At 49.3% G+C, this 70,262-nt stretch overlaps 2 protein-coding genes and 2 pseudogenes across 3 annotated transcripts; 2 read left to right on the top strand and 2 right to left on the bottom strand.

Moving 5' to 3' along the window:
• The first annotated feature begins 2,517 nt into the window (after nt 1-2,517).
• Nucleotides 2,518-5,976, top strand: LOC147367368 (uncharacterized). The gene is made up of 4 exons (XM_086416439.1): nt 2,518-2,711; nt 3,770-3,871; nt 4,343-4,507; nt 5,601-5,976. The coding sequence occupies exons 1-4, from the start codon at nt 2,550-2,552 to the stop codon at nt 5,952-5,954; spliced, it is 783 nt and encodes a 260-aa protein (XP_086272565.1). The 5' UTR covers nt 2,518-2,549; the 3' UTR covers nt 5,955-5,976.
• A 25-nt stretch (nt 5,977-6,001) lies between these two features.
• On the top strand, nt 6,002-23,113 carry LOC147367366 (liprin-alpha-1-like). Its single transcript, XM_086416437.1, has 9 exons — nt 6,002-6,127; nt 8,050-8,196; nt 9,586-9,720; nt 10,913-10,996; nt 12,711-12,934; nt 14,750-14,981; nt 19,200-19,351; nt 20,199-20,374; nt 21,661-23,113. Exons 1-9 carry the CDS (start codon nt 6,002-6,004, stop codon nt 21,720-21,722), a joined length of 1,338 nt encoding a protein of 445 aa, XP_086272563.1. The 3' UTR covers nt 21,723-23,113.
• Nucleotides 9,932-10,851, bottom strand: LOC147367367 (uncharacterized; annotated as a pseudogene).
• Nucleotides 23,114-46,024: 22,911 nt separating the features above from the next.
• Nucleotides 46,025-58,656, bottom strand: LOC147367365 (rho-related BTB domain-containing protein 2-like; annotated as a pseudogene). The gene is made up of 9 exons (XR_015170032.1): nt 58,450-58,656; nt 57,719-57,822; nt 56,928-57,119; nt 55,317-56,334; nt 54,896-55,015; nt 53,220-53,370; nt 48,774-48,862; nt 47,669-47,774; nt 46,025-46,325 (listed from the first exon to the last, which is right to left on the bottom strand). The product of XR_015170032.1 is annotated as a rho-related BTB domain-containing protein 2-like (transcript).
• Nucleotides 58,657-70,262: the final 11,606 nt, after the last annotated feature.

Raw genomic sequence — 70,262 nt, 5'->3', positions numbered from 1 at the left:
ATTTTTGAACTGGTGAAGTTTGCATCTGATACCTCTAGCATACCTCTGATGTGCTGATATACATCTGATACCTCTGGATCTGTTTCAGTTCTTTTTCTCTTTCCTGTTTGTTGTTACACCCTTTTTGCTTTTTTTGGTTGCATGTTGGACATTATCTATGGAAAACCCTAGAGTTTCTGGTGATGCTGTCTTCTCCAGAGGTTCCTCTGAGGCAGACCTCTAGTGGGGACAGAGCTGTCTGTTCACTCAGGGCCTGAGTGACTTGAGGCTGGGGTGTCCTTGTAAGCTGAGTCTCAGCAGCCTTCACCCACCTTCCCCCTGACCGCGGGGAGGAGCCCTCCAGCGTGTCCATCTGGAAGCCTGGGGTGCCTCCCGTGGCCTCCCCCGCCCCCTTCTCGCCCAGTCCTGAAGCCCACCATCTGTCTCCCGAGCACCATGAGGTGATTGATACTCAGCGCTCAGCCGGTTTGGGCAGAGTGTTGGGTATGTTTTCTGTGCCTCCCTTTTCTTGGGGAGCTTAGTCTCTAACATCCGGACTGACTTGTCAGGCCTGAGCTCGAATTTTTGTCTTCCCAGCCCAAGGAACCATCCAGAGCTGTGTTAGCCAGTACCCTCTGCTTGACTTTTTCCCTGCCTTTTCTTCCCACAGTCAGCTTTGTTCAGATGCCCCGAGGGAAGGAGTGGCCCTCTCAGTGTCCAGCTCCCTCACTCGGCTTTTTTGAAATCTTGGATTGTGGCTGCCTAAGGACCTCTTTTTAAAATGTATTTAGCTTCTATAGCTCTTGGTAGGCTGACCCACAAGCTGCCTGCGTCTGTAACTGCAAGTGGGGAAGCCCTAGGTGTCTTCTCTCATCTGAAGCCACATGTAAAATTCACAGTAATTATATTGATCATCTTTGATACCGGGGAAAACAAGAACCAGAGATCCTCCCTTAGTACCCACAGTTGTGTTTCTGATCAGAATCCCCAGCGTCCCCGGGCTGTGTCAGCGCCACTTGAACTTGGAAAGAAGGTGAAGCAAGCGGCCCATGCGGCCTGGGGACAGAGGAGCCGGTCTGCCCTCCTCCCCTGCCCCTGACGGCCCAGGGCAGGCCTTGCGATGACGGGCTGCTGGTAGTCGAGGAGAAGGCTGAAGAGCCAGGGGTTGTGTGAACTGTATTCTGTGACGTGGTCACGTGTGTGTTTTCTTTTTCAGTTTGAAAAAATGACTGCTTTTAGTCTTCCCTCCAGTTTGACTTTAAGGTTGAAAATGAAGATTTTATTCTTAAAGTTGAGCACAGTGATTTTACAGTCTTTTTGAAAGCAACAGTTGAGGTTTTAAAAAGACATCTCAGAGAACTCCAGCAGATAAAGCGAAACAAAAAGAGAATGTGTTCAGGGTGAACTGCGGGCGGGACCCAAAACTGTACTCTGTCCCTCCCAGAGTCCGTAATTGCTGAGAGGGGTGGATATAGGGCCCCAAGCACCCTGGGGACCGAGGTCCTCAAGTGACAGCTGAGGTCCCGGCTGAGCCAGGAGCAGTGTGGCCTGTGCCCTGGTGAGTGGAGAGCTGCGAGGCTGGGAGTGGGGCCAGGAGAGGGGGTGGGAGACTCGGGCGCGGAGGGAGGGGCAGCACCTGGCGGGGTCTGGGAGGAGCTGGCTGTCGCGGCTCGAGGCAGGGACACCCCTGAACCTCCACCGTGCAGCGCCCCCAGGGGCAGAGTTGTCTGGCATCCCAGGGTCGAAGTTAAGAGGGTGAGTTCGCAGCAGATTGACGGAACTCCTGTACCCACTGTGGGTTCATTTTAGTGCCTGGAGCGAGGTTGGTCAAGCCCTTGCTGAGCTTGAGTGAGGGAGTCATTCAGGGAGGACCGAGCTCAGGGTGAGAGTGACGGGCAGCTAGCGCGGTGAGTCCTCCTCACCTGAGTGGGTTCCGGGGACACCCTTGAGTTCAGGGGTGCCCTTTCAGTAGCCTCACTGAAGGCTTGTTTGGGGGGTGAAGGAGGCAGAAGCCCACTTAGAAGACGTGCTCATTCCTAGTGGTGGTGCTTTCTGAAGCAGTTTATACTATTTGGTTCGACTGTGAACCAGTATCCTTGCAGGGTTATGTTTGACGGTGGGCCTGAGCTGTGGGCACGGCTTTCCTTCTCCCACACGCCACACTCACCTGACATCTTTTTGGCAGCCCCTCCCCCCTCTCGGCACCCCTGATGGTGGGCTTGAGCCCAGCCCCCCTGTCACCATGGAAGCCCCTTGTGACTGAGTGGGTTCCAGGTTCCGGGCTCCTGGGAGACATGCTGGAGGCAGAGCCTTCGTGCCATTTCTTCTAGAGACAGCAGTGCTGATGGTCATAGTGTGAAAGCGGTGTGTGTGAGAGTGGTGTGTGAGAGCGTTGTGTGCGAGAGTGGTGTGTGAGAGTGGTGTCTGAGAGCGGTGTGTGTGAGAGCAGTGGTCGTAGTGTGAATAGTGGTGGTCGTAGTGTGAGGTCGGTGGTGATAGCTCCGGTGCTGAGCTATCTAACCGTGAAACAGCAGTTGCCCCCGAGTGGGGGACTGCCCCCATCCGCGAGGATGGGTCGCAGAAGGGCCCGCCTATGGGCACTTTTCCAGTGCTGCAACCCCAAGGCGAAGGCCAAGACAAGGAAGACCTCGGCCTCGGCCCAAGTTCTGGAAGCGGAGTGGACTGACGTGAGAGCAGCCAGGGGCTGGGCCCGTCGGATTGGCCCTTACCCGGTGAAGCACTGGGGCTGTGTTTCATTTTGTTAGCATGGCTGTGGGCCCTGCCGGGGGTCCCTGCCAGCCAGGGCGTTTTGCCCTTCTGGGCAGGATCGACCCCAGCAGGTTGACCTTGTAGGTGGTTGTGCAGGTGCTGCGGGGAGGATGGCCGGGGCCCCACCACAAGCGAATCGCTGGCTGGAGGAGTCACTGGGGCACGTGGATTGAGCTATAGAGTCAGTCCTTGAAGCAGAAAGGCTAAGCCCCTTATCGCCTCCCATCTTACAAAGCACAGAACAGTGTGTCCAGTATTTTAATGATGGCTACCTACTGCTTACATGTATAACATACACCCTCATAGCTTCACATGTCTACTACATGCCTCTTACAAGTGTTGGGCAGTGTTCTAGGTGCTTAATACTCAGTGTGTAGTAGGGGATATGCAGCCCAGGACTTTTTTTACGTGTGCGAGGAAAAATAGAAGAATGAAAGATGCCGTGTGGTTCAGTTTGAGCAAGTTCACCACGTGGACGGCACCGCGTGCACGAAAATTGTGATAAAATACATAAAACATGAATTTAACCTTTTAACCAGTTTGTTGAATGACTGGGTGACTTCAGTGGAGTCAGGCTAACAGATGGCTGTGGGGTGCCATCAGCCTTTTTCCCAGAGGAACACTCCAAAGCCTGGTGGCCTTGTAGATCTTCCCTTTCTTCTGCCCTCTCCCCAGTGGTTCTAGGTCACTGGTCTGTGTGTCGTTTAAGAACCTCTTTGTCCACTTTGTTGTTAGGTTTATGTTTAGGAAAGTTTCTCAGACTTCCCTGGGTCTTGAGAAGGCAGGCTTGGATTCCGGGTTCTCCCCTGCCGCATGCCTGCCAGGTCAAGGTGGAGGCTAAAGGCCGGTCTGAGTTGTGGTGGTCTGTGTGGTCTTGGGGTCAGCGGACCCCTCTTCTCCGGAGGGGCAGGGAGACCCTCTGTGTGGAGCCTGGAGAGACTTGACAGGGTCAGTCTTCAGTCTCGCTCTCTTTTTAATTTGTGTTTGCATTTAGTTACTTACTCATTTAACTGTTTTCTAGGAGTTGGCATCCCCTACGGAAGAACTCAGTGCATGCCGAGAGCAGCTTCTAGCAAGAGAAAAAGAGATAGCCGAAATGAGAGCCGAAAGGAACAACACCAGGGTCAGTAGGGGGATTCTCACGTGTTGACAGTTGCCCCGCGGGGGTCACCACTGGGTTCCGTGTTGCTGTCTTTAAACTCTGGCTTGTTTTCAAGTCATTTTTCACATCTTCCCACTGAGCAGACCGGGGTGGATCCGATCGGGGTTCTCATACTTTGCTTCAAATTTATGATGAGAGCTAATATAATTTTAGTACATTTGAGGAGGGAGTTCTCTTAACTTACATTTTTGTCCATGCTACAGTGTGTGTGAGGTCTTAGTTCCCCGAACAGGGATTAAAACTCAGGACCCCTGCAGAAGTGTGGAGTCTTAAGTACTAGGCCACTGGGGAAGTCCACTCTAACTTTAGACTGAACTGGCAGGATTCTGACTTGCCTTAGCATGGTTTTGGTGTTAGCGTGAGGCTGAGAGGAGTTATCGGCCCTGAATTCAAGTATGAGGTTGAAGGTGCTCCTTTGGCCCTGCCCTGCAGCTGCTGCTAGAACACCTGGAATGCCTGGTTTCCCAATATGTGCCATCGCTCCGGATGACGATGGGCAAGCAGCAGGCGCGGTCCCCAGCCGGCATGAAGAGCGAGGTGGAAGTGCTCAAGGCACTGAAATCACTGTTTGAGCACCACAAGGCCCTGGACGAGAAGGTACCAGCCACCCGGCCGTCCTGGATTTGTACACTTGCTGCCTTGTTAGGTGGATGATGCATGTATTTATGTAACTAGTTGACTTTTGAGCTTCTTGAATTCTTGTAAATACATTTTTTCTGTAAGAAGTCAGAATTTTATATGGTTAAAAAGTGTTGCCTGTGTACATGCTCAGTCATGTCCAAGTCTTTGCGACCCTGTGGACTGTAGCCCACCACGCTCCTCTCTCCCTGGGACTTCCCAGGCAAGAATACTGGAGTGGGTGGCCATCTTCTACTCCAGGGGATCTTCCCGACCCAAGGATCGAACCTGCCCTCTTGCATTGGCAGGCGGACTCTTTACCACTGATCCACCTGGGAAGCCCCAGGTAAAAAGTATTAGTTGGCATAAATGTCTCAAGATTTATTATATTCTGTATATCAATTTGCAATTAAAAACTAGGTAATAGAATTAGTTTAGGAACATTTTTTTTCCTCTCTAACTTAGAATTTAAAGCTGTTAATAAGCAGATCTTCTTGACATTAAGGTCAATGAGATGCATTAAATGTCTTCCGTTACAGCAGCCGTGTATTGGGGTGAGTGTACACTAAGAAGTGCACTAAAGTATATACACACTTCAACACACAGTGACTCGGCCCCTTTTATTTCAGTTGAGAGCGATTACGAGGCGCACTTGAAAGGTGTAGTTTGTCAGAAGAAGAATTAGGTGCCACACACAAAGAGAGGAGTTTGATCAGTCATCGTGTAATTTCAGTGAAGGGTTTGTCATTTGTATCCTTTCATTTAAAAAAAGTATGAAGGCTGTAGTGGACGTCAGATGTTATTGATCTTTCTGATTGAGGACCCTCCCAGTTGGGTTATTTTAATGACTAGTAAACTAGACTTGTGGCTCAGAGCTGCAGGATCTCTTAAGTACCCCTTTGTCCAGTAGAAGACAAATTCTGACTCTGATCACCTGGTTCTCTTTGGGATGGATAGCATCACCATGTACTTTCTTTTTATGCTGTATTTTCAGTTTTGAGTTGAGTTTTTCCAAATGGAGTTTTGCTGTCTTTACTAATTTCTTTATTCTGATTCAAACTTTTGGTTTTAGCTGATGATTCTTAAAGAGAAGAAAAACCCGGAAAAGATACTGATGGATGGGGTGCTTGATGTAAATCCCAAGCAAGAAAACATGCCAAGTGCCAATGGAAAGGCAAGTCCTCGGTCTCACTCTCTGTCTGGTTCTCGTCTTACCATCCAGTCTGTGCGGGGCTGTTGGGACCTGTCACCAAAGCACCATGTAGTTCTGTGTGACTGTGAGGGTCGTGTGAGCTCCAGAGCACAGAAGGCAGTTTTGACCTCACCGATTGCCCGGAAGTGCTGTGTTCTCTCCCTCCCAAAACAAGGCTGTCTAAGGCTTCCTTTCCCCCTTAGAGAACCCGCGGCGGCTCTCTGGCTCGGGTGATCCAGCTCCAGGAAATCATAAACAACCAGTTGCGAGATCAGAGCCAGATGAAGGAGCTCCTGGCAGCCCTCTCTGCGCAGGTGACAGACCTGGAGGAGGACTTGGACATGGCCAGGAAGGATCTCCTCAGGTCCGAGGAAGTAAACGTGAAACTACAGCGGGACGTCCGAGAAGTGAGTGACGGTGGACGTGTCTGTCGTCCTGAGGTGGAATGTGGGTCCCTTGTTCTCCCGGTGGTCTCAGCCTTGGGATGGCTGCGTGAGCAAGAGCAGAGCTCTGGGGAGACCATGACTGGTGGCCTCCCTGCCTCTGCGTCAACGTCTCAGGGTAGAAGAGGCCTGGTCCAGACGGTCCATTGCAGTGGACCAACATAAGGGCAGCCCTAGCGCTGTGCTGCACCCTGGGTGTGGACTGCTCATTCCTACAAGTTCTAGGGGGCCTAGTGTGTTCCTTTTTAAAAATTCATTCATCCGTTCATTCATTGATTTGAGTATAGTTGCTTTACACTGCTGTGTCAATTTCTGCTGTACAGCAAAGTGAATCAATCATATATATATATATATATATATATGTACACACACATATCTCCTTCTTTTTTAGACTTCCTACCCATTAACTTCACCACAGAGCACTGAGTAGAGCTCCCTGTGCTGTACAGTAGGCCCTTACTCACTGTTGACTTTATGCACAGTATCAGTAGTGTATGTGTCAACCCCAGTCTCCCATTTCATCCCCCTACCTGCCTGTTGAATGTATTCCCAATGATGCTGAAATTTCCTTCTGATTCACTCAGGCGAGTCTGGTGACGCCTGTGGAGCCCGTTCTCTCGGAGAGATGGGAGCATGCTGTGTGGGCTCTGCTGAGGCAGCTTGCCTGGCCATCTTCTCTAGTTTTCTGAGGTTCTGCTCCTTGAAGGGATGTGTGACAGTGACACCGGCGGTCAGACAAGACGAGTGGCCTTTGCTCACCCTCAGATCCTCAGGCCCGTGCTGTGTAACCATGTAGAATCATGATGTTTCTGGTGGTCATGTCTGCGGGTGTCATGATTTATGAGAAACTACCTAACAGTCATTGTGAAAACAGAAGAGTGCTGGGAGCTCAGGCCTCCTCCTGTGAGCCTCAGCTTTCCTTTGTACACAGGCAGACAGTGCCCACCCTGCCCCACCCCTCTACCGTGAGACTGTCTCAGAGAGAACCCCTCCAACATGTGTTCCAGCAGGTGTACTTGTTTAGTAGCTTGGTGTGAGTAATTCTGTGTGAGAACTCAAAACAGAAGTATTTGCACATATTTGTATAACCTGTTCACATTACTCTGGCAATAGGAGGAGATTAGGTGGCAGAGTTTAATATGTAGAGAATTCTGGAAAAAGCGTTTTTAAGACCTTTCACTTTTAATGTTAGGACAACACTGGTTACTTAGTGACTACGGAGGGACCTGAAATGGATTTTGAGCTGGCAGGCGGGAGTTGCACCAGCAGCAAGTTCTGGTCCTGGTGTGAGCATTTCAGGCATGTGGTGTAACTCTGCTTTAGAAGAACTAGGCTTGAGCAGGCTGCTTCCAGTTGTGTTACACTTTGACTTCTGTTTCCACTCACTGATATTCTTACTTTAATTTTGAGGAAATTGCATGAGATTTTTTCCAACTTTTGCCCGAGGAAATGAGCCTCAGAGCTCCCTATTGGATCTGTTGAAGGTCCCTCCGTGTTCTGGGTCAAGCCCACCTGTATGGTGTAGGAGACAGAGGTCCTCATTTCATGCCAGATCCCTTCCCTCCTGGAATTCTTGCAATGACAGGGTAGTTTAGTGTACTTTTTGTTTGCTGTTTGGGTTTATTATGTAGAAAAGAAGCTTGGTAAATCGAGTGGCCAGAGAGACATTAAGAGAGATGGGTGCCATCGTGGCAAATGTGACATTTGAGGTAGGCGCGTTTTTGCTCACGTCTAAGAAAACTGCCATGTCTAGGAGTTTAATTTTGAGGATGCTAATTTTATGTTTGATTTGAAACTTAGGATTTAGTCCAGCATTTTTACTCTTAAGTGTGCTGGAGTTTTCCACAATAATGACTTACTTTTCTCCTCTGTAATGCCCGGTGTAGGCCATGGCCCAGAAGGAGGACGTGGAGAAGAGAATCACGACACTTGAGAAACGCTACCTCGCCACACAGCGCGAAGCCTCCTCTGTGCATGACCTTGATGATAAACCTGAAAAGGAAATCGCAAATAAGGATTCTCTGCATCGACAGGTAATGGCCTTTACTGACCTGTGTCTGACTTTTATAGTAGTGAATACTGAAGAAGGAAGGTAAAGACCTTTTCATGTGACTCCCATGTTGGAAATCAAGTCCCAGTGTAAAGTTCTTATGACCCGAAAATACTGTGTTCAAAAGTGTGGATGTACATCATGATAAATCAACTGTACTGAAAGGAAATCCAATGTTTAAAAATTGAGGGTGACTGCAACTTATAGGTTTGAATGATTTGGGATTTGGTTTAACCATGTTGTGGAATTCCACTCCTGACGCTTTTGTTTTACTTGAATCTGTTGGCTTGTTAGCATTTTTTCTGAAAGAGCAGAGAGCAGCAGGGAACTTCATGGCAGCTGGCTACCTGTTGGGAACTGGGGTCAAAAGGCAGGGTTAGAGCTCCAGTCTGATTAGGGTTGGTACTTCCTATGGTTGGGTGAGCTTTACTCGCTCCTGTTCCCATGTCATCTCAGATAATCAGGACTTACCCAGGAAAACCAAATCTGGCTTCTCCAAAACAAAGTGAGTCAATCTGGTGTGTGACAAAGTGTATCATTGGCCCCACCACAAAAATAGAATACTAGAAAGCCATTGAAATTTATGATGTGGAATGCTAATTAAGAACATTACAATATACAAAATAATGGCTGTAAAAGGCAGATCAGAAAATACCACGTACCATATGCTTTTGTTTTCTGAGGGTTTTAAAGCATATCATATTGTTTATGTATGTACATAGAGTAATACCCACCCAGAAAACATAAGAAAGCTGCTTAGAAACAAATGCTATCCTCTCAGGAACCCGAGGGTATAGATAATTTAATTTTTTTTCCTTTTCAAAAAAGAATCTGTCTAAATGTTCTACATTGAAAGTTTTTCAGAGTAAGAAGATCTGTTAAAAGAATAATCGTGCATTTACAAATATTAGTTGACTGGCATTTCACCAGGCACACTCTGATCAGATCTTTGGTTCAGAGGAGATGAAAGCCATGTTTTGGCTTACAAGCCCGCGGCCATCTGCGGTCGGTAGGGTTCCCTTCAAATGATGATTCTGGTGATGTTTTAAGAAGGGTCAGTACTGAACCCTTATTCCCTTAACTTGTCAATAAGAATGAATACACCTCAACAGATAACTGATCTTCTTTAATATATAAGAACTTTTTTTTTAAGACTTCTTTGGGGACGTTTAGGAAAAGCAAATACTCTGGCAGGAGGTGTTCTGCCCACTGAGACCAAGCCCAGGAACACTGAGAGAAAAATTACCGTGACGCAGCTCGCGAAACAGAACTAATCCAGTAGAGACGTGCATTTAGGTTTTGTCTCAGCTTACTAAAAACAGCAGAGGCTACACCACTTGGCCTGTTTGGATGCTCTGCTCTCCCTTTGTAGGAGGAGGATGAAAACCGACCATTGCAGGAGCACCTGGAGCTGGAGGAGCAGAAGCTGCAGCAGACACTGCTGAGGGCGGAGACGCTGCCTGAAGTGGAGGCTGAGCTGGCTCAGCTGGTGGCCGCACTCTCCAAGGTGCTGCTCTGGGTCCCTGGGGGGCGGGCGGGGGAGGGTCTGTTCCATGCTGTCCCGCCGTGCCCCTCCCCGTGCTGCTCAGTCCACAAAGGAGCGCAGACGCGGGGGGCGTGCTGCCCGGCTGCGATGGGAGCGCGCCCTGGGTGTCAGACAGTCCCCGCTCCCGTGTCATCGTTCCGTTGATTTCCCTCCAGTTTTGTCCCGTGTTCTGTGTGTCCCCAGGATACTTCAGCTCCGAGTCACTGCTGCTCAGAGTTCAGTCAGCAACTCAAAGCCTAGCAGGATAGAGAGCTAGAAAAATCCCATTCTCGTTTAAGAGATGGCCAAAATAGCTCTGTAATGAACAGAGTTTTAAGTCTTTATTCATACATTGTTGAGTAAGTCACAGCGGGGCACGGTGCAGACCCGGGGCCCCACTCCCAGCTTGCAGTCCCCGGGAGCCCGCGGCTGAGAGGCGTCCCGGAGACGTGGCGCTGCTGGGGGCATGGTCCCCATAGCCAGCCAGCCACCTCGTCCCTCTGATGGGAAAGGTGTGGCCCCGCACTGTAGGTGGGTACTGGCTGGGCATGGAGAGGTGGGCCTGTGCGGGCGCGACTGTCCGGAGCGTTGCCCGGAGCTCAGTGAGCGGCTGAGGGGCCGGCCAGTCGCGGGAGGCCGGTGGTGTCTGGTGCTCGCAAACCCAACCAGAGCAGGGTCACTAACAGCCGCCAGGGGGCACCCTTCTGCCTGTGATCTTCCTCTCAAGGGTTGGTTTCTTCTCTCCCCTGGCATCTCTGCTGTCTGTCCTGGGTCGGCCTTTTAGTCTGAACTTTGGTCTTCCGGAAGCTCTGTCACTAAGGAGGCTAAACTGTTGGAACTTATCTCCCAGCTTAGGAAGGTAGAACGTGTGTTCTTGTGAGTCCCGTGCTTGCCACTGCCCTGCCCGCGCTGGCTCAGCACAGACAGTCTGAGGAGGGGGTGCAGCGGCCGCGGGTGTGGGGCCCGGGGCGGGGACGAGCACGTCTCCTCTCACGAGCCGGTCACCAGCACCCTCCGTCACCCACGTGTCACACGCGAAGCCGCGCTGGCTGCTTGAGCAGGCGTGCGGGCGTGCCCCCCACGAACCCGGAGCCAGTGGTCTGCACAGAGCATAGCCCGCTTGCGTCAGGACAGGGTCGTTGCGAGAGGAGCTGACGCTGTTCTTGGCCAACAGGTGGAAGAGAGACACCTTAACATCAAAGAGAGGCTGCGCCAGATGCAGGCCCAACTGGAGGAGAAGAACAAGGAGCTGCTGTGGGTGCGTGTGCTGATGGGGAGGCGGCGTCTGGGCCAGAGATGCGGCTTGGGCGGGGGCTGCCGCTCCCGTCTCTGCCATCGAGTGTGTGTGTGTAGCCCTGTCTGCTGATCCAGGCACCCAACCTCGGGAGCAGGGCCAGATGTGGTCGCCCGTAGGTGGTGGGCAGGGGGTCCCCACGTTCAAAGAGGCTGCTTGTTGCTCTGAACAGCCAGGCTGGGGAGCTGCTCGGGATACAGTTGGACCTTATGAGTGCCCCTCAGACAAACCCGAGGGTGCCAGCCCGAGGCTCATTGGTGCCCAGGTGTGGAGGTGTTTGCCTCGGACGTGTCGCTGGAGTCCCACATGCCCGACTGCTGGTCCAGACATGGTGTGTGTGTGTGGGATGGCTGCTCCTAGGCAGGAGGAGAACCGTAGTTCCGTTGTGACAGAAGGCCCGTCAGGAATGGGCGATGGTGGGGGCTCGCATCAGAGAGTCCTGAGAGAGGTTTCCCAGAAGGGTTGGCCACACGGTGATACAGACCATTCAGGAAATGGAGTGGGGATCCCAGGTCCAGCCTCAAGTGTCAGTACTGTCCCCACCATACCTGTGTTCTTGGGGCTGACTGCAGAGCCTCACACGCGGGCTCCCAGGGGGCTGTGGTTCTGACTCCCATCATGAGACCTGCAGTGAGGCTCCCTCCCTGCTTAGGCAGAGAGGTCAAGTTCTCCCAATCAGGGATGCACTTCCTTACTTTCAGAACTGCTACTCAGAGGCTGTTGAGATTGGGATGCTGTTTATGACTAAGCCAATTCAAAGTCAAGTTTTGTTTTGCTTTAAAAATATTGGAATGCCGATGCCTTATTGGGGAAGCTGTGACAGGTTTTATTTCCGTGGGCTCAAAAAGGGGTGGCCGAGCCCTGGGGAGGGGTCGTGACAAAGACAGAGGGCGAGGGTACTGGCCATGGAGGATAGGGAGCCGGCAGGCCAGCACCTCGAGGCTGCCCCTCGGTTGCTTTGAGGTCATGTCTGGGAAATCAAGGCAGGACCTGGGTGAGAGTGGGGCAGTGAGGGGAGACTTGTGGAGAGAAGGGTGTGAGGTGTGAGAGCGGGAGGGCGGCACGGGGCCCAGCAGGCACTCTCCCATGCGTCTCAGATGACAGAGCCGCCCTCGCGGTGTGAGGGGCCATCCCCAGAACAGCCCGAGGGCCTGTGCCCCGAGAGGAGAGCCGCAGAGGGGCTGGCCCTCCCGTCCCCTGGCTGCCCCTGCTCACTCCTGTCTGTGCGTGTTCAGACCAGCCTGGGAAACGGAGGGCTGGGAACCCGCGAGGACGGCACTTCCCGGTGAACTAGTACCAGTGATGACCGCTGAGGGGGACCCAGCGGCTGCGGAGCTGAAGGATTTTTTTCTAATTTTCCTTCAGCCTGGCTGACGGAAGCATGGATGTATTTTTTTAATTTTCGGTTTTTGTCTCTGACTCCATCAGCCCACCCTTGTGAATAACCTCATAGGATTGCCTTCCGTCCACACTAAGACCTGAGTGTCACCGGGCCATCTAGGAACTGTATTCTCCTCCTGCCCGTTTCTTCAGTTCTGCTCGCTTAAGAGATGGCAGTGTCTCATAAGCATGGCCCATTTGTCCGAAGTCAGGGCTTCCATGTAAAATTGTGTTCAGTTCCTGACAGACTTGAGCTGCCCAGAATGTCGCTGACGAGACATGGTCCTCTCGTGCCCAGGTGCAGCCCCTGAAGGATCAGGACCGGGAGCACGGGCGGCAAGCCAGCGTGCTAGCCAACGTGGCCCAGGCGTTCGAGAGTGACGAGGGCACGTCTGACGGCGAGGGCGGCGGGGTCACCCTCTTCAGCTCGGCCGCTCTGCTGTCACCCAGCGGGCAGGCCGATGCCGAGACTCTGGCCGTGATGATTCAGGAGCAGCTGGACAAGATCAACGAAGAGATCCGGTGGGTGCGCCTGAGCCCAACTCCCCGGAAACTCAGTTTCTCTGAAGAGCTGTCTTCTGCTTAGAGAAGTCTGAGTGTTCCATAGTAAGAAAACTGACTTCAGGTCTGCTTCAAGAAGTTTCCGTTCTGAGATTGCCCTTGATTATAGAGCTCAGTCAGCCAGGGCATTCTGTCCAACGTGTGGTGTCAGCACTCTGTGGGGGGTCGTTGTGGGGTGTCCCCCCCTCAGCTCGGGGCCCCAAGGTGGGTGAGGTGCCGAGGTGGTGTCCCCTGCGGCCCGTGCACCCTCTGGCACTGAGGGTTCGTCCTCATGTGTCCTTCGGAGCCTCCCACGTTCTGGTGAAAAGCCACCTGGAACAGAAAAGCTGGGGTTCTGGGGTTGGCAAATTCCCACTCAGATCTGCATTTCCTTTTTAACTTAATACATTGTGAAGATTGGCTTGTTGTAAGATAGTGATATGTTACTGTATGTCACTCTGAGGACATGTGTTTGAGTTTTTCTCATCTCATCAGTATATATAAAATGTTTTCTTTAGACAGACTCTTGGCAGTTCTAACAGTTTACAAAACAGGATAGAACCCAAAGGCCCGCCTCGTAGTGAGCAGGGGGCCTTGGGTCTGGGTGCAGCCGGGTGGCTGGGGGCCCTGAGGCCTGCCTGGTGCCACACCCGCGCACCTGTGCCTCCTGTCCCAAGGCCACGTTCAGAGTGGCCGCAGGCCGGTGGCCCTGCACAGGGCCTGGCAGAGCTGCTGCTCAGATTGTTCTCGTCCCGTCAGCCCTGGCCGAGGTGCCCGTTCCTGCCGGTCGAGTGCGGGGGGCTCGGGCAAAAGGCAGGGGTGAACGCCACAACCAGCAAACACAGATGTGCTACCTGCACTTTTGACGCCGAGACAGACTGCTTTATGGGCCGTGTTTGAGCACAGACAAGCTCAGAAAGACTGTCTTTTGCATCCCCATAGGAAATTTGGAATGGTTATATATTAATATTTTTATTTTTACAGCAAGTTGTCAGGTAAAAGTGATTTTTCCTTATGCAACAAGTTGACTTGATATAAATGGTAAATTCTGTCCATCAACTTGTCAACACTGAAAAACTTTCAAGATGTATAAGTAGAAGTGAAACTGGAGAGTTTACTACCTGTAAGGATCTTGTATTTTAATTTGAAAAGCATTTTATTTGCATAATCATGTATTTAACCTGTATATAAAATCATCCATGACACATTAGGGGAGAAGAGCAGTAACTGAATTCTAGGTTAATGCAGCACATTGACATGAATCCAGAAACTCACACAAAGCTGGTGGAAAACTTCAAGTGATGCGTTTGTACATATACAACCTTAAAAAAAATTTAAAAGATCACCTCAGCACTTCATCTGGTCTGGAGACTCGTGTTTAGAAACTCTAGCTTGCTCGTGAATCGCTGTTTTGGTTATACAGAGTTCCTGATTCCCAATGGAAAAGACTTGAGGCACTGACATGCATCTCTGCCCTGAGAGCAGAGAAGGTAAAGGTTGTCAACTTCAGGTATCTCCTCACACGGAGAGAGTCGCCACCCAGACCCCATCAGAATGGTAGAGTAAATAAGTCAAATCAAACGTGAATGATCAGGGGCCACTTTGTAAGACTCAATGATAAATTATTCTAAGTTTGAGAATATTCCAAAGAGGGAAAGTTGAACCTTTTTGCTGAGATGTTAATTGAGCAACTGTTCGTGGAATTTGCTAATCGTGACACAGAATGCAAGCCCAAATTTGTTGTCCAGACACATTCCTCTGCTGACAAAGGCAGGTGATGATTTTCTTCTATTTTAGGTTGATCCAAGAAAAGAAGGAGAACACGGAGCAGCGGGCCGAGGGGATTGAGAGCAGGGTGGGCACGGGGAGCTCAAGCAACCTTCGTCGTTTTAAATCCTTGAACTCCCTCAACCTGAATGCCACCTCCTCGCATGCCGGCTCCTGCCTGCCCAGCAGAGGGTGCTCCAAGCCCCGAAGGAGGCGGCACAGCCTGGCGCGGAAGGTAGACAAGCTGGGCATCATGACTCTGGTATGTGTCGGCCTCCTCCCTGCCGCGTCCCTCCCCGAGCACACTACTTTTCTTTTGTTTGTTTGTTTTTTCTCTTTTTACCCAGAAGAAAGTCAGGTACATTTGCTACGCTCAGAGGTCTAAGATTTTTAAAACTGCCTAGTCTTTCATCGGGCTTCCCTAGTGGCTCAGACGGTAAAACATCTGTCTGCAATGCAGGAGACCCGGGTTCGATCCCTGGGTTGGGAAGATGCCCTGGAGAAGGAAATGGCAGCCCACTCCAGTATTCTTGCCTGGAAAATCCCATGGACCGCGGACCCTGGTAGGCCACTGTCCATGGGGTCGCAAAGAGTCGGACACAACTAAGCGAAATCATTCCATAATCGCACAGCAACAAATTAGTCTTGATATTTGGACCACCATTCCATAATCGCACAGCGACAAATTAGTCTTGATATTTGGACCACAGGCTTAGCACGTCATCATGAACTCAGCCAGAGCCTGCCTCTGTAACGCTGGGCCTGGCCTGTGCTGGACACAGCAGCTGCAGGAAGTTGCTGTTCTCAGGGAGCAGACGGCTTCGTGAGAGTAACCGTAGGCAGCTCTCACTGCACGTGGAAACCGGGCGGCACATTTCCCACTGGGGATGCCTGGCTGCAGGGTGCAGGGCATGCGGCGGGAACCAAACCAAGAATCTACACTGGTCTTGCTGATGGGCCTGGCCGCGCGCTCAGGCCAGCTCTGCGTGTGAAACCAGGTTAAAAGCCCGGTGCCCCAGGGCCCCAGGGAAGAGGTCGGGCTTCTTCACTCTTCCGAGTCTGAAAACAGGATGACGACCTAGGGCTTTTGGTGACAGAGTGTGCAGCTCTAAAGCACGTGTTCCAGCTTTCTTCCATGTTTAGCTTAGGTTTTGTGAGTGCATTGCTGTTTACCCCATGAAATCATGTTTACAGCACTCTGCTTTGTCACTGCACTTGTATTATCCCTTTTTTTGTTGTTACCACCCATTTCATGTTAGCTGCATTGTTAGTCAGCATATAATTAAATTAACTGTGAATCATTTTAGCGGCATGTGAAGTGGTAACTACTCCATTTTGTGGTCTTTGGAGACACTGTTTTTCTAATTTGCATCTTTGGCTAATTAGTTGATATTTAAAATTCTTTGACGATTTCTCTGTGGTTTCATGCTTGATTTCCTTCCGAGTATTTGTAAAAGAACAGTTCTGTATATTTTGTCCTGTTGTTGGAGTTCTCTGACGGTGTGTCTGCTTTCATCATTGGTTTTGATTTGCTGGCTCATCCTGTTGTCTGCTTAGTGGTTGTCAATCCAGACCCCAGCTTCCCACCACTGCCCCCCTCGCCCCCCAGGCTGTAGTTTACCCATCCATCTCCCCTTCCCTGTCCTCCCATCTGCTCTGGTCATAGCAGTGTTGTGGGTGCACTTAGTCGGGTTTGTGCTTTGTCTTCATGTCTCATTAAATGGTGTTTTCCCCCCAGAGCAGTAAGTTTGAATTAGCCTATCACTATGCATTTACAAGCATAATGTAGATGGATCCTCAACTACATATCATGTGTAATTCATAAATGAGATTATCCTTACCTATAGAAATGATCTTCTTACGTGTAGAATTAATGGACTTTTGACACAATATCCTTTCTATTTTGGTGCTTGTATTTAAGGCTATAAATCTCATCAGCTTTTGCACAGTTAATGTTTCTACTAGACTCTTTAAAAAACTATCTTCTATGGTGAATAAAATGTAAAGACTGCACCTGCTATTATGCTAGCTTCCATTCTTACATATTTTCACAGGGAACCTACTTTAATAAATTTATTTTGAGAAATTTTACATCAAATTCTAGGTAAGCATTTTACATTAATATCCAATAGGTGGTTAGATTTGTTCAGTGTTAAAATAGGTATTATGGTAACTTCCTCATCAGTTAAATCACTATTTTAAAGTATAACATCTTTTTTATTAAGAGAAACTAACTTATAGAGAAGTTTGGCTGAGAATAGACAACTGTTAAGGCCCTTTATTGTAGAGAATGCTGTGCTTTAATAAATCATGATGTTGTAATAGAACTGTATCTTCCTGAGTAATAATTTATAGTGTTTCTCTAGTAAATCTTGAATAGCTTATTTAACTTCTGTGGTCAAAAAAAAGTTCTGTTTCTAGTTACACGTTGTCTAAATCTTCATCTCACTTCTATGTTTGCCATCGTTTTGGCTATACTGTGTTTGTCTATGCCGATTCTTGAAGTTTTAGCTTCAAAGTCACAATACATCTGGTTTCTCTTCCTTTCTTTGCATGCATCTATCAGCCTAGTGATAAAGGAAGCATTGTTGAAAGGTAAACTATTTAGTAAGTTAGCATGCCTTTGTTTCTCTGTGAAGTATTAGAGAGTCTTTATCATTTTATGTGAATGAACACTGTGTGGTTATGTACTGGTGAAGAACTGACATTTTAATGGAAGTAATGAAACTCACCCACCACTTAAAATATGTTGATGGTTCTGTTGGAAATAGGTCATTCATTGGGACGATTGTAACAGTTTGCCTATATCCCACTTGTTTGCCTTCTAATCATCTCATGCTTATTTATAGTAGACATAGTATTATTTATTATTTTTAAAATTTTCTTTACTTATTTTTTTGGCCATGCTGCACAGCTTATGGGATCTTAGTTCCCCAACCAGGGATCAGACCGGTGTCCCGGCAGTGAAAGTGCCAAGTCCTAATGTCTGGACTACCATGGAATCTCCGCTTAGAGTTTTTTTAAAACAAATGACTGACTCAGAGCCATAGATGTTAGATTTGGAGGAAGCCAATTTAATGATGGTGGGTAGCAGTGTGCAGGAGACTCTGTGCGCCAGGCACCGTGTCAAATGCTTTCCGAGTCTGTCATCTAATCCCGCAGACACCCAGATGAGGTCCAGGCTGCTGTTATCCCCATTCAGCAGACATGGACACTAAGGCTTAGAGAGGCCGGGCACCGTGCCCAGGCTCGCACACCCAGTAGCAAATGTATAGTGAGACCTGTCTGGACCCCGAAGGGGTTAATCTGTTCCCCACACTGTTGCCACCACTGTCTTTCCTGTCTTCAGACCCAGGACCAGCGGAAAAGCTGGGAGTCCAGGCGAGATCATTTTTTTTTAATTAGTTTATTTTTTAATTGAAGGATAATTGCTTTACAGAACTTTATTGTTTTCTGTCAAACCTCAACATGAACCATCCATAGGTACACATACATCCCTTCCCTTTTGAACCTCCCTCCCGTCTCCCTCCCCATCCCACCCCTCTAGGTTGAAACAAATCAGTTCTTAGTGAAGACCTAGGACGGAGGAGCCTGGTAGGCTGCAGTCCATGGGGTCGCTACGAGCCGGACACGACTGAGCGACTTCACTTTCACTTTTCACTTTCATGCATTGGAGAAGGAAATGGCAACCCACTCCAATGTTCTTGCCTGGAGAATCCCAGGGACAGGGGAGCCTGGTGGGCTGCCGTCTATGGGGTCACACAGAGTCGGACACGACTGAAGTGACTTAGCAGCAGCAGTTTACTTTATGTAAACCACAGTGAGCAAATTACACTCCAACTGCGTGTAAGCACTTCAGTGTGTAGCCCCCAGTCTGTATGTTTCTGAGAAAGACAAGCCAGACACATGGTGTTCGCATGCAGGGGTTAGGTACCTTTTCTATACTTCACTTGTTGTCATGGGTTCAGTGACCTGCATCATCACTAAACATGATCTTGGGTGGTGGTACAAGCTGTTTCCTTTTCTCCTTCAAACAGAAAGGTCTGGACGGCTTTGCTGAGAGGTTTCTTACTGTTGCTAGTGGTTCTCCTGAGCAGCATCTGGCGATGAACACAGTCCTTTCATCAGGGCAGTTCATGCCATGCAGGGTTCACGGTGCTGGCGTGGCTCCGCTGTCCTGCCTGGCAGGGCCATCTGGTCGCTGGATTCAAGGGAGAGTGGAGCCAGGCTGCAGGGAGGCTCCAGGCCAGGATCTGTGCACTCAGTAGGGTGTTCTCGCTGCCCCACGGCCCCGCTTCTCTTGAACAAGACAGTCCTTTAAGATGGCATTAAGCTAGAACAACACATTTTTTTGTACTTGGCGGATAGCATCGCTACTATGTTTTCAAATAAGTTTCTGGTTATAATGTAAAGCCTGTGTGATTGCCTTTTTCGACACAGTCTATCGTTAGCCAATTTCACACTTACCTCACTCCCTCAGCTGCCACCTTTACCGGAAGAGGTAGAAGATGACAAGACCGCCATCAAATGTGAAGCCTCGACCCCCGCCTTGCTGCGGTTCCTTCGGCTAGACCGGCTGGACAGGGGGTCACCGCACAGAGCCAGCTACGAGGACATCAGGGACGCCCACAAGTAAGGGGCCTGCGTGCCTCGTCGTCAGTCTCAGGAGCCCTGCACCTCTTGTCTTCAAAGAGTTGCAGGGATGATTGTAAAGGAATCCCACTGGATTCAGTGCCTGTGTTTAGTGGTGAACTTCAGGTGCTGGGGTAGAAGAGCTCAGTGACCTCAGTGATTTTAGAAAACATCCGTCTCTACGTATTGACTCCTGTGGGAGATTTCTTCCTGCTCTTGCTAGAGCTCTGCCCAGCCTGGGTGCATTCCTGATGGTTACGGCCCCGTGCCTCTTGGATTTGCTCTTGAGGGTCCCTCCCTTTTTCTCAGGGGTCTCCTCTCAGGAGACTGTCTGTCACCTCCTGTGACTGACCCTGTCCTCATTCAGACCCCCACCTGCTGAGCTCCCGTTGTGAGCCAGGCAGCACTCGATGGAGGGCACATGTGGTCACCTGACCAGCAGCCCTGCACGGTGACCGTCACTCTCCTGCCACGGCCGGGGATGGTCACCCTGCGGGAAGCGGGGGGAACTGCCCAGAGCAGGGGAGCTCGCCTTCTCTGGGAGGGTCATCACCTGCCGAGCAGCGACCCTGAGGGAGGGTTGGAGAACCCTCTGCACCAGCTCATCTGGAGTGAAGCCCTCCTCAGGGGAGAGCTCCAGGCAGAGAATCTCAGCTTCCCGGGGCCATTGTTTGTGGCCGGAAGCCTGCATTGCTCGTGTGGAGTGTGGTTGGTGAAGGAGACTCCACTGTCTGCTGCGAGGTTGAGGCGCGGGTGTTGCTGGGTGGCCAGTTCTATCAGTAGGTCTTGTGGAGGGGTGTGTGTTTGCACAAGGGTGCCGGTTAAAGGTTGTTTTCTCTCCCCAAAGCTCGACAGGCTCTCAGGACGGCCCCGGGGGCAACCCCAGCAGCAGCAGCAGCAGCAGCCAGGACTCGGCGCAGAAAGCCCCAAAGAAGAAGGGCATCAAGTCCTCCATCGGCCGTTTGTTTGGCAAGAAGGAGAAGGGCCGGCCTGGACACCCCGGCAAGGAGGTGCTAGGACCAGGTGGGTGCTTCACCGTTCAGAGGGAGGAGGGTCTGCATGCATGTCCCTTCTGTGTCTCTCCCGCTGTCCCCATGAGGCCCCTGTCACTCACACTGGGTGTCCTCCTGGGAGGAGCAGACGAGGCATCTGTCTTCTTTAGGGTCCGAGATGATCGGATCAGTTGATGAACGGATGTGTGGATGGATGGAAGAATTAAGAGTTAAAGGATGGATGGATTAGTGAGTGGATGGATGGATGAACAGATGGCTGGCCAGATGGGTGGATGAACAGAGCATGGAATGAATATTGCAGATGTTTATACTGCAGTGCTAGAAACATACTCTACGAATGAGTAGGAGCTGGGCAATGATTGTTTCCTCCAGAACAGTGACAAGTGTTTGGAAATGGCCTAAGTGCTCATCAGTGAGGGGTGAGGTAAAATCTGTGGACACCCCACAAGGAACAGCACCTCTCCTTCCTGCCACTTTCCCCATCCCCAGGAGCTCATCACGGGTTCTGCCCATGCCCCCTACTCCATCCCACAGCCACGCAGGTCCTCCTGGCGTCTCCTCATCACACAGTGTTATCATCAGGCCCCCATCTCACTCGGCTTCATCTCCTTAAGGACAGGATATGTTCCTGCCTCTTCAGCCAGAGATTTGTTGAGTGTCTTGTTTGTGCTGGGTGTGGGATTTATAGGGGTAAGTAAAACAGATGTGGTCTGGACTACAGTTAAGTGAGAAGAGAGAAAAAGGGGCAGATTATTAAATGCTATCCTTATTATTACTAAATATAACGCTGAGATGGATGGTGCATTGATTATATACCAGATGCTGTGTGTGCCCCTTACCAAACAGGTGCTGCCACCTCCCGATTTACAGAGGAGGAGACAGTGATGGTCATGCGGTTAGGGAGTGGTGAGGGCAGGTTCACACCCATGCAGTGGGACCATGCACTTTGCCGAGCCCCAGCCACCTCTCTGGTGGATGCAACAGGAATGAGATGGTTCTATGGCATCGCTGATTGGATGGACATGAGTTTGAGCAAACTCCAGGAGATAGTGAATTACAGGAAAGCCTGGAGTGCTGCAGTCCGCGGAGTGGCAAAGAGTCAGACACAACTGAGCGACTGAACTAAAACCTGAGTGTGTGCTGAACTGCTTCAGTCGTGTCTGACTCTCTGTGACCCCAGGGACTGTAGCCCACTAGCTCCTCTGTCCATGGGATTCTCCAGGCAAGAAGACTGGAGTGGGTTGCCATGCCCTCCTCCAGGGGGATCGAACCCACATCTCTCGTTATCTCTTGCAGTGGCAGGCAGGATCTTTACCGCTAGAACCACCTGGAAAGCCCCAGTGAACGCTGACAACTAGGAAATGCAGAAAGTAAGGGCTGCTCCTAAGTTAAACTGGAAGAGCAGCAAGCACAGATTGTAAAGAGGAAAACACACGATGACCGACAACAGTGCTGACAGAAACAAGCAGGGACGCGTTCACCCACATCAAGAAAATGTGCCATTCGGAAGAGGAGCCCTTGGAGGGACAGTTGGAACCGGAATGAAAACTGAGGCCATGGTAGGCAGTGCCCACTCACACGGCCCGAGTGGAGTGGTGTCACTCGCCGGGCTTTCTGCATCCCCAGAGCTGCTGGCAGTAACATCTGGGCGCTGAGGCCGGGCAACGTCCCCGAGTGAGCTAAGGCACCCCTGCTCTCCTTCCAGTGCTGCTGCGGGGCCCTCTGTGGGCGGCCACCCTCATCCCCTGCTCTGCCACCCACTGGGGCCCGACTGTTCCCCTGGGATCCTTTCAGCCCTTGAGCTTGTGTGTTCCCAGCCCTCTGCCACACCGGACTGGGATGCAACTCAGGACTTGGGCTTGAGATATCGAGGAGACTGTGAATCTGGAAGGACACAGCCCTGGGGCCCTCGAGTGACCACGTGAGAGAGCTGGAGAGCAAAGCCCCCTCGGGGAGGAAGCAGAGCTTTGATACGTGCCCACACCCACCGCTGCCTCGGCACAAGTGCCTCTCCTTTGCCTCTCCTTGGCCTGAAACAGACCCCAGCTGCTACTGCTGCTCCGCAGGTGATTGCTAAAGATGCACCTCCTGCAAGAGCTATTGTCCTGCTGCTCTGGGGCTAAGTGTGCTCAGGAGTGTCAGACAAGTGGGGCTGCCACGCCTGATGCTGGGGGAGGGCCTGATGCTGGAGGAGGGCCTGATGGTGGACTAGGGTCTGATGGTGGACTAGGGTCTGTTGGTTGGGGAAGGTCTGGTGCTGGACTAAGGCCTGATGCTGGGGGAGGGCCTGATGCTGGACTATGGGCCTGATGCTGGGGGAGGCCCTGATGCTGGAGGAGGGCCTGATGCTGGACTATGGGCCTGATGCTGGGGGAGGCCCTGATGCTGGAGGAGGGCCTGATGCTGGACTATGGGCCTGATGCTGCGGGAGGACCTGATGCTGGAGGAGGGCCCTGATGCTGGGGCAGGAACATCTGATGCTGGACTAGGGTCTGATTCTGGGGGAGGCCCTGATGCTGGACTGAGGCCTGATGCTGGGGGAGGTCCTGATCCTGGACTAGGGCCTGATGCTGCAGCAGGGCCTGTTGCTGGGGAGGGCCTGATGCTTGGGGAGGGTCTGATGCTGGACTATGGCCTGATGCTGGGGGTAAACGTCTGATGCTGGCGGGAAGGTGTGATGATGGTGGGCAGCCTGCTCCCAGATGTACGCAGAGTTGTGATTATAAATATGAGAAATCTTTTTTTCATACTTTCCTGACCACCTTGCTATGTTCTTTTTTTCTGAAGCATAATTCTGTGCAATATAGATTTGATTTCTGCCATACATCAACATGAATTAGCCATAGGTGTACAAATGTCCCCTCCCTCTTGAATCTCCCTCCCACCTCCCTTTGCTACATTCTTGTCTCTATGGATATATGAATAATAAAGACTTGACTAAAATAACATAAAAAGCTCCCACACACAAGCGTGCACACGCACACTCCCTAGTGCATCATTCGGGTCCGCGTCAGGGTTGCCCTCGGCCACCCCGCCCTGGGATCCACGGTGAGCCTTGACACCTGCACTTTGTTCCCACCCTGGGCCCGCTGCCCACGCCTCAGCAGCAGAGGGGCCTTGTCCCCGCAGATGCTGAAGTGATGAAGCCTCTTGTCTCCAGAGCCAAGGGTACGAACACCTAGTCGGTCGTCCTTTGGGGACACCTATACTTCTGCCTTCTAGCCTTTCCATTGTATCCATCCGTTTCTCTTAACAGAATGTCCGTGTGATGACATGGGCTCCCATTACCAGCTCTGGTCTGTTCTCATTGAGAGTACGGCTTACCCTCGTCACTCTTTATTGGCAGTGGGAAATTTTGCTCCAGTACTTTATTGAAGCAGTGAGTGCAGTGAAGTCGCTCAGTCGTGTCCGACTCTTTGCGACCCCGTGGACTGTAGCCCGCCAGGCTCCTCTGTCCATGGGATTCTCCAGGCAAGAATGCTGGAGTGGGTTGCCATTTCCTTCTCCAGGGGATCTTCCCAACCCAGGGATCGAACACGGGTCTCCGGCGTTGCAGGCAGACGCTTTATCCTCTGAGCCACCAGGGAAGCTCTGACTTTATTGAAAGAAAGCAATAAATAATACTGTGATAAAAATAGTTCAAAAGTAGACTGTACATACTTTGTCACATATTCAGGAAGATCACAAAAGATTAATAGAAAAACAGAATGGTAACAATGAATTGTACAAGGAAATTAAAGGCAGAACCCACATGTAGAGAGACATGCTGTCTCTGTCTACCGAGATATCAGCTGCATAAGGCACCATGATCTGAACGCATCTCTTACTAGCTTTTTTAATGTGCTGCTGAAAAAGTAAAAAGTTACATTTGCTACTTATACTATCCAAAATGGCTATGTCATCAAAATCTAAAAATGTACGCCTAGGTCCATTCTTTAAACATGTTTACAAATAGATGTAAAAAGATGATTTACATAAGAAAAATAAGGCCTTTGTCAGAGCTGCACTATGCTGTCTGTCTGTCCGGGATGTGGCGCCCTCAGTGTTCAGCTCGATGGCTCCACAGCGGGTGCAGGGCACCGAGGTTGATCCTCGAAGAGTCTCACCGGAGGCGAGGGATCCAGGGCCACAGAGACTAGGTTACCGGAGAGATTTTCATAGTCGTCTTCTAGTCATCCTTTCAGCCCAAATTTCATTAGAAGCTCACATTTAACACCCAGTACTTTTAAATCGCTTCACACTGCAGACAAAAAGCATTTCCTCCTAGAAAAAAAGTACAGTTTAGGTCAGTCGTTAAAATACAATTGGTTGAAATTAAGTTCGCTCATTTCAGAGTGATTGTTGGACAGCTTGGTTACATTCTGGAAGGATAATGCACACCGTGTCATGATGATTTTACAATCGCAGTAAAACCCCTTCTCTCATGGTTTAACATTTAAAAATTAAACAAGAATAATTACAATAAATGCATCATTTACAAAAGCCCTATATTTGTTCATAGGATTTATACAGACAAGCATTACAGTACATACATTTGAAAGACTAAAATCAGGTATCAGAACATGAACTGATCTGAAAGGAGATTCATAGCCCAGATATACAAGAAAAAGTAAGTATATAAATGAAGTCATAAGTTTACATAAATAAAAGAAACATTAAATTTTAAAATATTTTCTCTATGGTATTCATGAATTTTTCACTAATTAAAAACTCGGTAATAAAATATCTTAGGGTCCATATAACAAGTATTAACAGATTAAATATTGCATTGAGTTCAAAATGTAGTCTTTGTCGTATTCTGGATGCTGTATAATCACCTGCAGAATTAGTGCAGGTAAACTGGAAACAAACAGACGAGTCAGTCCTGGGACAGCAGGTGGTGCCCGAGTCCCTGCCCCTTCAGACACACCCCAACCCTACTCTGGGCTTCAGCTGCTTTGAGAATTCAGAGAAACACGAAGGACCAAGCAGATCAAGGAGAGAACTCTGTGGCTGACTTTATTCTGACATATAGCTAAAAGCTGCTGGTAAAAAAACTTAAAACCCAATCCAGCTTTCCAGCTGAGCCATGAACAGGACAGAGCAGACAGCCTCCTGCTCTCAGAGCGGCTCGAGCAGGGCTGGGCTCCCGGGCCGGACCCACCAGAGGACCACCCAGAGCAGCACCTGCAAGGGAAGGTGGCCCCTCAGCGGCAGCCGACCCCCAGATGCCGGTGCACTTCAGTGTTAAACACTGGCCTCCGGACGGAGAGGCCCAGGGCAGGGCAGCCTCGTGAACCCTGATGCTCTGGGCCCTGTTCCCTCTGAGAACGTGCACGCAGGGCGTGGCCAGCAGCACTGCTGCTGTGGGAGGGACACCTGTGTGCAGGGACGGGAGGGAGACTCGGGCCATGCTCTGACTACTCCGGCGGCAGCCAGGTGCCAAGGTCATGTTCTCTGCTGCTGAGGGCTCTCCCGGGCCGACCTCCGGAGACCCGCTGACCCTCCACTCCTAGGGTGTGGCGTCCATGCCCCTGCGGGACCAGGCCGGCCTGTACTCACCCCGAAGCTCAGCAGGAGTAAGTCCTGACTGTAGCAGAATCCAGCCTCTGCGTTCCCGCCACGCTGCATGGTCCCATGAGCGCAGGAGGAAGTGTGCAAACACAGACCTCCAGATTCACAGAGCTCCAGATTCACATATTCGACACAGTCTATTGTTACCCAGTTTTACACTTACCTCATTCCCTCAGCTGCCAGCTTTACAGGAAGAGGTACGAGATGACAAGACCACCATCAAATGTGAAACCTCGACCCCCACCTCTCTGCGGTCCCTTCGGCTGGACCGGCTGCAGATGGGGTGCTGTGCACAGCCAGCCACGAGGACCTGAGGGACGCCCGCAAGTAAGGAGCTTGTGCGCCTCGTCGTCAGTTTCAGGAGCCCTGTGCCTGTTGTCTTGAAAGTGATGGAAGGATAATTTTAAAGGAATCCCCGTGGATTCGGTGCCTGTGTCTAGGGGTGTGTGTGTGCATGTGTGTGTTTTCTGGTAGGCAGGTTTCTCTGGATCTGGTGTTAAGGTGGATGTCTAACTCTGTGTGTGTGTGTGCATGCACAAGTGGGTTGTTCTTTGCTCTGTTGCTATGCGTGCCAAACTCTAGGATGTTCTGGTGGCTTCATAGAGAACAATTCAAAGTACGAAGATTTTCTGACCACAGAGGGTAATCTTAGTTCTGTCAGTCATCCAGAGACAACATTGAATACAGGGAAAATGCCTTATCTATAAAACGTGAAAAAATGTTTTAGTATTCCAGAAAAAAATCACTTGAATATAGTTTAACATTTGTGGCATTATAGATGTGAGAATCAGTTTGTTTCTCAAAACTATTTTCTTTCTATTAAGCCCCAATTTGTCTCAAAGATATTCTTTTAATTGCTAAATTTACGCAGCCAATGTGCGGGGAGCTGCCCGTGAGAACGGGGTCCTTTGTCCGAAGGACACAGCTCTGGGAGCTGCCTCAGTCCTTGAGGGTTTGCTTGCAAACATAGCTCTCTGTCCCGCCACCCCAGAGATTAGGCGCTTATTTACTGCAGACACCTGGAGTTCGGTGCAAACTTCTCAGCACAGGGAAATGTTATCTGGTGTAAGAAATAATAACAGGGTGCCATTCCCATGCTCTCAAGATTTCTTGTGACTTTTTGTAAGATGTATTGGACAACCAAGAAAAAATGTCAACTGTCTTGTCTTTCTCACACTTTTCGTATAAATATAAGATGCTGAATAAAGTTGGTGTCAGACTGCGTCCCTTCGTGGAGACGTGTCTGAACCTCTCGACCCCATCTTTGTTGTAGTCTCTTGCTTTAGTTTCTTTCTTAGCCCCGCCGTGCACGTTCTTGGGACCTGATCGACTGCCAGCTGGCACTGGCACCAATGCATCCACTTTCAGAGCATTTTTGAGGGTTGGTGAATCTCAGATTTTCACGTTGCGTGGAAACTCCCAGGGAGAGTACTGTGGGGTCACCAGGTGCTGGACGCGCTCCGTGAGGAGGGGAGGCCGAGGCCGCGGGACCGTCCGCATCCCTGTTGGTCATTGCAGTGTCCCGGGTGTGCAGGGACTCCCCTCAGGCATCACGTACCTCCTGCTCTAAATGCTGTCTTTCCTCTTCCCCTTGGTGGACACTGTCACGCGCCAGCTCGCAGGAGAAGCCGAGTCAGCAGGTGTGCTGAGCTGTGTGTGTCCTGAAGCCTCCCCGTGGGGCTCGTCCCCAGCTCCAGGCTCTGAGCTGAGCAGCGCTACAGGAGTGGGGCATGGTGTTGGTGAAGGGGAGCCCCAGCGAACCCTCGTAGGAGGTGCTGGGCTGTGCGGACGGTCAGTCTCGGAAAACAAGGCCACACCTGTTGTCTGGGTGGTGCCACGTGTGTAGCATTTGATGGGAAGAAGCTCACACAGCCATCTTGTTAGGAAAGACAGCTTGACCGTGGTGCTCATGTCCTGCTTTAAAGTGCCCGTTGTCATCCACAGATGGTGTGGCCCTCTCTCGGACATGTCTGTTCCCCATAGAATTCACTGTATTTCCGAATGTCTTTCTCCTGTGACTCTAATTTTAAGGCAAGGAAGCATGCCACGTCAGTTTACTGCTAAGCAAGTGTTTTAACGAATTGTACTTGGGGTCTCGAATTTGACCCTCAAAGGGGCAGAGGAGGTCTGAGCTAAGTGGCCCCACAGGGCAGCCCGAGCAGGGTCATCACAGCGTTCCACAGAGCAGGCAGCCCCCCAGGCTCGTCTCTGAAGCTGTCTCTGTAAAGCTAGGTTTCAGATGAGAGTGAGCCAGTGACAGCAGAGTGATGCAATATCTTATAGCCGAGGAAGGAAATAAACCCCAGCAGAAGCCAAGCGAGTCTTCCATTTGCTTCTGGATGGTGCTTGTGGTTGGGACGCGAACTCCAGGCACGTGATACATGCCTTGTTCCCCTGGGATATGGGAATTTAAAAAGTTTGCCTTTTTTAAAAACTCTCCCTGAGCTATTAAGGGGCTTCCCTGGTAGCTCAGATGGTAAAGCATCTGCCTTTACCAATGTGGCAAACCTGGGTTTGATCCCTGGGAGATCCAAGATCCCCTGGAGAAGGAAATGGTAACTAACCCATTCTAGTACTCTTGCCTGGAAAATTCCATGGGTGGAGGAGCCTGCTAGGCTACCGTCCATGGGGCTGCAAAAAGTTGGGCACGACTGAGTGAATTCACTTTCACTTTCACTTCTTGAGCTATTAAGATACCTGTTGTGTTTTCTGGTATAATTATTCCTAGAAAATAGAATACTTACTATTCTAGGAAACCTAAGGTTGACTTAAAGGAACAGTTACTTGAAATTTGATGTGAAACATTTCGAGCTTTAACCATACATAGACTTCACAATCTTAAGTAAAGTCTAACGCCATTTGAGTGTATTGAAAAGCCACTGTGTATCTTTAGGGAATTTCCTAGCAGTGCAATAGCTAGGACTCTGCACTTCCACTACATGGGGCCTGGGGTTTGATCCCTGGTTGGAGAACTAGGGTCCCGCAAGCCACACAGCGGCCTAGTCAAGAAAGAATGACCAGTATCTTAATTTAGCACATAGCTAATTAGCTGAACAGCTGTGCAGGATAGAAACAGCCCCATCCAGCCCTCTCCTTGCTTGCTGTGTTAGAGTGTTCTGTGTTGAAAGTCTGCGCTGCTCTTTGTGTGTCTGTTGTGAAATGCTATGCATCCCTGAAGCTCTCTCAGGGACAGGTTCCTCTGCTTAGACCCCAGTGTGGTTTCCTCTTCTACGTATCTGTCCTCACTGTTTAGAAAGGGAAGAGTGGATGTTTTTCCTTGACTACTCTCCTCCCTTGGATGTGCCGACTTCTGAATCCTTTAAGGTTGGCAATAACTCTTTCATAGGGAAGGAGGTGATTCTATAAGGAATTGTGGGGACTCATTCAGCATTTCATGACTCAGGTGTTCTTTGTAATATGTCTGAACTCTCATTAAATAGATGGTTTAGAAGATTAAAGGAAAATGATGAGATGCATACTATTTCACTTTTGCAAATTTATAAAGAGAATAAATACTTAGGTTAACTTGTTTTATACCCGTGTGTAGTAGTGATTCTTGAATTTTGAATGTTTCCTTACTTGTAGGCATGAGTTGCTGGAGGAAGCCGGGAGACAAGGCGTGCCTGCGCACAGTGGGACGGGCCAACTGTTGTGCTCTGGCTGGAGGTGTGTATGCGCACCCCTCCACCTCCACCCCCACCCGCACCCCCACCCGCACCCCCACCCCCACCCCCACCCGCACCCGCACCCGCCGTCCTGGGCCGGGTGTGTCAGTCCCTCCACAGCCACGCATAACCTCCTGCCTCCTGTCTCCCGTACCCAGCTCTGGGTCGGGATGCCGGCCTGGTAGGTGGCTGCTTGCCGAGCCAACGTGAAGAGCGGCGTCATCATGTCTGCCCTGTCACACGGAGATCCAGCGTGAGATCGGCATCAGCAACCCGCCGCACCTGCTGAAGCTGCGCCTGGCGATCCAGGAGATCATGTCCCTGACCGGCCCCTCCGCCCCTCCCACGTCCAGGTCCAGAACGGTGCACCTCCCTCCTTCCCTAGGGAGAGTTCGCCCCCCACCTCCGTTTGTGTCGCTTGCGGGGTTCTCTATACAGATGTCCACTGTTCCAGCTTAAATAAAGTTCTAGCATTCAAAACCATGACAGCTTTTCATTTGCGGCAGTTGTGCTGTTAAAAGATAGATGATTGAATACTTCAGACAGATTATTTTTGTAACAGCTGGGCTGCAGTGGCAGTGTAATAGAGAAATGGGAGTTTTTGAAAACATAAAAAAGGGACTTTTGAAAATGTGAAAAGTGTAAAAAGAAAGGAAGTTTTTGAAAATGTATTAAAAGAAATGTAAATATAAATGTCAAGAAAGTGAAAGAGAAAAGGCTTAGCCCCCAGGCTGCATTGTTTTTCCCTCATTTGACTTGTCAGGCCTGTCCTATTCGGCAGATTCCTTTTGGGGAGCTGTAGACCCTGGGCTTTCAGGGTTTTAAGAGTCTGTACATCCGCCAGGTCACACCAAGTCGTATTGTGCTCATCCAAGTTTCCTCCACGTGGGAAGACCTTGAAAGTCCTGTAAGAGGGTCCTCCTAGTTGGAAAAATTAAAACGAATCTGGTGGAAACGTGGATTGCTGCCAGGAGCTCAGGGCCGGCCAGCTCCTCATTTCTCAAGTGCAGACTCAGGACACAGCTCAGTCCCCACACTCGGTGTGTCCACTCTGGAGAGGAACCCTGGTGAGGAGACGTGACCTCCCAGATGTACCTGCCCTGAGGAGCAGGTGGAGCCTGACTCAGGCTCACAGTTATTTTACACAAAAAGCGTGAAGGCTTTCTCGTCCGTTTGTCTTCCTTGTTTCTAAGTGTGAGCGTGAGGGTGGTCAACTCACCCTGCACTGATGCGCTTGTTCCCAGCGTACCTGCTCTGCTCTCTGTGCCCCAGAGGGTTCACCAGAGCCACCTTTTTAGAAATGAAGGTGCTGAGGGCTCCCCGGAGGTTTTATTAAAGTATCTCAGTAAAGGGAGCTTCTTATGAGTTGAGTTTAACAGATGGTGAACTCAAGCAGCACCCCCCGTGAGGATGGGGTTGGGGGTGGGGCATGGGCAGAACCCCTGATGAGCTCCTGGGGGTGGGGAAGGAGGCAAGAAGGAGGGTGAGGGCTGTTCCTTGTGGGATGTCCACAGATTGTACCTCACCCCTCACTGATGAGCACTTAGGCCGTTTTCCAAACACTTGTCACTGTTTTGGAGAAAACAATCATTGCCCAGCTCCTACTCAATTGTGTAGAATATGTTTCTAGAATTGAAGTGTAAACATCTGCTTTATTCATTCCATCCTCCATTCATCCACCCTTCCAGCCAGCCAGCCAGCCAGCCATCTGTTCATCCATCCATCCACTCACTAATCCATCCATGCATCCACTCAGTAATTCATCCATCCATCCATCCACTCAGTAATTCATCCATCCATCCATCCACTCAGTAATTTATCCATCTACCCATTCATCCATTCCATCTGTCCATCCAGTCAGCCAGTCATCTGTCCATCCATCTGTCTACTCACTAATCCATACATCCACTCATCCATCCATCCTCCATCTGTCTATCAATCCATCCATCTATCCAACCACCCATCTGTCCATGCATCTATCCAACCACCCATCCATCCATCTACCCATCCACTCATTAATCCGTCCAATCATCTGTTCATTTATCCATCCATCCATCCATCCATCTGTTCATTTATCCATCCATCCATCTTTACAAACTTCCTTCCTCCCTCCCCCGATCCCTTCCTCCCATCCTTCATTCCTCAGGAGAACTTTACATTTTTGTGCATATTGGTATTTTATTCCTCTTAAGTTTAATCATAGGGTATTTCTATTTCTCCCAGCACCTTCCTTTTTTGGACTGCATCCTTTCTCCGCTGCAGTTTCCAGCAGGTACACTGATTCTTTTGCCAACAATAACTCTGGAGAGTTGTTAGCATCTGACTCCCTGACAGAGCTGTTCTATTATCACCATATTTCAGCTGATACTTTTGAGTTTTTCAGGTAGGCCATCATATCATCTTCAATCAGTGGCTATTTTATTTCCCTCTTTCAGCAACTACAATTATTATTGACTTTTCTTGTCTGATAGCACATTCTAGAACTTTCAGAGCATTGATAATTAGCAGAGGTGATCACAACATCCTTGACTTGTCCCTGACTTTAATGAGACCACTTGTAACATATCACTATTCAGTGCAATTTTTGGCCCTTGGCTTGAAATAGATGTTTCTAACTCTGTTTCAAAGCTGTCCTTTTTGCTTTTAAAGAGTTTTTAGCAGGAAGATGTTCAGTTCTATCCAGTGAAGTGGGAGACAGAGGATGAGATGGTCATGTTGCATCACAGACTCAATGGACATGAGTTTGAGCAAACTCCAGGAGATAGTGAAGGACAGGGAAGCCTGGGGTGCTGCAGTTCATGGGGTTGCAAAGAGTAAGACACAACTTAGCAACAGAACAACAATAACAACAGCGGGAAGAGGTTGCGTTCTATCCAGTCTCTTCTTCAGCATCAAGTCAAGAAGACCACACATGGAGTGGATTGTAGGAGGCCATGATTCTCCTGCCCTGGCCTGTAACTGCCCCCTTTGCCACATTACTTTGCAACATTTCCTGTAAAGAGGCATGGCATATTTCTACAGCTTCTGGGCTGGCCTTGTGACTTGGCTTGGCCAACAGAAAGAGGCAAAGTGACAAGCTTCCAGGGCATTTAGAGCATTGCTCTCTGGCCACTTCCCTATGAACTAGCCCAGGCCAGCCTGCTGGAGGACAAGACTCCCATCATTATCCCTGCCAATAGCCAGCTTGTCCATCATGAACCATGGCTACCCTTGAGCAGCCAACCTCAGCTAACCCACCAGCTGACTGTGGATGCAGGAGTGTCCCCACTGGAGATCAACCACACATCAGGCCCCAATCAGCCCCCCAACCCACAGCCTGATGAGAGATAATGGGTGGCTGTTTGCAGCCACTAAGTTCTGGGTGGTTCACTGTGCAACAGTAGATAACCACACAATGGCTGTTCTCCTTTGGCCTGTTGAACATGAACTGATGTTTACTGTTGTGTCCTGGAAATCAGAGAATGAGTCTGTACGTGTGATCGGGCCCAATTTTTTGACATGCTGCCGAGTTGCCCAAAACTCAGCAAATGTGACCAGGCGCTCTTTATCAGAATTGGCTGAGACTTTATAAAATCGAAGGCTCATTTTGTCTTATTGCTTCAAAAAATGATGCTACTGGGATTTCCCTGATGCTCCAGTGGCTAAGACCCCATGCTCCCAATGCAAAGGGCCTGGGTTTGATCCCTGCTCAGGGAATTAGATTCCACGTGCCACGACTAAAGATCCCACGTGCTGCAACTAAAAGATCCAGCACGATGCAGCTAAGACCCAGCGTGGCCAAATTAGTAACTATTTAAAAACTGGTGCTAAGACCCAGCGTGGCCAAATGAGTAAATATTTAAAAACTGGTGCTGGAGCCAACTTGTGGGAGAGGATGGGGTGTGCCCCCTGGGGTGCCCAGCATGCTGGGTTCCAGGTGTGCAATGCTTAGAGGAGAATGAGTGTGATCTCCAGAGTGAGGACACAGTGGCTGACACCCAGAGGTCTTAGGCCCCATAGACACAGCCAGCTGAGGCCACTTTCTGACTGGGGAGGAGGGAGGGGGGCTAGCGACAGTTGGTACCATCCCGTAGTCTGTCACAAAGTCTAAGCCGAAAGAAGCTCCCAGAATACTGCTGTCCCTGGGGTTTTGCTGTGGTGGTTTTAAATTATGTCCTCGAGTTTTGGGGTGTTCCTTTGCTCAGAAGGGAACCCAATCTCCCTCCCCTTAAGTATGGGCCAAGCTTAGTGACTCGCTTCTAATGAATAGAATAAGGTAGAAATGACAGCATGTAACTACTGAAAAGAGGGCCGTCAGAGGCATTTCAGACTCTTCCTCACTCTCTCTCGGACTTCCTGCCGTGTGCAAAGCCAGCCGCCATGTTGTGAGGACGCTTAAGCAGCCTGAGGAGAGGTCCGTGTGGGGAGGAGCTGAGGCTCCGCCAACAGCCCTGTGAGTGTGCCATCTTGCAGGCTGATCTTCCAGCCCCAGAACCACCTTCAGAAACCTGCAGCCCTATATGACATCTTGACGATAACCTCACGAGGGACTCCCAAGCCAGAATCGCACAGCTAAGCCATTTCTGAATTTCTGACCCCACCGAAAGAACCTGAGATAATAAATACATGTTATTTTAAGCCACTAGGTTCTGAGGTTGTTTGTTACACAGTGCAAGCTAACTAATATACTTCTTATGGTGGCTCTGGTTGGTGAGTTCATCCATGTCAACTTGTTCTCTTTCATGGACTCAAGGTTCTGGCACAGTTTTCTCTGCTCTAAGATCCCACTGGCACAGACGTCTTAGTTTACTGGATACCCTACTTAAAACATATGCCAACTCTTTGCTTGATAAAGAGTGAGTTTTGGTTTCTGAGACTGGTGTTGTACCTGAGAAGCAGGTCTCTGACCAAGGCTCTTCTACGGACCTCTGCAGGAGAAGACCCCGGAAGCTGGCTGACATCTGTCCTAACCACCCTGCTGTTGGTCTCTCACCCTTGTGTAGGGTTTGGCGGCAAGCTCAACACAGGATACCCCGTGTAGACAGAAGCCATGTCATGGATAATTCCATGGTGGGATTACATGGTTGGTGAGAATGCCGAGGTAGATTGAAGCAGGGGTGGGTTCCAGCACTGCCCTCTCCTGATGTCTTCACACCATCTCGTGGGAGCTTCACACACGTGCCAGAGACAGGCACACAGGATGCCTTTTTGGTAATGAAGCACTTGCACGCAGCCAGCACCCAGGAGCCCCCTTTCTGACCCCCAAGGGAAACCACTACCCCGATTCTTGTCTGCTCACAACGCTTCACTCACCTATTTCACTCACCTGTCCACCTGGACACCAAACTTACCTCCAAACCCCCAGACGGAGTCAACCTGCAAGCAGTGCTTGGAAAGCTTTGACTGGTAATCATGGCCGACAGCTGACTGGAACAGGGGCAAAGTGAAGCATCAGACGCCCACCAGCATTGCCACACTGGACCCGCCCCCCCCCCACCCTGAGGCAGCCTGCACTTCTGCTCAGTGTGGGTGATGCAAACAAAATCACTCAACGTGGAAGCCGGCCCAGAGGGAGGTAACTCCAGGGGGCATCGCAACACCAGGCCCCCCAGTCAGGTGTTCCTGAACCCTCTCCACACCAGGCTCCCCAGAAGTCTCCCAAGAACCCCAGCCATAGGAGGCCTTCCGAGGTACCTGGGCGTGAAGAAACAGGAGGCCAGCCCCCAACCAGAACCACAGAGCCAAGAGCCTGCCAATGACTCCTAAGCCCACTTCCAGGAAGACTGCTGGCAGTGATCACCCTCTTCAGGTGGGACACTGCCAAAGCACATGACCCAGGAATCAGGGCACAAACTGGAACACGGATGGCATGCTTCAGGCACACCATACATTCAGTGTCAACACCTGCCACACATCCAGCCTGCCCAGGTGTGCAGTGGGGCCTGCCACCGCCTCATGACCACCAGTCAGGGAAGCGGGTCTGGTGACTTCTCAAGGCCACATGCTGACTGAGCAGTACACCCCGAGCTTTCCGCTGTGTGGTCAGCAAGCCATGGCCATGGCCCACATCCAGTACCGAGGTTCTTTGTAAATAAAGCATTCTGGAACATACAGATGTTTCTGAACATCTGTTCATTTACAAAAAATCTATGTCTAACTTTGTGTCAAGACACTACAGCTAGTTTAAGAGCCAACCGAGACCCTGTGGTGTCCAGGAAGCTAAAAATATTTATACCCCGAACTCTGAGCGGCCCCGTGCTGCTCTAGTCGCCCAGGCCCGACCCTTAGAGGAAGGCACCAGGCTCTCTCGCCAGAATGGAGAATGGTCACAGACCTCTTTGTGGACACTGAGGACACAGGACAGATGACTGACGCATGACCCAATGCCAGGCGAGGAGGCGGCTCGTCCAAAGCCCAGTTCCTACTCAGGGAGTCACCCCCACCTTGGCTCCCTCCTAAAATAAAGCGAGGGGCCTGCTGGCACACTACCAACTCCTCTCCCACTTGTTTATCTGGAACTTCAGCGGGAGCGTTTAGGGTCCAACCCCCACAGGGTCACCACCACCTCTGACAACTCTGCAGGCAGCTCAGGGCGCATGTTCTTCCACAGCCGGGGAGCAAAGCAGGTTTTACTTTCCAGTCTGGAGCTGTTACTTCCTCTCCCTCCCAGGCTGGATCCAATGCCCACAGCTAACAGCCGATCCAGAGCACCGCGGCCTCCAAAAACCTGTGGCAGAGACCATCCATCTGCAGCTTCAGGGTCACACCCAGAAAACATCAACAAGGGAACATGGAGGCAGCAGCACCCAAAGGATCCCCCAGCATGACTCTTCATCGCTAAGAAGTCAGAGCGAACTCTTCCAAAAATGTGGCCAGAGTGAAAGCTTAGCGATTCTCCCAACTTTCTGATCAAAACAGCTTTCTCCCCCAGATTGGCCTTGGTCCTACGCTGACGAGACTCTATTTCTTATTAGACAGTCAGCACCAGGCAGAGCACTGCAGGAAGCAGGGATGACACTCTGGTCGTGGGGGGCGCCCCTCTCTCAAGCAGGTACTGGCCTGCGAGTGACAAGTCCTGTCATTCTGGGATGAGTCCAATCCGGGCACAAGAGGGACAGGGTGGAATTACAGAGGAACCCGACCCCAGCTGATACCTCAGCACAGAGTAAAGGCAGACATCTCAAGTTACCCAGCCTGGGAAACGCGCACCCGCTCCACTGCAGACGCAGCACACCTGCTCCGGTCTACTGTCCTCTCTGCTGGGCGGACACAGCCCCAGCTGACTCAGCCCGAGAGGTCCAATAATAGCCATATGGGAAGCTTAAATAGACCCAGGAAATGAAAAATGTCTCCATAAAATCAAGATCTATGACCACTGAACAAACTCTGTGTTAGACAACATATGTAAGACACAGTATGGAAAAGAAAAAGACTTCTGAAGTGAAAAATGGGAAGGGAGAATGAGAACGCTAGTATATTGACAGAATTGTCTGGTCAGAATACAAGCAGTCTACAAAACGAAAATAAAATAGAAGGTAATGCACAGTTGGATGACATCATCCACTCAATGGGCATGAGTCTGAAGAAACTCCAGGAGATACTGAAGGACAGAGAAGCCTGGTGTGCTGCAGTACACGGGGTCACAAAGAGTTGCCCACGGCTGAGCGACTGAACAACAGCAACAACAATACATGCTCGTGTCAAGTGAGTAGAAGAGATAATAGCTGTTGTGTGTGTGGTTTTAGTCGATTAGTCGTGAACAACTCTTTGTGACCCCATGGACTGTAGCCCACCAGGCTCCTCTGTCCGTGAGATTTCCTAGGCATGAATACTGGAGTGGGTAGCATATACTTGTATGAGTCATACATGTATGTGTATTGTCTATTGGGTAAATGCTTCGAAGTGAAATTGTTGTGTCAGTGGGTTAGAGAATTTTATACCTTTGCTCAGATAATGACAAAGCCCTCAAAATAAAAAGGCTGGATCATTTTAACTCACACTAAGAGTAAACATTCAGAAAACTAAGATCACGGCATCCGGTCCCATCACTTCACGGAAAATAGATGGGGAAACAGTGGAAACAGTGAAAGACTATTTTTTTTTGGACTCCAAAATCACTCACAGCCCTGAAAATTAAAAGACGCTTACTCCTTGGAAGGAAAGTTATGACCAAACTAGACAGCATATTAAAAAGCAGAGACATTACTTTGTCAACAAAGGTCCATCTAGTTAAGGCTATGGTTTTTCCAGTAGTCATGTATGGATGTGAGAATTAGACTATAAAGAAAGCTGAGCACAGAAGAATTGATGCTTTTAAACTGTGGTGTTGGAGAAGACTCTTGAGAGTCCCTTGGACTGCAAGGAGATCCAACCAGTCCACCTAAAGGAGATCAGTCCTGAGTGTTCATCGGAAGGACTGATGATGAAGCTGAAACTCCATACTTTGGCCACCTGATGTGAAGAACCAACTCATTTGAAAAGACCCTGATGCTGGGAAAGATTGGGGGCAGGAGGAGAAGGGTATGACAGAGGATGAGATGGTTGGATGGCATCACTGACTCAATGGACATGAGTTTGAGTAAACTCTGGGAGTTGGTGATGGACAGAGAAGCCTGGCATGCTGCAGTCCATGGGGTCACAAAGAGTCTGACACGAGTGATCAACTGAATTGAACTGAAGAGTAAACAAGTTTCCCTGTTTCCCTACACCCTCGCCACATTGAACTAGTAAAAATGGGGCACCACAGTATTGTGGTTTAATTTCCATTCACATCACAGGAAAGGTTCTTGTGCCTTTTCATGTACAATGTGGGCTTCTCAAGGAGTCTGGATACGAAGAGGGAAGAGCTCGTTGTTTAGTCGCTAATTCATGTCCAACTCTTTGTGACCCCATGGACTGTAGCCCACCAGGCTCCTCTGTCCATGGGATTTCCCAGTCATGAATACTGGAATGGGTTGCCATTTCCTCCTCCAGGAGATCTTCCCGACCCAGGGATCAAACCCAGGTCCCCTGCCCTGCAGGCAGATTCTTTACCGTCTGAGCCACCAGGGAAGCTCAATTCCATCCATAATTCCCCCTTAGTTTGCCTTCAGTGGTGTGGTCCAAACCATGGGAGATATTTGATAGCTTCCACATCTCTCATTCCTTCTTCACCACAGTCCATATGGGATTCACAGCATGCTTAAGAAGAAACATAAATATTGCACATACAGGGCCAGGAAGTCAGAGGCTGTATCTATAAATCTGTCAAATTAAAGTATAGATCTTGGGTCTAAAAAAAATTAAGTGCTATTGTGTCCACATAACTGGAGGGAGAAGATTAGACTTTCACATAACCTGTCAAAAGCCTGTGGGTCTCCAGTGGAAAACCCCAGGTATTATAAAAAGATTTTTTTTCTATGCTTCTACCACTTCTAAGTTGATCCAAAAAAGCAGATGTGATAGGTATTGTAATTTTTTTCACTGATATATATCCTTGCACAAACAATTATTTTCAACTCATCCCTTTAACCGAAGCAAAAGCTCTTGGGCTTTTCCCTCCTGTGCATCTCCACTCTGCCACAAGGAATTAATATCAGCTGTATTTTTAAAACATTGATTGATTTTTCCTTTGTGAACAAGTCTATTCATATTATTACCTTTCCCAAGAAAGAAATAGACAATTGGTTGTTTTGTACGATACATATGCTTTTATTGCCCCTGAAAGAATTTTCCAATGACTAAACATACTTTTCCATTCCTTTAGAATCTTGACCTGGCTATTGCTTTTCTCACCAGAATAAAAGGGAAGCTAGGAAATAAGTTTTGTAATATTGACAAGTCATTCCTACTTATTATAAGACTTCTCGAAGCCGATCTCGAAGTTTTGGTAAGATATTCCAAGAGTCCAGAAAACTTATCTGCTTGGTAAGATATACCAAGATAAGAATATCTTGGTAAGATATTCCAAGAGTCCAGAAAACTTATCTGCTTTTAAAACTTCTGGGCTTCTCCAGTACAGCTCTGCTTAAAGTGGCAAACTAAGCTGTGGTCAAACTCCTTTGTTCTGTAAGTCCTCTGAGGGACCAACTATATCTTCATACTTCTTAAAATACCGAGCCACGTTTCTCTGAGTCTTGGCCTCTTCATTTTGCTTAATATTGTTCCTGGGTTTTAGAAGGACAAGGTAATAATCCAAAAAAAAAAAAATCAAAGGGCTTTTTCAAAGAGTTTATCCAGTAGTGAGACAAAAAGCTTTTCCTGTAAGATAGAGAATAAGAGCAGGATGCCCTGTTTTACTACTTCTCTTCAATATGTTATTGGCAATTCTATGCACTTTATTTTGGCTATCATTACATCAGCTCCACCTCAGATCATCAGGCATTAGATCCTGGAGGTTGGGGACCCCTGCTCTAGGGGGTGTTCCCTCTGTTGTTGGGGGTGGACTATGTAGGCGGTGTCATAGGCCTGGTTGCTAGGGCCTACCTTTGTGGAGGCTGCCAGCTGTTCATTAGTGGTACCTGGTCACAAGGAAGCTGGCTGCAGAGCCCCATGGGACCTGGAGCCAGTGCTGGCTCACTGGTGGGCATGGCCAGGCTCCAGAAAACTCCAGGGCTGTTACCCACCCACTGGTGGGTGAAGCCAGGTCCTGGGGTTAGTGCCAGATGACTGGCAGGCAGAGCCATGCCCTGGAGTCTGGCTACAGGGCCCAGGTATCCCGAGTTAGGGTTAGATCACTGGTGCAGGGTGGGGGTAGGGGGTAGTTCCTGACACAGTTGGGGATCGAATCTGGCGTGTCCTGAAGCTTGTATTGGCCTGCTAATAGGCAGGGTTGGGGCCCATTTGGTCCTAGGACAGGGTGTCACCTGCTGTGTACAGGTTGCGTCCACAGTCTGCAGGACTGTGGTTTTCTTGCATTCTGCCCCCTGGACAGGGTGAGGCTGTCCAGAGGCTAGTGAAGGTTTCCTGGAGGGCAGGGCCCTTACCTGCCCACTGGCGGGGGAAGCTGGGTCTTGGCCCACTGGTGGGCAGTGCCATGTCTAGAGGCATGCCTAGAGGTGGCAGTGGGCTCAGGATGTCTTTACTCAGCTGTCTGATGATGGGTGGGGCTGTTAGTTGTTTGGCTTGAAGCATCCCAGCACTGTGGACAGTGACTGCAATCATGAAATTAAAAGACACTTGCTTTTTGGAAGAAAAGCTGTGACAAACCTAGACAGTGTGTTAAAAAGCAGAGACATTACTTTCCGACAAAGGTCTGTATAGTCAAAGCTATCATTTTTCCAGTAGTCATGAACAGATGTGAGAGTTGAACCAAAAAGAAGGCTGAGAATTGAGGCTTTTGAACTGTGGTGCTGGAGAAGACTCTTGAGAGTCCCTTGGACAGCAAGGAGATCAAACCAGTCAATCCTAAAGGAAATCAACCCTGAATATTCATTGGAAGGACTGATGCTGAAGCTGAAGCTCCAATACTTTGGCCACCCGATGCAAGACCTGACTTATTGGAAAAGACCCTAATGCTAGGAACGATTGAGTGCAGGAAAAGAAGGGGGCAACAGAGAGTGAACCGGTTGCATGGCATCATTGACTCAGTGGACATGAATTTGAACAAATTCTGGGAGATAGTGAAGGACAGGGAAGCCTGGCATGCTACAGTCCGTTTGCATGCTGCAAAGCGTTAGACACGGCACCCCACTCCAGTACTCTTGCCTGGAAAATAACATGGACAGAGGAGCCTGGTGCGCTGAAGTCCATGGGGTCGTGAAGAGTCGGACACGACTGAGCGACTTCACTTTCACTTTTCACTTTCATGCATTGGAGAAAGAAATGGCAACCCACTCCAGTGTTCTTGCCTGGAGAATCCCAGAGACGGGGGAGCCTGGTGGGCTGCCGTCTATGGGGTCGCACAGAGTCGGACACGACTGAAGTGACTTAGCAGTAGCAGCAAGCGTTAGACATGACTTAGCAACTGAACAACAATAACAACATCCCAGCAGTGGTGCCTACAGGCTGTTGGGTGGGGCTGACCAACCTCACCCAACTCATTAGCTACTGGGGCTAATGGGCTAGTGGGAAGATCCCACCATAGTGCCTATGAGCACCCGTGTCCACCAATAGAAGAAGGTTCCAAGTATGGCTGTTACTGTTCAGTCGCTAAGTTCTGTCCAACTCTTCGTGACCCTGTAGACTAGCCTGCCAGGCTCCTCAGTCAATCCCCTTTATGGATCACAGTCTTGTCATGGCAAAGGGGCTTGCTTAATTCAGTGAAGCTATGAGCTATGCTATGCCGTGCCACCCAAGATGGGTGGGTCATGGTGAAGAGTTCTGACAAAACATGGTTCACTGGAAAAGGAAGTGGCAACCCACTCCAGTATTCTTGCCATGAGAATCCCATGGACAGTGTAAAAAGTATAGCTGTTACCAGTGTCTATACCCACAGCCTGAGCCGCACCCACCCACTGCCTCTCTGGGACACTCTTTAAGACCAGCAGGCAGCTCTAACCCAGCTTCCCATCAAGTGACCACTTTTGCCCTAGGTCCCAGTGCATGTGTGTGCTCTTTAAGACTGAAGTCTCTGTTTCCTCCAGTCCTGTGGGACACGCAGAATTAGGACCCTGCTTGCCTTCAAAGCCTAAGGCTCTGGGGGTTCATCTTGCTGATGCAGGATCCCTGGGCTGGAGAGCCCAACTGGGGCTCAGAACTCTCCTGTGGAAAAACCCTGCAATATAATTCCCTACTTTGTGGGTTGTCCAACCAGGAGTATGGTACTTGATGATATTGTGAGTCTGCCCACTCCAACCATCTCAGTGTGGTTCCTGCTTTATGTCTTTAGTTGTAGAAGATCTATGCTGGTAGGTTCCTGTCTTTTTTATCAGTGCTTGCTCTGCAAATAGTTGTAATTTGGGCTGCCCGTGAGAGGACCCAAGCTCAGGCTCTTTCTGCTCTGCCATCTTGCCCCATCTGTATTGTGATCTTGTTTTCAGAATAAAGACATGCAAGGGGGCCTCTCCTGGTGTCTCCTCCCCTTCTCTGCCTCCTCCTCCGTTTACCTTTCCCAGTTCTTAGTGGGAGGTTTCCTTGCTTGAGTACTCTTAGTGTGGAAGATGCACTGCAGCACCCTCAGTCCAGGGAGGGCACATCACTTCCTCTTACTTTAAAAAAAACTTTGTAAGCACTTCAGCCCTCCTTCCACCACACCTATCTCTACAGTATTCCAGTCATGGCAGGGTGATGTTATGAAACTAGTACTCCTCAGTTTATCTTTTCCATCTCAAAACTTCGTGTGCCCAAGACTGGCATGGCTGGACCCAAACTAGAATTGGCCGAGTATGTAGGGACCCTCAGGGTATGGTGCCCCAGTGGAGTTTGGTAGGGGTCCTACCTCAGTGGCCTTGGTGCAATAGCCCTTTGCTCTTCCCTTTCAGAGGTCCTGCCCTACTGCCCCTCTGTTCCCCGGAAGTCACGTGTTTCTTGCTTTTGCTGTTCCTTTTGTGGAGGGCACTCTGCCTTCATCTTCAGAGGAAGATAGAAATGAACTCTTGTCAATCAAGTGTCAGGTCACTTATCCCTTTCTCGGAGGACGTCCTTAGTGCCCACCTAAAGTATTAGCCTTGTCAGTGTTCATCATGTTTATTTAAGGTAAGCTTGAGGAGAGCCTGAAGTTGCCTTGTTTTATATCCAGTCCAAAGAGCCCCTGACCCACGACAGGCACTCAATTGTTTCACTAGTGGTTGTTTATCTTTTCACTCTTCTCTCCGTTGGAAGTTCTCACCTTAGAAGAGTTTGTTGGAAATATCAAACAGTACAAGAAAGGCCATTAGGTACAAAATACTCATGTGTTTATGAATTCATGACCAAATTAAATATGCAATTTTATATAAAAAGAGGCATGTGTGTGTTTTTCTCCCCCATCCTCCCGTTCTCCTCTAGAGTTCTGAGTGACGCGGGTGCAGGAGTGTGTGTTCTTGCTGTGTGACCCACTCCTTCCTTCTCGCTTTTATGCCTCAGGCTCAAGCTTGCCCTGTGTGAATGTGTCTCCTGCTCTGACTCACGATTTCTGGGCACCAGGTTCCTGGGGGACTGGAATTCAGCCCCTCCTCCATCCCTCTCCTCCCTGCCCTTCCCCTGACTGGGCTGGCCCAGGTCCCCCACAGCCTCCCCAGGTGGTATCTCTGAGTCCCACCTGGGCTTGCTGGGCTCCTGGAGGTATGGACTGGTTCTGACGGAGCTATTGGAAGGGGTGCCGAGACCCTGCCTGCTGGGATCCTGCTGTGGCCTCTCACTTGTGAGCCTCCTGCCACTCCTGAGCCGCCTTCCCTTTCTGTCCCTGCTGGCCTTTCTGCATCCTCATCTTTGGGCCAGACGCCTCAGGCCTGTAAGCTCATGGAGACCTAATTCCCCTGCTGTTGGATTTCAGGTCCTGGCTCTCCCACCCCCCTAGAGTTCTTGGGAGGCCCCCATGGCCCCTCCTACACCCTTCCCAGAGTGAAGGGGCTGGTGCAGAGCAGCACACCCCACCTAGGAGGTTCCCCTTCTGTCCCCTTCACCTCAGCCTCACCCTGAGCTCAGCAGAAGTGAGCTGACCAGCCAGTAGAGGGCAGCACATGTCTGGTTTCCAAGCCTGCCACCTGGAGGACTTGGAGGGGAGGCAGCCATGGCCTTGAAGTCTAGGGCTCGGACACCAAGGGTCACAGCCATTCAAGACGCACTTGACCTGCCACCTCCTGCTCCTTCTCTTGACAAGGCCTTGACCTCAAATCTCTAGGTCTTGGCACCACAAAATTGATGCAGAGGTTCCATTTTTTGTGGGGGTGGGGGGGGCGGGCGGTTGCTCTATGTCAGATAATTGGGGGTAGAGCCCCCCACACCGGGCCCTGGGACCAAAACCCAGTTCCTCTCCTTAAAGCATCTTTCTTAGATGAGATGAGTCCTGAGTGCTGAGGACAGGAGCTCAGTCTCTCTGGCTCCACCTTCATCAGAGGGACCCTGTGTTCTGAATCTAACAAGGGTGTGTGGAGTGAGATACAAATCAGAATCAGAAAAGGGGGAGAGGGTCAGTTGTGGCCCAGCTTTCCCCCATGGGCTGCAAGATACTGTCTTAATCCTCCACCATCCTCCAGTCTCCTCCCTCCTCTTCTCTGGACTGACCTTGGTTTTGCTCCTGTTCAGTTCCCCCATTCTTCCCTGTTATCACCAACCAGCACTGAGTAAGGTCATGTACTTCATTACGATCCTTCTTTACAAAGACTCCTATTCTCCACGTCAGTGCCCTTTCCCCTGACCTTTGACCCCTACCGCATCCCACCCCTTCAACACGGTCATATCCTATGGAGTTACCTGCTGAAGTTGACAACAGATTGATTCTCATGATGGGTCCAACACCATGGTGATTCCCGAGCCCCCCCTCCCCGCCCCTGCAATCTCATCCCCAGCATGCTGAAGGCATGCACCATGCCCTCCAGAGTCAGTCAGTGGGGCCAGGACATCCTCGGTCACAGCCGGTTACACTGCTTTCCTGAAAAGCATCGGAGTCAATTTTACCACCTCGACCATTGCCTCATCCACATGGGGTCCCCTGCTTGGCTTTATAAGAATGAGAGCCATCCAGGGTCTTTTTCTGCTTTTCTTCTTTTGAGGGGACAGAGGCCACAATGCTTTTGTCGGTGGTGATTTTGTTCATTGTCTGCGTATTTTTGCAAAATTTACCCTCTCCCCATTAGAAGCTGTGCTGGCCAGCAGCGGGGGGGAGGAGCCCAAAGGAGCATGGGATTGCTGTACTCAGGTCCCATCACCCTCTACTTTCTCTCCCCCTGTTCCAGTGTTTCCTTTTGTTTCCATCTCCAAACCTGAGCGGTAAAGGATGGGGGGAAAGAGAAGTTTCTCATTGCACCAAGAAGCACTGCTTCCAGGGCTGAAGCTCTGAAAAACCTCTGCCACCTTCTCAGGCCTGGTTGCCCACACCCCGGAAGCAATGCTGGCAGAGGGCAAGCCTTCTACTTGCGGCTTCTGGCAGCTGCACCACAGAGGTGGAAGCCTGGAGTTGGGCTCTGAAGGCTTAAGTTCTACCCTGACTTTTCCAGTGAGGATTTGAGTAGGCTCCACGTGGAAAGGCCCACAAAGCCACTATAACCCTTCAGTTCCATAAATGGAGACGTGGGGCCAACAGAGGTACCCCTGCCTGCCCACTGCTGCTCCCTGGGAGGGGGCTGCCTGTGCAGACCAGGACACACAGCTTCCCAGCAGGAGAATTTCCCTTTTGATGCTAGGGTTCTCCAACCCACAGACAAGATGCCACAGTCCTCAGCTCTCTCCCCGATGCCCGCCTCCAAGAGTTGTCTCCCGGCCAGCCATGGAATCAGGACCTCTGCACAGGGCCACTGCTCTGGTCCACGAGGCCAGGCTCCCTCCTCTCTGTGCTGAGCTATGTTGGCTGGTGAGAGCAGCTCCACCCAAAGGGTCCTGGTTATGCGAGTCCTCTGTCCCTGGGAGGTGGAGGGGGCGATGCAGAGGAGCAGAGGGGCAAAGACAAGTGGGGACAACAGCAGCAGGGTCAGAAGAGGGTGGCAGCATCTCAGACCACAGCCGAGGAGGAGGATGGGGACGCCGAGGAGGCGGCCGAAGAGGACGCCGAGGACGGACTATTCCAGAACAACCAGCGCCGCTTGGGCTGCCGCTTCAGGTGCAGATAGTCCTCCTTCTCGCGCTCCTTCCGGGCCCGCTGGTAGTGGTCTTCCTCCTTCAGGTACCAGACGGGTGGCCACCGGTGTTTCTCGAAATACTGCTGGTTTTCTGGGGCAGAACGGCAGTAGGGCTGGGTGAGGAAGACGCAGGAGGAGGGGCAGAGGGACTCCCACCCCTGCCCCGCTGCCATGGAACATGCCTCTGGTCCTCCTAGGCCCACATGCCAACCCCTGGGGACCAGAAGTGGAAGCCCTGCCTTCACTGAGCCCCCAAAGAGAGTCAGTTGCCCAGGGAGTGGAGCCGACGGTCCACACTGGGGAAAGGCATTTCCACTTGCGTCTTTCTTCAAAGGCAGAGGGAAGATCCTATCAAGGCTTGGAGAATAAAGCAGGCTGCGACAAGGGATGAGGGAGAAATGGTGAGAAGAGCTGTGGGCAAGAAGATGCTCGGCCTGGCTGGGCTGACAGCAGGTGCAGCTGGCAGAGCTGAGGTTCTGAGACGGGAGGTACGGGGGGTGGGGGTATGCAGGAGCTCAGATGGGAGGGAAGGCTAGGCTGAGGGGTTTGGACTTCTTCTGGAAGGTGTGGGGGCTCCACGAAAGTTTGGGACCAGGGAAGTGAGGCAGTTGGAGCCGTGCTTTAGAAAGAAAATGCTAGAAGGGTGACGAGGAGAGAGCAGGAGTGGGAGAACTGGTAGAGTACTGGGGAGGAGGGTCACAGCAAAGCAGACTGTGCCCAGTGAAGACCAACTGGGGGAGGCCAGCCACACCTCTCCCTGGATCCCATGAATCCTGGACCCCTGGATTCCTGTCAGGCCCCAGGACCTGAGACATCAATTAAGCAGAGACCAAGCTGCAGGGACCCCAGAGGATGCCCAGATCTGTGTTGTCCAAGCTGTGACTTGTGCCCATTCCCAGGTTATGAAATTAATGTCATGAGTCGTGAACAGTATTAAAAACAACTGATAAATTTTTCAATATGTGTACTCGGTCACAAGGTAAAATGTAATTCTTGATAAGCTAGAGGGGTGGAATGTGGGGATGGGAGGGAGGCTCAAGAGGCAGGGGATATATGTATAATTATGGCTGATTTGCATTGTTGTTTGGCAGAAACCAACCAACATTGTAAAAATCAACAAACAAAAATGGATTTCTTATTGTGGAGTTTGATCCACAAACATCTAAAAAACACCACCTCTAGTCTGACTGTACCTGTGAAAAGCAGAAGCTCAGAGGGGCAGAGTGAATTGCCCACAGTCTCTGGCAGGCTGGGGCTGGGGGGCCGCCCTCCACACCAGCGCTTTTTCCAGGACCCCCTCCGCTGGGCTGGGTGCATGTTTGCAGGCTACTCCCCACCCACAGGGGTCTTTGGCAGCCTCTGGGCGCCCTGGGGTCAGGTCAGAGGCTTGGACCCAAGGAGAGGGAGGCGACAAATGCCGCTGGGGATGCTCACCTGGGGACATGGCCTTCATGTCTCGGGGGAACTTGCGACACACATTGTTGTAGTTGGTGCAGATGTGGTGAAGACACCAGTCAGCCAACTGGTATGCACAGTGGAACTGGGAACAGACAGGAGCATGTCTGTGCTGGGACCCCTGGGACAAGGTCTGCACACAGATGTCTACTTTTGCCTTCAGAGCCAGAGCTTTGGCGCAGGTGGCCAAAGGCCCTGAGTCACAAAGAACCCACCTCGAGTGGCAAGGCCACACAAAACCACGATGGAATGACATGGATTTGCTCTTTGGCACCATCACCACCACCTCACCCGTGACCTGCCCCCAACAGCCCCAGAAACCCACAGTCCTATGAGGTGGCCTCCTACTGGGTCTGCCCTCCTCAGATCTGACCCCTCGTCCTCCATGCTGGGCCAGAGCAGCCTGCACTAAGGTGCTGACAACCGGGCTTAGAGAGCTGACCTCCCAGGCATATCTGCCATGTTTTAACTTCATAAACTAATCTTTAGAATGTTTGGCACCCTGAGGGCTCGTAGGGGAGATTTTGCTTGCCTGTTCTGGGTGGCTCAGACAGTAAAGAATCTGCCCGCAATGCAGGACACCTGGGTTCAGTCCCTGGGTCAGCAGGATCCCCTTGAGGAGGAAATGGCAACCCACTTCAGTATTCTTGCCTGGAGAATCCCAGAGACAGAGGAGCCTGGCAGGCTAAAGTGCACGGGGTCTCAGAGAGCCAGACATGACTGAGCAACTGACACTGTCACTTGGGAAAATGGAGGAGGAAGTTCATCTTAGATGGAGAGTCCCCAGTGTGCCTTAAATGACCCCAGCCGGCAGCAACCACGTCTATACAGGGCTCTGGTTTCCCTCCCTGGCCCAACGGTTGCCTGAAGTCTCTGTCCCTTCCTGCCACAGCCAGCCTCTTCTCTTGGCATGTTGGGGTGAATCCTCTGGCCTGCAGGATAAGATGGGTCTGCCCACTGGGGGAACCAAGTCTGTCAATGGGTTTCCTTCCTACCCACCACCTCCCAAACCCTCCCCATTTGCTGCCAACAGGCAGAGCCCAGAGCTGAGAATGTTGCAGAGATTCCTTCCCTGTCATCCTACCTGAGCCAGTTCCAGGAACACAAGGACGTCCCCGTCGATGTCCACCATCATCTGGGTTGCTTCCATCAGCCCAGTCACTGTGTACTGCTCTGTGACACACACACAGCCAGGAACGGGCTGAAGAACCACAGGAGTGGACAGGCACTTCTTTATCCCCTCCCCGACCCCAGCAGGGGCCCACAGCAGGGCAAAGAGAGGTCCGGGGCAAGTCCCAACAGGCCAGGAAAGGCCATAGGAGATTTAAGTCTGCTCCTACCAGTGAGGAAACCAGGATTGGAGCAAGACTTTCCCACTGGAGATGAGGTGGGAAGTGAAGGCGGAGACTAGAATAACCTATGAAGCTTTTTAAGCTACATATGTTGCAGCAAGGAGTTATACAGGTGGGGTGAAAGCCCCCACCCCTGAGAATCAGCCATTGATACTGATGGGAGAGGGTATTAAATCTCAAATTTGCTAAGAACTATAGATTAGAACTAAGGATTAAATCAAGTTGTTCATTTTAATTTAAATTTTGTAACAAATTGTGTACTAACCTTGCATTTCATGTTAAGACCTTTCTAGGGAAGAAGTAAACACTTTGAGTTCTGAATTTTAACTGTGTCAGTATAAACTGATAAAGTATTTTATCTTTAAAAGTAATATGTCTCAGCTGAGTCCATGGGAAAAGACCTAGAAACAACAGCCATCCCAATAGCAAAAGCATTGCTAATGCAAATACTGTAGCCTTGAAATCCCATTTCCAACTACAGGAAGCCAAGACTTCTTAGAGAAATGGCTGATACGGGTATGGGGCAGGAAATGTACACAATGAACCTGGCACATCTTGTCATTCCAGAGCATCGAAAGCTCTTCTAGAGACTCTGCAGCCAACTTGAGAAGACTTCTACAGGTTAAAGGAACAGCAGAGTATCTGAGTTTCCATAAAGCTAATTGCAATTATTTAAAACCGATAGCTGGAATCAAGATTGCCGGGAGAAACATCAGTAACCTCAGATATGCAGAGGGCACCATCTTTATGGCAGAAAGTGAAGAACTAAAGAACCTCTTGATGAAAGTGAAAGAGGAAAGTGAAAAAGTTGGCTTAAAACTCAACATTCAGAAAACTAAGATCATGGCATCCGGTCCCATCACTTCATGGCAAATAGATGGGGAAACAATGGAAATACTGAGAGACTTTATTTTGGGGGGCTCCAAAATCACTGCAGATAGTGACTGATGCCGTGAAATTAAAAGATGTTTGCTCCTTGAAAGAAAAGCTATGACCAACCTAGACAGCATATTAAAAAGCAGAGACATTACTCTACCAACAAAAGTCCATCTAGTCAAAGCTATGGTTTTTCCAGTAGTCATGTATGGATGTGAGAGTTGGACTATAAAGAAGGCTGAGTGCTAAAGAATTGATGCTTTTCAATTGTGGTGTTGGAGAAGACTCTTGAGAGTCCCCTGGACTGCAAGGAGATCCAACCAGTCAATCTTAAAGGAAATCAGTCCTGAATATTCATTGGAAGGACGGATGCTGAATCTGAGACTCCAATACTTTGGCCACCTGATGTGAAGAACCGACTCATTTGAAAAGATCCTGATGCTGGGAAAGATTGAAGGCAGGAGAAGGGGACGACAGAGGACAAGATGGGTGGATGACATCACTGACGTGATGGACATGAGTTTGAGTAGGCTTCAGAAGTTGGTGATGGACAGGGATGCCTGGCATGCTGCAGTCCATAGGGTCACAAAGAGTTGAACACGACTGAGCAACTGACCTGAACTAAAAACCAATAGAGTATGTTCAAGTCCAAAAATTCATAATCATATGTAATATTAATAACAAAAAATCAACTGGTCACTCTCAAAAGATGATAGCAAACAAATGTGTGTCTTGAAAACTGGTAAACAGGGACTTCCCTGATGGTCCAGTGGCCAAAACTCTACACTTCCAATGCAGGGGACCAGGTTCAACCCCTGGAAAGGGAGCTAGATCCCACATGCCGCAACTAAAGATCCTTCATGCCAGCACTAAGACTCCACTGCAGCCAAATAAGTACATAAATATAAGAGAAAAGAAAAACAACTGGTGAGTTAAAATACCACATATTCACCTGCCTTTCCTACATGAACTATTCTACTGGGAAATCAAACCATAGGTGAGGGAAAGTTTCCCTCCTTTTGAAAGTATTCTAACAGATTAAAAAAAAAAAAAAAAAAGACCGAACTGGAATATTACCATTTCACAACACTTAATAAATGAATGGATCCAGGCAATAAAATTCAAAGGCTGCTAACACCACAAAAAGCGAGAAAAACAGATGATCTATGTTTCTTGATGAAAAACAGAAACAGCCTACAAAATGTAGTCTCACCAAAAGAAGACTGGATCTAATCTAGCCTCTAGACCTGAAGGCCAGTTGATAAGACGGAAACATGGTGGACTACAGAAAGGCGATCAGTAAAAAAATCTAGGTTCCCTGGATCAGAGGGTTTTTCCAACATATCCCAAGGGAAAGTTCTGTTTTTGTTTTTAACAGACAAGGAACTTACAGATTAAAAAAACCTTAAAAGATATATAAAAAATAAAATCATGCTATAGTGTTTCAGGATGCACACTTGGATGATATAACTATGAAGAAGAGTAAGGAAGAGCAGTTATAAAATCTTAGAGCAATAGGCAGAACGGTTACTTCGGGGTGGGGAGGGCCTATGGTTGAGAGGGACAGACTGGGGGCTCTGGTGTGGCGAGCAAGGGCCACTTGGTTTGTAATAATTTATCAAGATGAACACATATTACATGCTTTATGTGCAATATTTAACATTTTAAAAATTAAGCTTAAATTAATAACTTCATAGTAAGCTTATATCACAAAACATGTCACTTATTATACAACACTTGGCATTTTCCACTGTTCCTTGGCAAGGTACATAGAAACATATTTTTTAAATGTGTTTTTTAGCGATTATGAAGCATTTCCCAGGAAAGGCCATTCAAGGTTATTTTCTATAAGCCTTTCCATGCAGCAGTGAGAGGTAACATTATTAATGGCTACCTTGCAAAAGCCATCCACGTGTGCTTAACCAGTGTGCCTGTTTGACTTGTCTCTGATTGCTTGCTATGATGAAACAAACTTAAAGAAACACCTGAATACACTTTTTTTTCATTTGGGCCATTTCTGTGTAGCAAATCTTTCAAAAGTTATTTAGTCTAAGAGTTTTGGACTGTTTTCTGTGTTCTGGGAATGCTGCACCACTTTTTCAAATTGTTGTAGCTGTGACCTTATTTATTTTTTATTTATTTATTGGTTGAACCACTCAGCATGCAGGATCTTAGTTCCCTGACCAGGGATCAAACCCATACCCCCTGCAGTGGAAGTGCAGCCTTAACCACCAGACCACCAGGGAATTCTGCAGTTGAAATCTTTAGAAGCCTCTTACTCCCTGCCCTAAAGCCCTCAGTGTCCCCTGGCCTGCCTCTGCAGGCTCAGCTCTTAATATTTGATTCTGGTCAATCATTTCCACCTCTTCCAGGGACCAAGCGCCACCTTTCAACTCATTTCTCATCATAGGATCGCTGCTTCCCTCATAGCCAAGTCCTAATCTTGATCATCTGCCAAGGGCCACAGCAGCTCTGACACCAGGTCCTTCCCTGAACCTCAACTCAGTATCTGAGGCCTTGCTCTCTGCTGCCGACCCACCCAAGGACATTAACCTGGACATCAATGCCAGTACAGGTACCAACACCAACATCAATGGAACACACATGCTGACTCCAGCTCAGGAGCACCACCTGTCGGCGGGCACCACAGGCTCCACATGACTTCTCATCTGCACTGCACCATCTCTCCTCCTGCCCTGGCACCCCAAGCGCTGCTCCTTGGTCTCCCTCCTGCCCCAGCCCCTGCTCCACCCAAGCCTCTGGGGTTGGTCCATCCTGAAACCTGAGCTCTAGCTCACAGGATCTTCCAGGAATCAAAGAATTAGGAGTGACCAACAATTAGGTCAATGTTTACTGTGTTTCTAGAAGAAAGAGAAAGGGAAGGTGGAAGAGAAGAAGGAAATGAGAAAGGGGAAGAAAAACGAAAGGAAGGAGGAGGAGATGCAAGGGTAGGAATGAGGAATGGTGTTCTGTTCTTTCTGGCTTCTTAAGCTTGCCTAAGTGTGGCCAAGCTGAGAACCTCGAGCCCTGGCATCTACTGGTGCCCACTTGCTGCACTGCAATAACCTCTAGAGAGACCTATAAGGTGACCCCACCAAGCATCCCTCTCACACATTTCCTTACATCCACGTCCTCACCACAACCCCAATACGCACCGACGTATCTCACGCTATGTAAACGTATCCCCTTGGTGCTGGCGGCCTGTCCCCTAGGAGGAGACAGGTGAGAGAAGAAATCACGACTCCCAGGGGGTCCCCTGACTCCTCCTCCTCCCTGGAGGCCCCTCCCCTGGGCTTAGCTACCTGTGAGGGCGACCAAGTGTGGCAGGCAGAGGCGGTTGGCCAGGATGATGAGTTTCATGTCGTCCAGGTCGGGGCTGGAGGTGAACATGCCAGTGTACAGGTACTCCAGCACAGCCCGCATGCAGCTCTTGCTTGTGAAAGGAAATACCACCTGCGGGTGGGAAGGAATGGAGCAGGCTGCAGCAAGGTCCAGCTTTAGGGAAAGAGCAGCAGTTCTGAAGAACTCAGAAGGCCCTGGCCTGGACAGTTGGTCTCCCATAGACAGGCTGCCACCCCTCTGCGGTCCCTGGACCTGCTCAGAACACCTCCTTCCCCAAAGGCTAATCTCCCACACCAACAGCCTGCAATGAACCCATCTGCTGAGCACCTGTGAGCAGGGCTCCAACAGCTTTTAAAAGGACCTGGACTCGCGTTAGCATCTTTCTGGTTTGGAGGAAGCATGAAGGAGTCCTTCCAGTCACCTGCACCTGGCCCCACTCTATCCTTCGGGGAGCAGTGCAAGTGGGATGTGGATGAACGGAGCGAACACCAGCTGGTCTCTCTGGGCTGCTCAAAGCTACAGCTCTGGGCCTCTGGGATCTCTCCAGAGCGGGACCAACACAAAAACTGCTTTCTCATCAGCCGCCAGCCTCTCCAGGCTGCACTGGGAATTGGCTGGAACTTTACAGCTGCTTCTGTGACTCTGGAGAGTTCCCATCTCACACGTTGCACATCTCAACCCACTCATGCTTCAGGGAGCAGAGACAACTCAAATCTCGAACTCTCCGCTTCACTTCCCAGAAGGACTCCCTTTCCAGTGTGTGCTAAGTCGCTTAAGTCATGTCCGACTCTGTGTGACCCTATGGACTGTAGCCCGCCAGTCTCCTCTTTCCATGGGATTCTCCAGGTAAGAATACTGGAAAGGGGTGCCCTTCCCTCCTCCAAAGGATCTTCCTGACTCAGAAACCTTAGGAAATGCCTTCTCTGGGTTACAGGATGCTATGCTCTAACATTCTTTGTTCAGCTTTTCATTCAAGTGTTTGCTGAGCACTGACTAAGGGACCAGAGCTAAGAAGGGTACTCAGGAGAAATAAAAGACCTTATCCGCATACTCAAGGGAAACTTCAGATCAGCTGGAGAAACTTGGTGTGGACCCTTGGAACTTTAAGTAGATTCACAAAGGAAGACACTGTTAACTACAAGGCTGAGGGATGGACAGTCAGTGTCAGAGTTCAGAGAAGGGTAGAAAGGAGGTCAGACTTGAACCCCAGTCTTGATTTGGCTAGAACTCCCACTGACTCCTGATGTTTCCTCTTAGTAATTCTCTACCCACTGACTCCCTACCATACACCTTGACTATAAACCCCACTTGATTATGCTCAACTAAGAATTAAAACCAGTTCTATACTGAGGTCTCTTTTCCCCTATTGCAATAGTTTCTGAATAAAAATCTGTTCTTACTGCTTTAAGAAAAAAGTTTTTTCTCAACTATAGAGCTAGGATGTGACCATAATTGCCCATCTTGGTATACTGCAAAGTCCTTGGCTATAGGAGCCATCTCATAAACTTCTCTTGGGCCCATCACTTGGTGGTTTGTACAGAGTCAAGGCTGAAGGAAGCACCATGAAGTGACAGATGCCTCAGATGGAAAGGGAGTAAGCCTCTCTCCCTCCCAGCTGTTTCCATCCTAGCCTTACCTCCCTGGTGAAACTCTCCACAAGTGACCCCCGCAAACATGGCAGCCATCCAGTCACAGCTAGAAATCAACAGGGGCTTGTGGGCACTGATGGTGCCATCATCCAGGATGAAGGTCACATCTGTTGGGTGAGAGAAGATGCATCACGTGAGGATGGGGTGAAAGAATATGGGACAACCAACCCCACAGGTCGACACTGCTCCCAGATGACTGCTTCCTCCTGAAGCCACAGTCTGTGAGCACCACATGACCCAATCTCAAGCTGGGGGCTCTAGGTTTCAGGAGCAGAGCCACGGTATCTCCAGGACATCAGTGGCTGAGATGACTCAGAATGCTACTCGGACCAACCCAGATTCTGCAGAAGGCTCCTGGAGGGAAGTCCCCTGCCTTTGGGACCCCAGCTGCTAAAGCCTGTTTCATACGTGAGAAGGTGCCTTTGGCCAAGCACTCCTTAACCCGGTTTGTCTGGTGGACATGGAAGGCCTTGGTGGTCTCCTGGTTCATGAAGGCCTCGTTGTTGAGGATGTTGGCCACCATCATGCACAGATCAAAGACCTCAAGCAGCTCAGCGATGTGGGCGATGTGCATGAGGTCTCGCTCGTTCTCGTCCAGCTCCCCTGTGTACAGGTACTTGAGAACAGCCCGGAACGGCCCTGGCTGGATGGAGTTGTCCATTTTCACCACCACCATCAGCCGGGATTTATAAGTCAGTGGGTCTTCTGTCATCTCTTCCTGGATGCTCACAAAAGCTCGGCTCCAGGAAGACAGCACTCGACCCCACCCAGGCAGGTACCCTGTCCCATTGCCCCGTAAGATCCCGTCGCTGGTGGATGCCTGGAGCCCAGCGTGCCCAGAGCCCCCACCCTCCTCCACACTCTCACACACATCAAAGCTGGCTGCCTGGAGCAGGAAGTCCCGGCCATGGTGGTGGTGGTGATGGTGGTGGTGGTGATCAGGGTGACCCCGGTGGTCCTCTGAGCGGGGACCCTCTGACCCGGAGGGTCCCCCCAGCTCCCCCTCACTCAGGTCCATGAGGAACCGGTCGTAGAACTTGGAGGAGGATGTGGAGAGGTAGATATTGTGCGCGGAGATGCGCACCCGCTCCCGAAGCACAAGGATGACGTCTGCACACAGTGGGTCCTCCAGGAGGTGGGCAGGGCACTCCTCGCTGCTGGAGGGGGGGTCGGGCACCACAATGAGCGGGGGCGGCGGCTTGGGGGGCAGGAAAGGCGCCTGCAGCAGGGGCCGCTGCACATTGCGGAGGTGGGACTTCCAGAACTGCAGGTGCCGGCGGGAGATAAGCGCTGCCCGGATGGCGTTGTCGAACACATCCTTGATACCGAACTGCGCCACCACGCTCGTCTCGTAGTAGGGGATACCCATCTCTTTGGCCACCTCTTGGCCCTTCTCCAGGGGAAGGATCTCATTGGGCTTGATGGCCTGGCACGTTCAAGAAGGGAAGCCAAATTCATGTCGGTGGCGGAGGAGTTGGGGGCAGGGAGATGCATTCCCCCGATCCTGTGTGTTTTTCACCTGACTGGGGGCATCCCTGCTGAGGATCTGGGTCTAAGCCCCGTTCCTGCCCTGCTCATTTCCACTCCCTTTCTCCTCTGTTTGGCCAGATCCCTTCTTCTTCCAGGAAGCCCTCCATTGTCTATGGGAGGCCTGGGTGATCTCCCCGGCTCAAAGTAATGGGAGGGCTGACTACCTCTCTGGCAATTAGCATGCTGGTTTTTAACATATTCACCTATCCAGTTCATCTCCCAGCAAGATTATAAGCTCCTTTCATACAAAGATTACCTCTCCTTCTCTCCTCATGATGCTTAGCTCAGTATTATCCACTCAGTGTGTAATGGATGGATGGATGAAAGAATGATCATTCTTACTGGCTCCCTATGTGAGTCTGCTTCAAATGGAGAGAGAGAAGTGAGGCTCTGTGCATTCTCTCAGGGCTGAGCAGGGAGTTGAGAGACACACAACTTCCCCCCACTTCCTCTTCCCCTTCCTCATCTGCCACCTTTCCCTCCCTAGGCACCCTCCCTAGGCAAGGGTCTCCTGGCCCTATTGACAGCATCCAGGTCAGCGTAACGCAGGTCCAGTTGGCAGCCCAGCAAGATGACAGGTGCTCGGGGACAAAGGGCTTGATTTCTGGGAACCACATGGTCTTGAAATGGTGGAGGGAGTTGGGGTTGGCAATGGAGAAGCACAGAACCACCACATCAGATCTGGGGTGGGAGAGAGTGAGGTTATAGGCAGAAAAAGCTAGTGATAGGTTCCCTGCTGCTGGAACAAGGGAGAGCACATACCCAACGGCACCCCTACACTGCAGTCCCACAACTGTCATATGGATCGGCTCACGTGATCTTCCCCAAAACATTTAATCATAGCACCTATTTCTGTACCCCCAAGTTAGCACTTGAGAGCTTTCAAAGATTCTTGGGTTGACCTCACAGCTCTCTTGAGATTTAGACATGACCACTTTTACCATCTCATCTGAGAAAACTCATCTCAGAACAGCCTTCCTAATTGCTCAAAGTCCCAGCGTTACTGGTTAACAGGGGAGAACTGAAACCAGGCCTTCCTCAAAGTCCCAGTGTTACTGGTTAACAGGGGAGAACTGAAACCAGGCCGCCCGACTGCAAAGCCGGCTCCCTGCCCACCCAGGCTGCCTTCCCGTCAAGGGTCTCCCAGGGCTCTTTTCTCCACTCCTTCCTCCCAGTTTCACAGAGTGAAACTCCTTCCACTCAGTTTCACAGAGTGTCCTCATACCTCGGGGAAAAACCCCATCCACTTGGCTCCCTGAGGCAGCGGGGGCCTTCCCTACCTCCCATAAGCAAAGCGCCGGTCTTTGTGGTGGTCTCCGAAGGTGTCCCAGAGGCGGAGAGACACGCTCACATCGTCCACCACGTCTCGGGAACGTTCCAGCACCTGGAAGGGGTGGGGGAAGGGGGTGGGACAGGGAGAGGGGAGGGAAGCGAAGGCAATGGTTCCTGGGGGCCCTGCATGCCGAGTCGGGGTGGGGTCAGCTCACTCCTGGGTCCCACAGCATGGGGGCTGGAGGGACAACTAGTGTCTCCCTCTGTGTATCCTAGAACACCTGAGTCCCCTAACAAGAGCTGGCCAGGACAGAAGAGACTCCAGAGGGCAGACCGTCACGGGAGTGATGCGATCTCCCAAGGAGCCCATCCTTGTTCCCAGCTGTACCTGCCAATCAGATGTTTCCCAGCCTTGGGTCTTCTGGTATCATTAGCCAGCACTTTCTTTTCTCCCAGCAGCTCTCATCTCTCCAAAGCACCACCCCTTTCCCAGCTCCAGGGCTTCCCATTACTGGGGGCTATGTTACACAAGATGCCCCAGGCTTCTGCTCAGACAAACACAAAGGGCTGAGGACCCCTCCCCTGGGGTGGGCTCCCCTCAGGCCTCTCCCAGGGATCTGTGCTCTTCAGCTGCCTCTACTCAAACTTTAAAGGGCTTCTGTGAACTCAGCATAGGGCCCCTCTGGAGAGATCCCATAGACTTACAAACGTAAGAGAGGCCATAGACTTACAAACTTACCTCTTGGCATACCCGATACTGGTCAATGGCCCAAACCGTGGGCACGTGGGTGGCAAGCAGCTGGTACTGGGTGAGGGTGGCATTGCAGGCCCGGGCACAGATAAGCCTGGTCTTGCCCACAGCGTTGTCCCCCACCACCACGCACTTGATGGTCTCTACGTTTGGCCTTTCATAATCCATGTCAGAATCCATTAATTGGGACCTGAGGGAGAGAAGAGAAGCAGTCAAGACAACTTCCCACACCAGCCCCTGAGGGCCAGGGCCAGCAGCTCTTCTCTGCCGGGGCTGCCCCCTCTCTGAGCATTTGAGCAGAGAGGAGGACAAGGGAGTGGGTAGCTTTCCGGGCCCAGGCTCCACAGGGGCCCGAGGAGACAGGAGTCCCTTCAGGCTGAGAGGCACAGCTCCACTGGGTGAATCTCTGGTCTTCCTCCTGTTGTCTCCATCCTCCAGCAGCAGGGCTTCTGGTTGGGGAATGCCAGAGAGAGATCCCAAGGCGGAGTCTGCTCGGGGGCTGGTCCCCACTCTCCTGGGAAGAGAGGTGTCTGCCTAGGAAGCCCATTTATCATCTGCTCTCCTCCTCCAGTTTTGTCTTAATTTTATTTCCTCTTCAGGTCCCACTCCAGCTCATAGCTACACCCCTTCCCCACAGTATATGGTGATGTATTTTACAACTTAGAAAAATTCTGTATCCCTAAAACACGTAGTGTTTCTTTTGTGGAAAAAATATTTATGAGTGAGATTGTATGATATTGTGGCAGGAGGTTGGGTGGAGGACAGTAGAGAAGTACCAGTGAGTATAAATTTCATATTTTGTACCCAGCACATAGCTCAACACTTAGATATTGTTCAATTAAAAAAGAAAGAAAGAAATCACCTAGACCTGCATTCTGGTTTCATCTCTATTAGTAAAGAGCTACACGCACTCAGAGAGGCAGGTTTCCTCTCAGATTCCTCCTCTGTGAAGTAAAGTTTTCTACATTATGATCTTGAGTTTTTTTCCTAGCTCCTGCTTTCTGATTTTAAATGTAGTATCTCCTGTAAATGTGTGATTGCAGAAATCCTCTGGTTCGGGAGTCTGAAGAACAGAGTGTCACCTAAACATAAGTGTGTCATGGCTGTGAGATTCCTATACTGATGCCCCAATATGTTTTTGGCCAGATACTAAAGCAGCCTAACTTCAGCCATGAAGTACAAATATTGCAGATATTTCAAACACTGCAATGCCTCTGTGATGCACAACGCCCCATGTCATTTCTCCTGCTTATTGGCAATGCCTCATCATTGTTGTATAAATATGCATACCCTGTTGCATTCCCCATTTATTTCTAGTTCTCATCCCTATGATTTACAGCCATCAGGACTTGGCGAAAAGAGGAATGAGAAGGAAAATACATTATTCTTAGCTTGTGAGGTTTACTAAAAGATTCTTACTCCTTGGAAGGAAAGTTATGACCAACCTAGACAGTGTATTAAAAAGCAGAGACATTACTTTGCCAACAAAGGTCCGTCTAGTCAAGGCTATGGTTATTCCAGTGGTCATGTATGGATGTGAGAGTTGGACTATAAAGAAAGCTGAGCGCCGAAGAATTGATGCTTTGAACTGTGGTGTTGGAGAAGACTCTTGGGAGTCCCATGGATTGCAAGGGGATCCAACCGGTCCATCCTAAAGGAGATCAATCCTGGGTGTTCATTGGAAGGACTGATATTGAAGCTGAAACTCCAATACTTTGGCCACCTGATGCGAAGAAATGACTCATCTGAAAAGACCCTGATGCTTGGAAAGATTGAGGGCAGGAGGAGAAGGGGACAACAGAGGATGAGATGGTTGGATGGCATCACCGACTCAATGGACATGGGTTTGGGTGGACTCTGGGAGTTGGTGATGGACAGGGAGGCCTGGTGTGCTGAAGTTCATGGGGTCACAAAGAGTCAGACAGAACTGAGCGACTGAACCGAACTGAACTGAACTGTGAGGTTTACAGAGGGAGAAGGCAGGCTTGTTAATATTCTGTTCAGGCACTGCTGTGTTATGGGAGACGTTCCCAATCTCTTTCTTTCCTCTTCCTTCCTTCCTGCTCTAGGCTGGATTAGGTGTCGCTCCTTATCCTTCTGTAAGCTTGTGTTCCTATCATTTAATGTGCCAGATTGTTTCCTTTTATTTATTTTATTATTATTGGCTGCACTAGATCTTTGTTGCTGGGCGGGTGGGGGGTTTTCTGTAGTTCTGGCAAGTGGGGGCTACTCTGCGTTGCAGTGCGTGAGCTTCTCACTGCGGTTAGGTGGCTTCTCTGTTGCAGGACACAGGCTCTAGGGGCATGGGCTTCAGTAGTTGCAGCTCCTGGGCTCTAGAGTGTAGGCTAAGCAGTTGTGGCACATGGGTTTAGTTGCTTAGAGGCACTTAGGATCTTCCCAGACCAGGGATCAGACTCATGTCCCCTGCATTGGCAGGCGATTCTTACCCACTGTCCCACCAGCGAAGACCCCACGTTGTTTTCTAAGTTTCCGTTTCTGTGCCTGTATCTCTGACTGGCTGAAGTGCCCTCCTGTTAGGGACTGTGTTCTTAATTATGTTTGTTTCTAGCACAGTGCCTGGCATATCCGGAGGACTTTGTTGAATGAATAAATGAATGAATTTAATTGACCAAACTCTGAATAAAGAAACAATTTAATCAAAGCCTATCTGTTATTTACCTGCATACAATGTATTAATACAGTAGTTGAATCTTTGATCTATTTGAATGACTGTTTCTTAGCTGTTTGGGGCTGAAACACCTCTAAATTTGATTGCCTCCATGTTGAGACTGAGGAGTTTGAGCAAAGAACAGGTGTGGGAAATCCTTTTTCTTTCTTCAAAGCACCCAGACCACAGAGGCTGTTGCTATCTACCTATTAACAGCCACGACTCTTTAGAATGACTCAGTGACCATTTGTGATTCTATTCAATTTCACTCCAAAGAATTTATCCCCGTTTATTTTTTTTTAATATTTATTTATTTGGCAGCATTGGGTCTGACCGGTGGCATGCAGGATCTTTTATTGTGGCACCTGGGCTCAGTAGTTGAGGCTTAGTCACATGTGGGATCTTAGTTCTTTGATCAGGGATGAAACCCATATCCCCTGCATTGGAAGGCAGATTCTTAACCACTGGATCACCAGGCAAGTCCAAATGTATCACTTTTTCATTTCACTGTCTTCTCTTCCACTCTTTCCCTCTAAATTGTTCTATATTTCCAGTCCAGCATGTAAGTAACTTGGAAGCCATCATTTTGTCCTAACAAAGATCTGAAAAAGCAATAAATGAACAACTCTTAGACCCATCAGAGAACTGAGGTCAAAGGGCAAACTTCTATCACAAAAACTGGGGAAACAGTTAAGCTACAGAGAATCACACTTACTAAGCAGACACCTGCAAGAGAAATCCTCCTTTGAATCCAGCATCAAAGTATCAAAAAACTATATGTGTGGATAAGTCTGAAAATTAAAAATACCAAGAAGGTCAGTCTTAGAAGGAATCCCTCTAAGTGAGGAGTTTTACTTCCAGGAGCTCTGCCAGGTTCTCGAAGTGAAGATTTAAAAAAAATCCTGTTGCTTCCGGCAGGGAGGAGGGGGACACTAGCAATTGAATCAGGGTTTAGGAGAAACTTTTTTTTGGTGTTCTTTGGAAGGAATGATGCTAAAGCTGAGACTCCAGTACTTTGGCCACCTCATGCGCAGAGTTCACTCATTGGGAAAGACTGATGCTGGGAGGGATTGGGGGCAGGAGGAGAAGGGGACAACAGAGGATGAGATGGCTGGATGGCATCACCGACTCGATGGACATGAGTTTGGGTGAACTCTGGGAGTTGGTGATGGACAGGGAGGCCTGGCGTGCTGCGATTCATGGGTTCCCAAAGAGTTGGACAGGACTGAGTGACTGAACTGAACTGGACTATACAGTCCATGAAATTCTCCAGGCCAGAATGCTGGAATGGGTAGCCGTTCCCTTCTCCAGGGGATCCTCTTAACCCAAGGATCAAACCCAGGTCTCCCACATTGCAGGTGGATCCTTTACCAGCTGAGCCATCAGAAAAGCCCAAGATTACTGGAGTGGGTAGCCTATCCCTTCTCTAGCAGATCTTCCCGACCCAGGAATTGAACTGTGGTCCCCTGCACTGCAAGTGGATTCTTTACCAGCTGAGCTACCAGAAAGCAATGCAGAGGATGTAGGTTCAATCCCCAGTCAGGGAACTAAGGTCCCATATGCCACGGTGCAACTAAGCCCATGCTGCAACTGCTGACCTCACACACCACAACTTGAGAGTCCATGCACTGCAACAAAAGATCCCATGTGACAAAACTAAGACCTGATGCAACCAAATAAATAGGCAAATATATATTTTAAAAAATGTTTTAAAAAAGACAAGGCAGTGGAACTCACCCAATCAGAACATCAGAGAGGAAAAAGAATGAAATACAGTGAAGATAGCTTCAGGACCTTATGGGACAACATTAAAGGATATTATAGGGCAATACTGCATTATAGGGCTCCAAAAGAGAACTAGAAAGGGGCAGAAAACTTATGTGATTAAATAATGGCTGAAAACTTACCTAATGTGGGGAAGGAATCAGACACCTAGATATAGGAAGATCAGAAAGTTCCAAATAAGGACCTTAAAGAGATCCTTACTGCTGCTGCTGCTGCTGCTGCTGCTGCCTTAAAGAGATCCTTACTAAGACACATTATAATTAAAATGTCAAAAGTTAAAGATAATGGAGAGAATATTAAAAACAGCAAGAGAAAAACAACTTGTTGCCTACAAGGGAACCCCCATAAGGCTATCAACAGACTTTTCAGCACAAAAATGCAAGTCAGAAGGGAGTGGCACAATATATTCAAAATGCTAAAAGGAAAAAAACGTCTAACTAGTAATACTCTTCATAGCAAAGTGATTATTCATAAACAAAACAGTTTTCCAGACAGGTGGCGCTAGTGCTAAAGAACTCACCTGCCAATTCAGGAGACTCAGGAGATGCAGGTTCCAGCCCTGGGTGGGGAAGATCCTCTGGAGGAGGACATGGCAACTCACTCCAGTATTCTTGCCTGGAAAATTCCATGGGCAGAGGAGCCTGGTGGGCTCCAAAAAGTCGGACATGACTGAGCACATTATGGTTATGGTGAGACAAACAAAAGCTAAAGGAGTTAATCACTAAACTGGCCTTAAAACAGATGTTAAAAAAATTTTTTTAAGCTGAAAATAAAAGCCATCAAATAATAACAAGAACAGATATGAAAGAATAAATCTCACTGGAAGGTAAATATTTAGTAACAGTACTGGTTTGATTACCTATAAAGCTAATATGAAGCTTAAAGACAAAAGCAGTAAAAATAACTATGATTACAATAATTAACAAAGGGATATTCAAGATGAAAAGATGTGAAAAGTGACATCAAAAATGTACAATGTTGGGGGTAGGAGACTAAAAATGATGAGCTTTAGAGTGGGATCACACTTGTTATCAACTTAAAATAGACTGTTATAGATATAAGTTGCCATATGTAGGGCTTCCTGGGTAGCTCAGCTGGTAAAGACTCCCCTGCAGTGCAGGAGAGTCTGATTCAATTCCTGGGTTGGGAGGTTCCCCTGGAGAATGGATAGGCTACCTACTTCAGTATTCTGGCTGCTGTTGCTGCTGCTGCTGCTAAGTCACTTCAGTCGTGTCCGACTCTCTGCGACCCCAGAGACGGCAGCCCACCAGGCTCCCCCGTCCCTGGGATTCTCCAGGCAGGAACACTGGAGTGGGTTGCCATTTCCTTCTCCAGTGCATGAAAATGAAAAGTGAAAGTGAAGTCTCTCAGTTGTGTCCGACTCTTAGCGACCCCCTGGACTGCAGCCCACCAGGCTCCTCCGTCCATGGGATTTTCCAGGCAAGAGTTCAGTATTCTTGGGCTTCACAAAACAAAACCTATAGTTAATACACAAAAGATCAATGTCTTTTAAAACCTGAGGATAGTTCCTTAACGTTTGATCCTGTGATCTGATTTTTTGTTTGTTTGCACTAAGTATAATGCTTATTTGTAAAAGTGTGTGTGAGTGTGTGTATGTGTGTGTGAACTGCTTGAGGAGGGAGAGGGAATCTCCTCATGGGCCAGGGTACCTGATTCTTGGTCCACACACTTGACTTTGCTCCAGGGGGTACAAGTCATGGCCACGAGCTTCCTCTCAGGGCACCTGGGTACAGACACAGGGATGATGTAGGGGACCCAACAGGGCCAGCTGGCTGGATGAGGAGGAGGAAGGGGCAAGCTCCTGTCCCAGGTCTCCTGACAAGACAGTGGAGAGGGGACAGGCTTCTGCTGTCTGCAGGTCAGGATCCCCTCAGTCCCCCTCATTGGGTGGGAAAAGGCTCCAGGCTTGTGCCCTGCAGCCCCCGGGCTCCTGCTGAGTGTTCAGAGCTGTCCTTGCAGGGCCTCTGCAAGGCCCACCCTGGCCTCCATGGGCTGCAGGGGGAGTCCTGTGAGGGGAGGCCTCATCTAGGTCAAGGGTCACAAGGGTGTGGGCACAAGCTGAGCTTCATCCTTTAGTCAAGCTTTAAATACGAGGCCCTCTCGTCCTCCACCTGTTGACTCTTCCTACCAACCTCAGCCAACACTGGAGTGTCAGAGGACAGCGAATTACTATTGACCTTCAAGTCCCCAAATAGGAAAGATTCAGGTGCTACTGGGGAACAGGGCTGGGTGTGAGGCCAGTCAAGTTGGCTCAGGGTTTTATGGGAACCTTGAAGGAGCACACTCGTGGCCTCATTATGACTCTGTCTGCTGTCAGCACCTTTGGGCTTTCTAGGCCCCTTCTTGCTTACAAAAATAATTAAAGATTACATTTCGGACTCAATAGGTATAAAGATGAATATAACTGAGATTGAACTCTATGCAAATAGTTTTGTATGATTTCAAGATTTTTTTAAAAATTGGAGTGTAATTGCTTTACAATATTGTATTATTTTCTGCTGTACAATGAAATGAATCAGCTATATGTATACACATAGCCCTCCCTCTTAGACATCCTCAATCCTCCAGGTCATCACAGAGAATGAAGCTGAATTCCCTGTGCTATACAGCAGGTTCCCACTAGTTATTTATTTTACACGTGGCGGTGTGTGTATGTCAATCCCAATCTCTCAGTTCATCCCATCCCTCCCTCCCCCACCTCCGCCCCCATCCCGTGTCCAGATGTGTGTCCTCTACATCTGTGTCTCTCCTCCTGCCCTGCAATAGGTTCATCTGTACCATTTCTCTAGATTCTACATATATACTGAAAAATTTTTCATGGGCCACTGATGGGATCATGGGCCCTAACCTGCAGCCTGCTGTGCCCAGTGGAGAAGCTAGCTTGGCCTAAGGGGAAATGTGTTGAAGAGGTGTGGGGATGGACAGGGCAAGGGGCAGTGTGGGGCCACACAGTCGGATGAGGAGGGGCTCTGCAGCCTCAGAAGACCCCACCAGCATGGGAAAGCCTGGGGGCGGTTGGGGCTCTATAGGAAGAGGGGAGAAAATGGGGTACAGGGAAGCTCAGGAGTTTCCCTGGTGGCTCAGATGGTAAAGAGTCTGTCTGCCACACGGGAGACCCAGGTTTCACCCCTGGGTGGGGAAAATCCCCTGAGAAGGGAATGATCCCCTGATCCCCTGGAGAAGGCAGTGGCTACCCACTCCAGTATTCTTGCCTGGAGAATCCCATGGATAGAGGATCCTGGCAGGCTACAGTCCATGGGGTCGCAAACAGTTGGACATGACTTAGTGACTAAACAACAACAATCAATATAAAATACTGCTGGACTTTTTTTTCTTAAATATTGTCTTTGAAATTCAGAACGTATTTTTCACTTGCAACACATCTTGATTCAGAGAAGCTGTTTGAAGTGCTCCATTCCCATAAGGACCTGGTGATTACTCTATTGAACAGCACCACCTGGGCCTCTAGAACTTAGAGAAGGAAGTCCTAATTCCTGTTCTCAACGAGCTCGTAGTCCTTAAGAGACACAAAGAGGCACAGAACAAATACAGTGATGAGGGAAGAGCCTTCAAACAAAGCCCATGCCATTGGGCCCTGGCGGGAAAACAAGAGGAAAAATGGTCCGACCTGTAGAGAGTCACAGTGACCCAAAGGAAGGGGGTTCTGTGATCTGGAACTGAGCTGAAGACTTGGAAGAGCTGTCACAACCCGGGACCCCATGTCCCTAGGCTTGACCTTCACCTCCTGGGCTTTCCTCCTTCAGTGACCTCAGTCTTCCTTGCAGGATCTGTCTCTCTCATCTAATTCATATTTATTAATAATGAAAGATGCTCTTAAAAAAACCCAACCTTTAAAACCTTTCCTTAATAATGTGTTATGATGATGACACTTCCTATTAATGATAAAAAACTAACTCTTCAATAATGATGATACAGCAACGAGGATGACTTCTGAAAAAGAATGATGTTTCTTCCTTATGCTCTTCTTATTGGATAATTAAAAATAGGTGGATCAATCAATTAATTGTAATATATGAAACCAGAAGAGTACTGCAAAAATATGAGAAAAAATTTCTTACCACTTTGGAGAGGGGAAGAACTTCAATATGACAACAAATTATAAAACTTGCCTAAAGGATGTATAAAAATTAAGAAAGCCAAAGGGAAGGAATCATAACAAAGATAAAAACAAACTAGAAAAAAAGTACTCAGAACACAAATCACACTTAGAAATGTAACTTCCTTAATCTGTAAGGATTCATAATGAACCGAAAGAAGATCAACGCGAAAATGGTAGACATGAACATTATAAAACAATTAGACCAACAGACATCTATTGAATACTCCAGTCAAGAACAAAATACATTCTTCTCAAGTGTGCATGGAACATTCTCCAGAATAAACCATATGCTGCGGCTAAGTCACTTCAGTTATGTCCGACTCTGTGCGACCCCATAGACGGCAGCCCACCAGGCTCCCCTGTCCCTGGATTCTCCAGGCAAGAACACTGGAGTGGGTTGCCATTTCCTTCTCCAATGTATGAAAGTGAAAAGTGAAAGTGAAGTTGCTCAGTCCTGTCCGACTCTTAGCGACCCCACGGACTGCAGCCTACCAGGCTCCTCCATCCATGGGATTTTCCAGGCAAGAGTACTGGAGTGGGGTGCCATTGCCTTCTCCAAATAAACCATATACTAGCTCATAAAACAAATATCAATATATTTAAAAGGAGAGCCATAATAGAACACATACCCTCCCACCACAATGGAATGAAATTAGAAATCACAAACAGGAAGGGATTGGGGAACTTCACAGCTATGATAAAATTTAAACAAGACACTTTCAAATAACCAGTTAGTCAAAGAAGATATCAAAAAAGAAATTGTTAAACATTTTGAGATAAATGAAACTGAAGATACCGTATACCAAAACTTATGGGATATAGCTAAAGCAGCTGAAAACTTAGAAAGAAATTTATGCCTATAAATGACTGCATTAAGGAAGAAGAAAAATCTCAAATCAATAACCTAATACTATTCAGTGACACACTAGAAAATGAAGAACATACTAAAGGTAAAGCAAAGAGAGGAAGGAAATAGTACAGATTAGAACAGAAAGTAATGAAACTAAAGCTAGAAAAACAACAGAGTCCGTGCTGATGAACGTGTGATGGATCTTGTGAGGCCCTGGCCCTTCTGCTTGCCCAGGACTGCAGTAGAAACAGGAAAAGGCCGTTCTGGTCCCACCTTCTGCCCCAAGAGGAAGTGGTGAAGGAGGGAGATCAGGTTCATGGAGGGGAAGGGAGCCAGCTGTGGTAGACTGGCTGCTCTAAGAGATGTTATGTTACTTATTACCTGTCTTGTTTTCACTAGCTGTCAATATATTCCTGAAACCTAAAGCAGGCAGCACAGAGCGGGTGCTCCTATGGTTGTTGAATGATTGAATAAAGGCTGCATGTATGCCACTGTGTGGTTATTATAATATTTAGTAATAAGCCTCCTAAAACTAAAAATTTCTGATTTTTTCAAAATTATTACATTGAATATATTTGAAAATAAAACCATATATGTTTTCTGATGACGTTAGTAGGTGACTTTCTAGAAGAGTAGAATCTGGGTCAACCCACCAAACATATTTTGTACTTGTAAATATACAAGTGTATTTTTACTGTAACCCAGCCTCACACACACACTTGGGCACAGGTGCGTCCAGCTTTGGTTCCTGGAATTCAGTAGCTTTGATCTGAGGTTGTGGGTCTTTCTTTGTTTTATTTTTCCTAACTGTGAAAAAAAAATTTCATATGATCCATTTATTTATTTATATTTTTGGCTGCGGTAGGTCTTCATTGCTGCACGTGGGCTTGTTCTAGTTGCAGTGAGCAGGGGCTGCTCTTCAGTGCAGTGCCCAGGTTTCTCATTGCAGCGGCTTCTCTTGTTACGGAGCGTGGGCGCCAGGCACGCGGCCTCAGTAGTTCCAGCCCTTGGGCTCATTAGTTGCAGTTCGAGGGCTCTAGAGCTCTGGCTCAGTAGTTGTGGTGCGTGGGCTTAGTCGTTCCACAGCATGTGAGATCTTCCTGCACCAGAGATGGAACCTGTGTCCCCTGCATTGGCAGGCAGATTCTTATCCTTTGTGCTCCCAGGGAAGTCCTAAATTAAGTTTTAAGAAAAGAATGAGGTTGCATCCTAGTTTCATGTAGAAATTCTTGTCATTGTGGATACAGCCTCCTGTTTTGAGATGGTTTCAAAAAGTCAAAATTGGTACTTAATTTTATCTTTTCACCTTCCCTGGAGACTATCGCATGCTTTCATTTCCTTATTTAGACTACTGATAATGGTGCAAAGCATCTCCGCACTTGTGGAATAACTATTCTTCTGTTTTCCTAAGTGCCCTCATATATATTCCTCATTTGAGTCCCATATATCCTGGGATGGAGTGCCTGTCCTGATGGGGTGGGTGGGAAAGGACTACTGGGGCAGAAGAGACTGTGTGGGGTGCTGGGAGTGTTCTGTGTCTTGACTGGGTGATGGCTACTCAGCTGCATACAGTTATCAAAGCTGGAGCAGATACTTAAGAAGTGAGGATTACTGCAGGGAATGGTCTGTAAAAATAGAAACTATCAAAAGGAATCAACACAAAATTGTAGGGCTGAAAAGTCAAACAGCTGAAGTGAAAAATCCACACTACACGTGTTTAACTGTGCAATTGACCGGTAGAAGAAAGGATCGGTGAGCTTGACGATAGGACAAAAGAACACAGGACAGATAGCCTCTGCATGTGCATTTCCTAAAGAAAGCGGAGTCCCTGGTTTATCTCTTCTTCTAGACAGGGAAACAGTTGGAGATCCCTTTGAAGAGTTTGTTGATATTATCAAACAATACAAGAAATAGCTACATTATCCACTAGCTAGAAGAGACTCGTATATTCATGAATCCATGACCTAAATACATAACTTTATATAAAAAGAAGCATGTGTGTACTTTCCTCCCCCTCCTTGCAGTCTCCTCTGGAGAAGCTGTGAGTGGCACAGGGACAGGGGTGTATGTTCTTGCTGGGTCATTCACTCCTTCCTTCCCCTCTTTGTTCCTGCATGAGTGTGTCTCCTGCTGTGACTCAAGATTTCCAGGCACCAGGTTTCTTGGAGACTAGAATTCAGCCCCTCCTCCGTCCATCTCCTCCCTGCCCTTCCCCTGGGAAAGGGGCCCCAGCTGGGCCTGACTGCCCACAGCCTGCCCCAGTGGTGTCTCGGGTTGCACCTGGGCCTGCTAGGCTCCTGGAGGTGCAGACTGGCTGTGACAGCTGTCGGGAAGGTATCTTGCTTGCTGGGGTCCTC

Source organism: Bos grunniens, chromosome 8 (assembly GCF_055505025.1).
Source record: "Bos grunniens cultivar Pamir isolate PY7600 chromosome 8, Bosgru_T2T1.0, whole genome shotgun sequence".
Taxonomy (NCBI): domain Eukaryota; kingdom Metazoa; phylum Chordata; class Mammalia; order Artiodactyla; family Bovidae; genus Bos; species Bos grunniens.
The sequence above is the reverse complement of the archived record's forward strand: the minus strand, read 5'-3'. Positions and strand labels throughout refer to the sequence as shown.

Coding starts and splice junctions, on each gene's coding strand:
- LOC147367366 (XM_086416437.1), top strand. CDS start 6,002: ATGAAGGAGCTCCTGGCAGCCCTCTCTGCGCAGGTGACAGACCTGGAG. Junction 12,935..14,749: donor AAGATCAACGAAGAGATCCG/GTGGGTGCGCCT, acceptor CTTCTATTTTAG/GTTGATCCAAGAAAAGAAGG. Junction 14,982..19,199: donor AGCTGGGCATCATGACTCTG/GTATGTGTCGGC, acceptor TCACTCCCTCAG/CTGCCACCTTTACCGGAAGA.
- LOC147367368 (XM_086416439.1), top strand. CDS start 2,550: ATGGGTCGCAGAAGGGCCCGCCTATGGGCACTTTTCCAGTGCTGCAAC. Junction 2,712..3,769: donor GTCGGATTGGCCCTTACCCG/GTGAAGCACTGG, acceptor ACTGTTTTCTAG/GAGTTGGCATCCCCTACGGA. Junction 4,508..5,600: donor ACAAGGCCCTGGACGAGAAG/GTACCAGCCACC, acceptor TTTTGGTTTTAG/CTGATGATTCTTAAAGAGAA.